Genomic DNA, 72,089 nt, shown 5'->3' with positions numbered 1-72,089 from the left:
ATTAGATAAGTAGGATAAGACACATGATAGGACAGTGACCTGAGGACCATGGGGTTGTAGTGTCTGTATGAGGAGAGAGCAGTCACAGTGTCACATACAGCAGAGACCCAGAGAGGGGAACACAGAGAGTGATTAGATAAGTAGGATGAGACACAGGATATGAAAGTAACCTGAGGACCTGGGGATGTAGTGTTTGTATGAGGAGAGAGCAGTCACATTGTCACATACTGCAGAGAGACCAAGAGAGGAACAATGAGACAGTGATTAGTTAAGTAGGATGAGACACAGGATATGAAAGTGACCTGTAGACCTGGGGATGTAGTGTCTGTATGAGGAGAGAGCAGTCACAGTGTCACATACAGCAGAGACCCAGAGAGGGGAACACAGAGAGTGATTAGATAAGATGGATGAGACACAGGATAGGACAGTGACCTGAGGACCTGGGGATGTAGTGTCTGTATGAGGAGAGAGCAGTCAGTGTCACATACAGCAGAGACCCAGAGAGGGGAACATTGAGAGAGTGATTAGATAAGTAGTATGAGACACAGGATAGGACAGTGACCTGAGGACCTGTGGATGTAGTGTCTGTATGAGGAGAGAGCGGTCACAGTGTCACATACTGCAGAGAGACCCAGAGAGGGGAACACAGAGAGTGATTAGATAAGTAGTATGAGACACAGGATAGGACAGTGACCTGAGGAACTGGGGATGTAGTGTCTGTGTGAGGAGAGAGCAGTCACAGTGTCACATACTGCAGAGAAACCCAGAGAGGGGAACACTGAGAGTGATTAGATAAGTAGGATGAGACACAGGATAGGACAGTGACCTTAGGACCTGGGGATGTAGTGTCTGTATGAGGAGAGAGCGGTCACAGTGTCACATACAGCAGAGACCCAGAGAGGGGAACACAGAGAGTGATTAGATAAGTAGGATGAGACACAGGATAGGACAGTGACCTTAGGACCTGGGGATGTAGTGTCTGTATGAGGAGAGAGCGGTCACAGTGTCACATACAGCAGAGACCCAGAGAGGGGAACACAGAGAGTGATTAGATAAGTAGGATGAGACACAGGATAGGACAGTGACCTGAAGACCTGTGGATGTAGTGTCTGTATGAGGAGAGAGCGGACACAGTGTCACATACAGCAGAGACCCAGAGCGGGGAACACAGAGAGTGATTAGATAAGTAGGATGAGACACAGGATAGGACAGTGACCGGAGGACCTGGGGATAAAGTGTCTGTATAAGGAGAGAGCAGTCACAGTGTCACATACAGCAGAGACCCAGAGAGGGGAACAAAGAGAGTGATTAGATAAGTAGGATAAGACACAGGATAGGACAGTGACCTGAGGACTAGGGGATGTAGTGTCTGTATGAGGAGAGAGCAGTCACAGTGTCACATACAGCAGAGACCCAGAGAGGGGAACACAGAGAGTGATTAGATAAGTAGGATGAGACACAGGATAGGACAGTGACCTGAGGACCATGGGGTTGTAGTGTCTGTATGAGGAGAGAGCAGTCACAGTGTCACATACAGCAGAGAGACCCAGACAGGGGAACACAGAGAGTGATTAGATAAGTAGGATGAGACACAGGATAGGACAGTGACCTGAGGACCTGGGGATGCAGTGTCTGTATGAGGAGAGAGCAGTCACAGTGTCACATACAGCAGAGACCCAGAGAGGGGAACACTGAGAGAGTGATTAGAAAAGTAGGATGAGACACAGGATAGGACAGTGACCTGTAGACCTGGGGATGTAGTGTCTGTATGAGGAGAGAGCAGTCACAGTGTCATATACAGCAGAGACCCAGGGAGGGGAACACTGAGAGAGTGATTTGATAAGTAGTATGAGACACAGGATAGGACAGTGACCTGAGGACCTAAGGATGTAGTGTCTGTATGAGGAGAGAGCGGTCACAGTGTCAACTACAGGAGAGACCCAGAGAGGGGAACACAGGGAGTGATTAGATAAGTAGGATAAGACACAGGATAGGACAGTGACCTGAGGACTATGTGGCTGTAGTGTCTGTATGAGGAGAGAGCAGTCACAGTGTCACATACAGCAGAGACCCAGAGAGGGGAACACTGAGAGAGTGATTAGATAAGTAGGATGAGACACATGATAGGACAGTGACCTGAATACGTAGAGTCTGTATGAGGAGAGAGCAGTCACAGTGTCACATACAGCAGAGAGACCCAGAGAGGGGAACAATGAGAGTGATTAGTTAAGTAGGATGAGACACAGGATATGAAAGTGACCTGTAGACCTGGGGATGAGGTGTTTGTATGAGGAGAGAGCAGTCACAGTGTCACATACAGCAGAGACCCAGAGAGGGGAACACAGAGAGTGATTAGATAAGTAGGATGAGACACATGATAGGACAGTGACTTGAGGACCTGGGGATGTAGAGTCTGTATGAGGAGAGAGCAGTCACAGTGTCACGTACAGCAGAGAGACCCAGAGAGGGGAACAATGAGAGTGTGATTAGATAAGTAGGATGAGACACAGGATATGACAGTGACCTGAGGACCTGGGGATGTAGTGTCTGTATGAGGAGAGAGCAGTCACAGTGTCACATACAGCAGACACCCAGAGAGGGGAACACAGAGAGTGATTAGATAAGTACGATGAGACACAGGATAGGACAGTGACCTGAGGACCTGGGGATGTAGTGTCTGTATGAGGAGAGAACAGTTACAGTGTCACATACAGCAGAGACCCAGAGAGGGGAACACAGAGAGTGATTTGATAAGTAGGATGAGACACAGGATTGGACAGTGACCTGAGGACCTGGGGATGTAGAGTCTGTATGAGGAGAGAACAGTTACAGTGTCACATACATCAGAGACTCAGAGAGGGGAACACAGAGAGTGATTAGATAGGTAGGATGAGACACAGGATAGGACAGTGACCTGAAGACCTGGGGATGTTGTGTCTGTATGAGGAGAGAGCAGTCACAGTGTCACATACAGCAGAGACCTAGAGAGGGGAACACAGAGAGTGATTAGATAAGTAGGATGAGACACAGGATAGGACAGTGACCTGAGGACCTGGGGATAAAGTGTCTGTATGAGGAGAGAGCAGTCACATTGTCTCATACAGCAGAGACCCTGAGAGGGGAACACTGAGACTGATTAGATAAGTAGGATGAGACACAGGATAGGACAGTGACCTGAGGACCTGGGGATGTAGTGTCTGTATGACGAGAAAGCAGTCACAGTGTCATATACAGCAGAGACCCAGAGAGGGGAACACTAAGAGAGTGATTTGATAAGTAGGATGAGACACAGGACAGGAAAGTGACCTTAGGACCTTGGGATGTAGTGTCTGTATGACGAGAGATCAGTCACAGTGTCATATACAGCAGAGACCCAGAGAGGGGAACACTGAGAGAGTGATTTGATAAGTAGGATGAGACACAGGACAGGAAAGTAACCTGAGGACCTGGGGATGTAGTGTCTGTATGAGGAGAGAGCAGTCACATTGTCACATACTGCAGAGAGACCCAGAGAGGGGAACACTGAGAGTGATTAGATAAGTAGGATGAGACACATGATAGGACAGTGACATGAGGACCTGGGGATGTAGAGTCTGTATGAGGAGAGAGCATTCACAGTGTCACATACAGCAGAGACCCAGAGAGGGGAACACACAGAGTGATTAGATAAGTAGGATGAGACACAGGATAGGACAGTGACATGAGGACCTGGGGATGTAGTGTCTGTATGAGGCGAGAGCAGTCACAGTGTCACATACAGCAGAGAGACCCAGAGTGGGGAACAATGAGAGAGTGATTAGATAAGTAGGATGAGACACAGGATAGGACAGTGACCTGTAGACCAGGGGATGTAGTGTCTGTATGAGGAGAGAAAAGTCACAGTGTCACATACAGGAGAGACCCAGAGAGGGGAACACAGGGAGTGATTAGATAAGTAGGATGAGAAAAAGTATAGGACAGTGACCACAGGACCTGGGGATGTAGTGTCTGTATGAGGAGAGAGCAGTCAAAGTGTCACATACAGCAGAGACACAGAGAGGGGAACACAGAGAGTGATTAGATAAGTACGATGAGACACAGGATAGGACAGTGACCTGAGGACCTGGGGATGTAGTGTCTGTATGAGGAGAGAACAGTTACAGTGTCACATACAGCAGAGACCCAGAGAGGGGAACACAGAGAGTGATTTGATAAGTAGGATGAGACACAGGATTGGACAGTGACCTGAGGACCTGGGGATGTAGAGTCTGTATGAGGAGAGAACAGTTACAGTGTCACATACATCAGAGACTCAGAGAGGGGAACACAGAGAGTGATTAGATAGGTAGGATGAGACACAGGATAGGACAGTGACCTGAGGACCTGGGGATGTAGTGTCTGTATGACGAGAAAGCAGTCACAGTGTCATATACAGCAGAGACCCAGAGAGGGGAACACTAAGAGAGTGATTTGATAAGTAGGATGAGACACAGGACAGGAAAGTGACCTTAGGACCTTGGGATGTAGTGTCTGTATGACGAGAGATCAGTCACAGTGTCATATACAGCAGAGACCCAGAGAGGGGAACACTGAGAGAGTGATTTGATAAGTAGGATGAGACACAGGACAGGAAAGTAACCTGAGGACCTGGGGATGTAGTGTCTGTATGAGGAGAGAGCAGTCACATTGTCACATACTGCAGAGAGACCCAGAGAGGGGAACACTGAGAGTGATTAGATAAGTAGGATGAGACACAGGATAGGACAGTGACCTGAGGACCTGGGGATGTAATGTTTGTATGTGGATAGAGCAGTCACAGTGTCACATACAGCAGAGACCCAGAGAGGGGAACACAGAGAGTGATTAGATAAGTAGGATGAGACACATGATAGGACAGTGACATGAGGACCTGGGGATGTAGAGTCTGTATGAGGAGAGAGCAGTCACAGTGTCACATACAGCAGAGACCCAGAGAGGGGAACACACAGAGTGATTAGATAAGTAGGATGAGACACAGGATAGGACAGTGACATGAGGACCTGGGGATGTAGTGTCTGTATGAGGAGAGAGCAGTCACAGTGTCACATACAGCAGAGACCTAGAGAGGGGAACACAGAGAGTGATTAGATAAGTAGGATGAGACACAGGATAGGACAGTGACCTGAGGACCTGGGGATAAAGTGTCTGTATGAGGAGAGAGCAGTCACATTGTCTCATACAGCAGAGACCCTGAGAGGGGAACACTGAGACTGATTAGATAAGTAGGATGAGACACAGGATAGGACAGTGACCTGAGGACCTGGGGATGTAGTGTCTGTATGACGAGAAAGCAGTCACAGTGTCATATACAGCAGAGACCCAGAGAGGGGAACACTAAGAGAGTGATTTGATAAGTAGGATGAGACACAGGACAGGAAAGTGACCTTAGGACCTTGGGATGTAGTGTCTGTATGACGAGAGATCAGTCACAGTGTCATATACAGCAGAGACCCAGAGAGGGGAACACTGAGAGAGTGATTTGATAAGTAGGATGAGACACAGGACAGGAAAGTAACCTGAGGACCTGGGGATGTAGTGTCTGTATGAGGAGAGAGCAGTCACATTGTCACATACTGCAGAGAGACCCAGAGAGGGGAACACTGAGAGTGATTAGATAAGTAGGATGAGACACATGATAGGACAGTGACATGAGGACCTGGGGATGTAGAGTCTGTATGAGGAGAGAGCATTCACAGTGTCACATACAGCAGAGACCCAGAGAGGGGAACACACAGAGTGATTAGATAAGTAGGATGAGACACAGGATAGGACAGTGACATGAGGACCTGGGGATGTAGTGTCTGTATGAGGCGAGAGCAGTCACAGTGTCACATACAGCAGAGAGACCCAGAGTGGGGAACAATGAGAGAGTGATTAGATAAGTAGGATGAGACACAGGATAGGACAGTGACCTGTAGACCAGGGGATGTAGTGTCTGTATGAGGAGAGAAAAGTCACAGTGTCACATACAGGAGAGACCCAGAGAGGGGAACACAGGGAGTGATTAGATAAGTAGGATGAGAAAAAGTATAGGACAGTGACCACAGGACCTGGGGATGTAGTGTCTGTATGAGGAGAGAGCAGTCAAAGTGTCACATACAGCAGAGACACAGAGAGGGGAACACAGAGAGTGATTAGATAAGTACGATGAGACACAGGATAGGACAGTGACCTGAGGACCTGGGGATGTAGTGTCTGTATGAGGAGAGAACAGTTACAGTGTCACATACAGCAGAGACCCAGAGAGGGGAACACAGAGAGTGATTTGATAAGTAGGATGAGACACAGGATTGGACAGTGACCTGAGGACCTGGGGATGTAGAGTCTGTATGAGGAGAGAACAGTTACAGTGTCACATACATCAGAGACTCAGAGAGGGGAACACAGAGAGTGATTAGATAGGTAGGATGAGACACAGGATAGGACAGTGACCTGAGGACCTGGGGATGTAGTGTCTGTATGACGAGAAAGCAGTCACAGTGTCATATACAGCAGAGACCCAGAGAGGGGAACACTAAGAGAGTGATTTGATAAGTAGGATGAGACACAGGACAGGAAAGTGACCTTAGGACCTTGGGATGTAGTGTCTGTATGACGAGAGATCAGTCACAGTGTCATATACAGCAGAGACCCAGAGAGGGGAACACTGAGAGAGTGATTTGATAAGTAGGATGAGACACAGGACAGGAAAGTAACCTGAGGACCTGGGGATGTAGTGTCTGTATGAGGAGAGAGCAGTCACATTGTCACATACTGCAGAGAGACCCAGAGAGGGGAACACTGAGAGTGATTAGATAAGTAGGATGAGACACAGGATAGGACAGTGACCTGAGGACCTGGGGATGTAATGTTTGTATGTGGATAGAGCAGTCACAGTGTCACATACAGCAGAGACCCAGAGAGGGGAACACAGAGAGTGATTAGATAAGTAGGATGAGACACATGATAGGACAGTGACATGAGGACCTGGGGATGTAGAGTCTGTATGAGGAGAGAGCAGTCACAGTGTCACATACAGCAGAGACCCAGAGAGGGGAACACACAGAGTGATTAGATAAGTAGGATGAGACACAGGATAGGACAGTGACATGAGGACCTGGGGATGTAGTGTCTGTATGAGGCGAGAGCAGTCACAGTGTCACATACAGCAGAGAGACCCAGAGTGGGGAACAATGAGAGAGTGATTAGATAAGTAGGATGAGACACAGGATAGGACAGTGACCTGTAGACCAGGGGATGTAGTGTCTGTATGAGGAGAGAAAAGTCACAGTGTCACATACAGGAGAGACCCAGAGAGGGGAACACAGGGAGTGATTAGATAAGTAGGATAAGACACATGATAGGACAGTGACCTGAGGACCATGGGGTTGTAGTGTCTGTATGAGGAGAGAGCAGTCACAGTGTCACATACAGCAGAGACCCAGAGAGGGGAACACAGAGAGTGATTAGATAAGTAGGATGAGACACAGGATATGAAAGTAACCTGAGGACCTGGGGATGTAGTGTCTGTATGAGGAGAGAGCAGTCACATTGTCACATACTGCAGAGAGACCCAGAGCGGGGAACAATGAGAGAGTGATTAGTTAAGTAGGATGAGACACAGGATATGAAAGTGACCTGTAGACCTGGGGATGTAGTGTCTGTATGAGGAGAGAGCAGTCACAGTGTCACATACAGCAGAGACCCAGAGAGGGGAACACAGAGAGTGATTAGATAAGTTGGATGAGACACAGGATAGGACAGTGACCTGAGGATGTAGTGTCTGTATGAGGAGAGAGCAGTCACAGTGTCACATACAGCAGAGACCCAGAGAGGGGAACATTGAGAGAGTGATTAGATAAGTAGTATGAGATACAGGATAGGACAGTGACCTGAGGACCTGTGGATGTAGTGTCTGTATGAGGAGAGAGCGGTCACAGTGTCACATACAGCAGAGACCCAGAGAGGGGAACACAGAGTGATTAGATAAGTAGTATGAGACACAGGATAGGACAGTGACCTGAGGAACTGGGGATGTATTGTCTGTGTGAGGAGAGAGCAGTCACAGTGTCACATACTGCAGAGAAACCCAGAGAGGGGAACACTGAGAGTGATTAGATAAGTAGGATGAGACACATGATAGGACAGTGACCTGAGGACCTGGGGATGTAGTGTCTGTATGAGGAGAGAGCAGTCACAGAGTCACATACAGCAGAGAAACCCAGAGAGGGGAACACTGAGAGTGATTAGATAAGTAGGATGAGACACAGGATAGGAAAGTGACCTGAGGACCTGGGGATGTAGTGTCTGTATGAGGAGAGAGCAGTCACAGTGTCACATACTGCAGAGAAACCCAGAGAGGGGAACACTGAGAGTGATTAGATAAGTAGGATGAGACACAGGATAGGACAGTGACCTGAGGACCTGGGGATGTAGTGTCTGTATGAGGAGAGAGAGGTCACAGTGTCACATACAGCAGAGACCCAGAGAGGGGAACACAGAGAGTGATTAGATAAGTAGGATGAGACACAGGATAGGACAGTGACCTGAGGACCTGGGGATGTAGTGTCTGTATGAGGAGAGAGCAGTCACAGAGTCACAAACAGCAGAGAGACCCAGAGAGGGGAACACTGAGAGTGATTAGATAAGTAGGATGAGACACAGGATAGGACAGTGACCTGAGGACCGGGGGAAGTAGTGTCTGTATGAGGAGAGAGCGGTCACAGAGTCACATACAGCAGAGAGACCCAGAGAGGGGAACACTGAGAGTGATTAGATAAGTAGGATGAGACACAGGATAGGACAGTGACCTGAGGACCTGGGGAAGTAGTGACTGTATGAGGAGAGAGCGGTCACAGTGTCACATACAGCAGAGAGACCCAGAGAGAGGAACACAGAGAGTGATGAGATAAGTCGGATAAGACACAGGATAGGACAGTGACCTGAGGACCTGGGTATGTAGAGTATGTATGAGGAGAGAGCAGTCACAGTGTCACATACAGCAGAGAGACCCAGAGAGGGGAACAATGGGAGAGTGATTAGATAAGTAGGATGAGACACAGGATATGACAGTGACCTGTAGACCTGGGGATGTAGTGTCTGTATGAGGAGAGAGCAGTCACAGTGTCATATACAGCAGAGACCCAGGGAGGGGAACACTGAGAGAGTGATTAGATAAGTAGGATGAGACTCAGGATAGGACAGTGACCTGAGGACCTGGGGATGTAGTGTCTGTATGAGGAGAGAGCAGTCACAGTGTCACATACAGCAGAGACCCAGAGAGGGGAACACAGAGAGTGATTAGATAAGTAGGATGAGACACAGGATAGGACAGTGACCAGAGGACCTGGGGATGTAGTGTCTGTATGAGGAGAGAGCAGTCACAGTGTCATATACAGCAGAGACCCAGAGAGGGGAACACCAAGAGAGTGATTTGATAAGTAGGATGAGACACAGGACAGGAAAGTGACCTGAGGACCAGGGGATGTAGTGTCTGTATGAGGAGAGAGCAGTCACAGTGTCATATACAGCAGAGATCCAGAGAGGGGAACACTGAGAGAGTGATTTGATAAGTAGGATGAGACACAGGAAAGGAAATTAACCCGAGGACCTGGGGATGTAGTGTCTGTATGAGGAGAGAGCAGTCACATTGTCACATACTGCAGAGAGACCCAGAGAGGGGAACACTGAGAGTGATTAGATAAGTAGGATGAGACACAGGATAGGGCAGTGACCTGAGGACCTGGGGATGTAGTGTTTGTATGTGGATAGAGCAGTCAAAGTGTCACATACAGCAGAGACCCAGAGAGGGGAACACAGAGAGTGATTAGATTAATAGGATGAGACACATGATAGGACAGTGACCTGAGGACCTGGGGATGTAGAGTCTGTATGAGGAGAGAGCAGTCACAGTGTCACATACAGCAGAGACCCAGAGAGGGGAACACTGAGAGAGTGATTAGATAAGTAGGATGAGACACAGGATAGGACAGTGACCTGTAGACCTGGGGATGTAGTGTCTGTATGAGGAGAGAGCAGTCACAGTGTCACATACAGGAGAGACCCAGAGAGGGGAACACAGGGAGTGATTAGATAAGTAGGATAAGACACATGATAGGACAGTGACCTGAGGACCATGGGGTTGTAGTGTCTGTATGAGGAGAGAGCAGTCACAGTGTCACATACAGCAGAGACCCAGAGAGGGGAACACAGAGAGTGATTAGATAAGTAGGATGAGACACAGGATATGAAAGTAACCTGAGGACCTGGGGATGTAGTGTTTGTATGAGGAGAGAGCAGTCACATTGTCACATACTGCAGAGAGACCAAGAGAGGAACAATGAGACAGTGATTAGTTAAGTAGGATGAGACACAGGATATGAAAGTGACCTGTAGACCTGGGGATGTAGTGTCTGTATGAGGAGAGAGCAGTCACAGTGTCACATACAGCAGAGACCCAGAGAGGGGAACACAGAGAGTGATTAGATAAGATGGATGAGACACAGGATAGGACAGTGACCTGAGGACCTGGGGATGTAGTGTCTGTATGAGGAGAGAGCAGTCAGTGTCACATACAGCAGAGACCCAGAGAGGGGAACATTGAGAGAGTGATTAGATAAGTAGTATGAGACACAGGATAGGACAGTGACCTGAGGACCTGTGGATGTAGTGTCTGTATGAGGAGAGAGCGGTCACAGTGTCACATACAGCAGAGAGACCCAGAGAGGGGAACACAGAGAGTGATTAGATAAGTAGTATGAGACACAGGATAGGACAGTGACCTGAGGAACTGGGGATGTAGTGTCTGTGTGAGGAGAGAGCAGTCACAGTGTCACATACTGCAGAGAAACCCAGAGAGGGGAACACTGAGAGTGATTAGATAAGTAGGATGAGACACAGGATAGGACAGTGACCTTAGGACCTGGGGATGTAGTGTCTGTATGAGGAGAGAGCGGTCACAGTGTCACATACAGCAGAGACCCAGAGAGGGGAACACAGAGAGTGATTAGATAAGTAGGATGAGACACAGGATAGGACAGTGACCTTAGGACCTGGGGATGTAGTGTCTGTATGAGGAGAGAGCGGTCACAGTGTCACATACAGCAGAGACCCAGAGAGGGGTACACAGAGAGTGATTAGATAAGTAGGATGAGACACAGGATAGGACAGTGACCTGAAGACCTGTGGATGTAGTGTCTGTATGAGGAGAGAGCGGACACAGTGTCACATACAGCAGAGACCCAGAGCGGGGAACACAGAGAGTGATTAGATAAGTAGGATGAGACACAGGATAGGACAGTGACCGGAGGACCTGGGGATAAAGTGTCTGTATGAGGAGAGAGCAGTCACAGTGTCACATACAGCAGAGACCCAGAGAGGGGAACAAAGAGAGTGATTAGATAAGTAGGATAAGACACAGGATAGGACAGTGACCTGAGGACTAGGGGATGTAGTGTCTGTATGAGGAGAGAGCAGTCACAGTGTCACATACAGCAGAGACCCAGAGAGGGGAACACAGAGAGTGATTAGATAAGTAGGATGAGACACAGGATAGGACAGTGACCTGAGGACCATGGGGTTGTAGTGTCTGTATGAGGAGAGAGCAGTCACAGTGTCACATACAGCAGAGAGACCCAGACAGGGGAACACAGAGAGTGATTAGATAAGTAGGATGAGACACAGGATAGGACAGTGACCTGAGGACCTGGGGATGCAGTGTCTGTATGAGGAGAGAGCAGTCACAGTGTCACATACAGCAGAGACCCAGAGAGGGGAACACTGAGAGAGTGATTAGAAAAGTAGGATGAGACACAGGATAGGACAGTGACCTGTAGACCTGGGGATGTAGTGTCTGTATGAGGAGAGAGCAGTCACAGTGTCATATACAGCAGAGACCCAGGGAGGGGAACACTGAGAGAGTGATTTGATAAGTAGTATGAGACACAGGATAGGACAGTGACCTGAGGACCTGGGGATGTAGTGTCTGTATGAGGAGAGAGCGGTCACAGTGTCAACTACAGGAGAGACCCAGAGAGGGGAACACAGGGAGTGATTAGATAAGTAGGATAAGACACAGGATAGGACAGTGACCTGAGGACTATGGGGCTGTAGTGTCTGTATGAGGAGAGAGCAGTCACAGTGTCACATACAGCAGAGACCCAGAGAGGGGAACACTGAGAGAGTGATTAGATAAGTAGGATGAGACACATGATAGGACAGTGACATGAGTACGTAGAGTCTGTATGAGGAGAGAGCAGTCACAGTGTCACATACAGCAGAGAGACCCAGAGAGGGGAACAATGAGAGTGATTAGTTAAGTAGGATGAGACACAGGATATGAAAGTGACCTGTAGACCTGGGGATGAGGTGTTTGTATGAGGAGAGAGCAGTCACAGTGTCACATACAGCAGAGACCCAGAGAGGGGAACACAGAGAGTGATTAGATAAGTAGGATGAGACACATGATAGGACAGTGACTAGAGGACCTGGGGATGTAGAGTCTGTATGAGGAGAGAGCAGTCACAGTGTCACGTACAGCAGAGAGACCCAGAGAGGGGAACAATGAGAGAGTGATTAGATAAGTAGGATGAGACACAGGATATGACAGTGACCTGATGACCTGGGGATGTAGTGTCTGTATGAGGAGAGAGCAGTCACAGTGTCACATACAGCAGACACCCAGAGAGGGGAACACTGAGAGTGATTAGATAAGTAGGATGAGAAAAAGGATAGGACAGTGACCACAGGACCTGGGGATGTAGTGTCTGTATGAGGAGAGAGCAGTCAAAGTGTCACATACAGCAGAGACCCAGAGAGGGGAACACAGAGAGTGATTAGATAAGTAGGATGAGACACAGGATAGGACAGAGACCTGAGGACCTGGGGATGTAGTGTCTGTATGAGGAGAGAGCAGTCAAAGTGTCACATACAGCAGAGACACAGAGAGGGGAACACAGAGAGTGATTAGATAAGTACGATGAGACACAGGATAGGACAGTGACCTGAGGACCTGGGGATGTAGTGTCTGTATGAGGAGAGAACAGTTACAGTGTCACATACAGCAGAGACCCAGAGAGGGGAACACAGAGAGTGATTTGATAAGTAGGATGAGACACAGGATTGGACAGTGACCTGAGGACCTGGGGATGTAGAGTCTGTATGAGGAGAGAACAGTTACAGTGTCACATACATCAGAGACTCAGAGAGGGGAACACAGAGAGTGATTAGATAGGTAGGATGAGACACAGGATAGGACAGTGACCTGAAGACCTGGGGATGTTGTGTCTGTATGAGGAGAGAGCAGTCACAGTGTCACATACAGCAGAGACCCAGAGAGGGGAACACAGAGAGTGATTAGATAAGTAGGATGAGACACAGGATAGGACAGTGACCTGAGGACCTGGGGATAAAGTGTCTGTATGAGGAGAGAGCAGTCACATTGTCTCATACAGCAGAGACCCTGAGAGGGGAACACTGAGACTGATTAGATAAGTAGGATGAGACACAGGATAGGACAGTGACCTGAGGACCTGGGGATGTAGTGTCTGTATGACGAGAAAGCAGTCACAGTGTCATATACAGCAGAGACCCAGAGAGGGGAACACTAAGAGAGTGATTTGATAAGTAGGATGAGACACAGGACAGGAAAGTGACCTTAGGACCTTGGGATGTAGTGTCTGTATGACGAGAGATCAGTCACAGTGTCATATACAGCAGAGACCCAGAGAGGGGAACACTGAGAGAGTGATTTGATAAGTAGGATGAGACACAGGACAGGAAAGTAACCTGAGGACCTGGGGATGTAGTGTCTGTATGAGGAGAGAGCAGTCACATTGTCACATACTGCAGAGAGACCCAGAGAGGGGAACACTGAGAGTGATTAGATAAGTAGGATGAGACACAGGATAGGACAGTGACCTGAGGACCTGGGGATGTAATGTTTGTATGTGGATAGAGCAGTCACAGTGTCACATACAGCAGAGACCCAGAGAGGGGAACACAGAGAGTGATTAGATAAGTAGGATGAGACACATGATAGGACAGTGACATGAGGACCTGGGGATGTAGAGTCTGTATGAGGAGAGAGCAGTCACAGTGTCACATACAGCAGAGACCCAGAGAGGGGAACACACAGAGTGATTAGATAAGTAGGATGAGACACAGGATAGGACAGTGACATGAGGACCTGGGGATGTAGTGTCTGTATGAGGCGAGAGCAGTCACAGTGTCACATACAGCAGAGAGACCCAGAGTGGGGAACAATGAGAGAGTGATTAGATAAGTAGGATGAGACACAGGATAGGACAGTGACCTGTAGACCAGGGGATGTAGTGTCTGTATGAGGAGAGAAAAGTCACAGTGTCACATACAGGAGAGACCCAGAGAGGGGAACACAGGGAGTGATTAGATAAGTAGGATAAGACACATGATAGGACAGTGACCTGAGGACCATGGGGTTGTAGTGTCTGTATGAGGAGAGAGCAGTCACAGTGTCACATACAGCAGAGACCCAGAGAGGGGAACACAGAGAGTGATTAGATAAGTAGGATGAGACACAGGATATGAAAGTAACCTGAGGACCTGGGGATGTAGTGTCTGTATGAGGAGAGAGCAGTCACATTGTCACATACTGCAGAGAGACCCAGAGCGGGGAACAATGAGAGAGTGATTAGTTAAGTAGGATGAGACACAGGATATGAAAGTGACCTGTAGACCTGGGGATGTAGTGTCTGTATGAGGAGAGAGCAGTCACAGTGTCACATACAGCAGAGACCCAGAGAGGGGAACACAGAGAGTGATTAGATAAGTTGGATGAGACACAGGATAGGACAGTGACCTGAGGATGTAGTGTCTGTATGAGGAGAGAGCAGTCACAGTGTCACATACAGCAGAGACCCAGAGAGGGGAACATTAAGAGAGTGATTAGATAAGTAGTATGAGACACAGGATAGGACAGTGACCTGAGGACCTGTGGATGTAGTGTCTGTATGAGGAGAGAGCGGTCACAGTGTCACATACAGCAGAGACCCAGAGAGGGGAACACAGAGTGATTAGATAAGTAGTATGAGACACAGGATAGGACAGTGACCTGAGGAACTGGGGATGTATTGTCTGTGTGAGGAGAGAGCAGTCACAGTGTCACATACTGCAGAGAAACCCAGAGAGGGGAACACTGAGAGTGATTAGATAAGTAGGATGAGACACAGGATAGGACAGTGACCTGAGGACCTGGGGATGTAGTGTCTGTATGAGGAGAGAGCAGTCACAGTGTCACATACAGCAGAGACCCAGAGAGGGGAACACTGAGAGTGATTAGATAAGTAGGATGAGACACAGGATAGGACAGTGACCTGAGGACCTGGGGATGTAGTGTCTGTATGAGGAGAGAGCAGTCACAGTGTCACATACTGCAGAGAAACCCAGAGAGGGGAACACTGAGAGTGATTAGATAAGTAGGATGAGACACAGGATAGGACAGTGACCTGAGGACCTGGGGATGTAGTGTCTGTATGAGGAGAGAGAGGTCACAGTGTCACATACAGCAGAGACCCAGAGAGGGGAACACAGAGAGTGATTAGATAAGTAGGATGAGACACAGGATAGGACAGTGACCTGAGGACCTGGGGATGTAGTGTCTGTATGAGGAGAGAGCAGTCACAGAGTCACAAACAGCAGAGAGACCCAGAGAGGGGAACACTGAGAGTGATTAGATAAGTAGGATGAGACACAGGATAGGACAGTGACCTGAGGACCGGGGGAAGTAGTGTCTGTATGAGGAGAGAGCGGTCACAGAGTCACATACAGCAGAGAGACCCAGAGAGGGGAACACTGAGAGTGATTAGATAAGTAGGATGAGACACAGGATAGGACAGTGACCTGAGGACCTGGGGAAGTAGTGACTGTATGAGGAGAGAGCGGTCACAGTGTCACATACAGCAGAGAGACCCAGAGAGAGGAACACAGAGAGTGATGAGATAAGTCGGATAAGACACAGGATAGGACAGTGACCTGAGTAACTGGGTATGTAGAGTATGTATGAGGAGAGAGCAGTCACAGTGTCACATACAGCAGAGAGACCCAGAGAGGGGAACAATGGGAGAGTGATTAGATAAGTAGGATGAGACACAGGATATGACAGTGACCTGTAGACCTGGGGATGTAGTGTCTGTATGAGGAGAGAGCAGTCACAGTGTCATATACAGCAGAGACCCAGGGAGGGGAACACTGAGAGAGTGATTAGATAAGTAGGATGAGACTCAGGATAGGACAGTGACCTGAGGACCTGGGGATGTAGTGTCTGTATGAGGAGAGAGCAGTCACAGTGTCACATACAGCAGAGACCCAGAGAGGGGAACACAGAGAGTGATTAGATAAGTAGGATGAGACACAGGATAGGACAGTGACCAGAGGACCTGGGGATGTAGTGTCTGTATGAGGAGAGAGCAGTCACAGTGTCATATACAGCAGAGACCCAGAGAGGGGAACACCAAGAGAGTGATTTGATAAGTAGGATGAGACACAGGACAGGAAAGTGACCTGAGGACCAGGGGATGTAGTGTCTGTATGAGGAGAGAGCAGTCACAGTGTCATATACAGCAGAGATCCAGAGAGGGGAACACTGAGAGAGTGATTTGATAAGTAGGATGAGACACAGGAAAGGAAATTAACCCGAGGACCTGGGGATGTAGTGTCTGTATGAGGAGAGAGCAGTCACATTGTCACATACTGCAGAGAGATCCAGAGAGGGGAACACTGAGAGTGATTAGATAAGTAGGATGAGACACAGGATAGGGCAGTGACCTGAGGACCTGGGGATGTAGTGTTTGTATGTGGATAGAGCAGTCACAGTGTCACATACAGCAGAGACCCAGAGAGGGGAACACAGAGAGTGATTAGATTAATAGGATGAGACACATGATAGGACAGTGACCTGAGGACCTGGGGATGTAGAGTCTGTATGAGGAGAGAGCAGTCACAGTGTCACATACAGCAGAGACCCAGAGAGGGGAACACTGAGAGAGTGATTAGATAAGTAGGATGAGACACAGGATAGGACAGTGACCTGTAGACCTGGGGATGTAGTGTCTGTATGAGGAGAGAGCAGTCACAGTTTCACATACAGGAGAGACCCAGAGAGGGGAACACAGGGAGTGATTAGATAAGTAGGATAAGACACATGATAGGACAGTGACCTGAGGACCATGGGGTTGTAGTGTCTGTATGAGGAGAGAGCAGTCACAGTGTCACATACAGCAGAGACCCAGAGAGGGGAACACAGAGAGTGATTAGATAAGTAGGATGAGACACAGGATATGAAAGTAACCTGAGGACCTGGGGATGTAGTGTTTGTATGAGGAGAGAGCAGTCACATTGTCACATACTGCAGAGAGACCAAGAGAGGAACAATGAGACAGTGATTAGTTAAGTAGGATGAGACACAGGATATGAAAGTGACCTGTAGACCTGGGGATGTAGTGTCTGTATGAGGAGAGAGCAGTCACAGTGTCACATACAGCAGAGACCCAGAGAGGGGAACACAGAGAGTGATTAGATAAGATGGATGAGACACAGGATAGGACAGTGACCTGAGGACCTGGGGATGTAGTGTCTGTATGAGGAGAGAGCAGTCAGTGTCACATACAGCAGAGACCCAGAGAGGGGAACATTGAGAGAGTGATTAGATAAGTAGTATGAGACACAGGATAGGACAGTGACCTGAGGACCTGTGGATGTAGTGTCTGTATGAGGAGAGAGCGGTCACAGTGTCACATACAGCAGAGAGACCCAGAGAGGGGAACACAGAGAGTGATTAGATAAGTAGTATGAGACACAGGATAGGACAGTGACCTGAGGAACTGGGGATGTAGTGTCTGTGTGAGGAGAGAGCAGTCACAGTGTCACATACTGCAGAGAAACCCAGAGAGGGGAACACTGAGAGTGATTAGATAAGTAGGATGAGACACAGGATAGGACAGTGACCTTAGGACCTGGGGATGTAGTGTCTGTATGAGGAGAGAGCGGTCACAGTGTCACATACAGCAGAGACCCAGAGAGGGGAACACAGAGAGTGATTAGATAAGTAGGATGAGACACAGGATAGGACAGTGACCTTAGGACCTGGGGATGTAGTGTCTGTATGAGGAGAGAGCGGTCACAGTGTCACATACAGCAGAGACCCAGAGAGGGGAACACAGAGAGTGATTAGATAAGTAGGATGAGACACAGGATAGGACAGTGACCTGAAGACCTGTGGATGTAGTGTCTGTATGAGGAGAGAGCGGACACAGTGTCACATACAGCAGAGACCCAGAGCGGGGAACACAGAGAGTGATTAGATAAGTAGGATGAGACACAGGATAGGACAGTGACCGGAGGACCTGGGGATAAAGTGTCTGTATGAGGAGAGTGCAGTCACAGTGTCACATACAGCAGAGACCCAGAGAGGGGAACAAAGAGAGTGATTAGATAAGTAGGATAAGACACAGGATAGGACAGTGACCTGAGGACTAGGGGATGTAGTGTCTGTATGAGGAGAGAGCAGTCACAGTGTCACATACAGCAGAGACCCAGAGAGGGGAACACAGAGAGTGATTAGATAAGTAGGATGAGACACAGGATAGGACAGTGACCTGAGGACCATGGGGTTGTAGTGTCTGTATGAGGAGAGAGCAGTCACAGTGTCACATACAGCAGAGAGACCCAGACAGGGGAACACAGAGAGTGATTAGATAAGTAGGATGAGACACAGGATAGGACAGTGACCTGAGGACCTGGGGATGCAGTGTCTGTATGAGGAGAGAGCAGTCACAGTGTCACATACAGCAGAGACCCAGAGAGGGGAACACTGAGAGAGTGATTAGAAAAGTAGGATGAGACACAGGATAGGACAGTGACCTGTAGACCTGGGGATGTAGTGTCTGTATGAGGAGAGAGCAGTCACAGTGTCATATACAGCAGAGACCCAGGGAGGGGAACACTGAGAGAGTGATTTGATAAGTAGTAGGAGACACAGGATAGGACAGTGACCTGAGGACCTGGGGATGTAGTGTCTGTATGAGGAGAGAGCGGTCACAGTGTCAACTACAGGAGAGACCCAGAGAGGGGAACACAGGGAGTGATTAGATAAGTAGGATAAGACACAGGATAGGACAGTGACCTGAGGACTATGGGGCTGTAGTGTCTGTATGAGGAGAGAGCAGTCACAGTGTCACATACAGCAGAGACCCAGAGAGGGGAACACTGAGAGAGTGATTAGATAAGTAGGATGAGACACATGATAGGACAGTGACCTGAGTACGTAGAGTCTGTATGAGGAGAGAGCAGTCACAGTGTCACATACAGCAGAGAGACCCAGAGAGGGGAACAATGAGAGTGATTAGTTAAGTAGGATGAGACACAGGATATGAAAGTGACCTGTAGACCTGGGGATGAGGTGTTTGTATGAGGAGAGAGCAGTCACAGTGTCACATACAGCAGAGACCCAGAGAGGGGAACACAGAGAGTGATTAGATAAGTAGGATGAGACACATGATAGGACAGTGACTTGAGGACCTGGGGATGTAGAGTCTGTATGAGGAGAGAGCAGTCACAGTGTCACGTACAGCAGAGAGACCCAGAGAGGGGAACAATGAGAGAGTGATTAGATAAGTAGGATGAGACACAGGATATGACAGTGACCTGAGGACCTGGGGATGTAGTGTCTGTATGAGGAGAGAGCAGTCACAGTGTCACATACAGCAGACACCCAGAGAGGGGAACACTGAGAGTGATTAGATAAGTAGGATGAGAAAAAGGATAGGACAGTGACCACAGGACCTGGGGATGTAGTGTCTGTATGAGGAGAGAGCAGTCAAAGTGTCACATACAGCAGAGACACAGAGAGGGGAACACAGAGAGTTATTAGATAAGTATGATGAGACACAGGATAGGACAGTGACCTGAGGACCTGGGGATGTAGTGTCTGTATGAGGAGAGAACAGTTACAGTGTCACATACAGCAGAGACCCAGAGAGGGGACCACAGAGAGTGATTTGATAAGTAGGATGAGACACAGGATTGGACAGTGACCTGAGGACCTGGGGATGTAGAGTCTGTATGAGGAGAGAACAGTTACAGTGTCACATACATCAGAGACTCAGAGAGGGGAACACAGAGAGTGATTAGATAGGTAGGATGAGACAAAGGATAGGACAGTGACCTGAAGACCTGGGGATGTTGTGTCTGTATGAGGAGAGAGCAGTCACAGTGTCACATACAGCAGAGACCCAGAGAGGGGAACACAGAGAGTGATTAGATAAGTAGGATGAGACACAGGATAGGACAGTGACCTGAGGACCTGGGGATAAAGTGTCTGTATGAGGAGAGAGCAGTCACATTGTCTCATACAGCAGAGACCCTGAGAGGGGAACACTGAGACTGATTAGATAAGTAGGATGAGACACAGGATAGGACAGTGACCTGAGGACCTGGGGATGTAGTGTCTGTATGACGAGAAAGCAGTCACAGTGTCATATACAGCAGAGACCCAGAGAGGGGAACACTAAGAGAGTGATTTGATAAGTAGGATGAGACACAGGACAGGAAAGTGACCTTAGGACCTTGGGATGTAGTGTCTGTATGACGAGAGATCAGTCACAGTGTCATATACAGCAGAGACCCAGAGAGGGGAACACTGAGAGAGTGATTTGATAAGTAGGATGAGACACAGGACAGGAAAGTAACCTGAGGATCTGGGGATGTAGTGTCTGTATGAGGAGAGAGCAGTCACATTGTCACATACTGCAGAGAGACCCAGAGAGGGGAACACTGAGAGTGATTAGATTAGTAGGATGAGACACAGGATAGGACAGTGACCTGAGGACCTGGGGATGTAATGTTTGTATGTGGATAGAGCAGTCACAGTGTCACATACAGCAGAGACCCAGAGAGGGGAACACAGAGAGTGATTAGATAAGTAGGATGAGACACATGATAGGACAGTGACATGAGGACCTGGGGATGTAGAGTCTGTATGAGGAGAGAGCATTCACAGTGTCACATACAGCAGAGACCCAGAGAGGGGAACACACAGAGTGATTAGATAAGTAGGATGAGACACAGGATAGGACAGTGACATGAGGACCTGGGGATGTAGTGTCTGTATGAGGCGAGAGCAGTCACAGTGTCACATACAGCAGAGAGACCCAGAGTGGGGAACAATGAGAGAGTGATTAGATAAGTAGGATGAGACACAGGATAGGACAGTGACCTGTAGACCAGGGGATGTAGTGTCTGTATGAGGAGAGAAAAGTCACAGTGTCACATACAGGAGAGACCCAGAGAGGGGAACACAGGGAGTGATTAGATAAGTAGGATGAGAAAAAGTATAGGACAGTGACCACAGGACCTGGGGATGTAGTGTCTGTATGAGGAGAGAGCAGTCAAAGTGTCACATACAGCAGAGACACAGAGAGGGGAACACAGAGAGTGATTAGATAAGTACGATGAGACACAGGATAGGACAGTGACCTGAGGACCTGGGGATGTAGAGTCTGTATGAGGAGAGAGCAGTCACAGTGTCAAATACAGCAGAGACCCAGAGAGGGGAACACAGAGAGTGATTAGATAAGTAGGATGAGACACAGGATAGGACAGTGACCTGAGGACCTGGGGATAAAGTGTCTGTATGAGGAGAGAGCAGTCACATTGTCTCATACAGCAGAGACCCTGAGAGGGGAACACTGAGACTGATTAGATAAGTAGGATGAGACACAGGATAGGACAGTGACCTGAGGACCTGGGGATGTAGTGTCTGTATGACGAGAAAGCAGTCACAGTGTCATATACAGCAGAGACCCAGAGAGGGGAACACTAAGAGAGTGATTTGATAAGTAGGATGAGACACAGGACAGGAAAGTGACCTTAGGACCTTGGGATGTAGTGTCTGTATGACGAGAGATCAGTCACAGTGTCATATACAGCAGAGACCCAGAGAGGGGAACACTGAGAGAGTGATTTGATAAGTAGGATGAGACACAGGACAGGAAAGTAACCTGAGGACCTGGGGATGTAGTGTCTGTATGAGGAGAGAGCAGTCATATTGTCACATACTGCAGAGAGACCCAGAGAGGTGAACACTGAGAGTGATTAGATAAGTAGGATGAGACACAGTATAGGACAGTGACCTGAGGACCTGGGGATGTAATGTTTGTATGTGGATAGAGCAGTCACAGTGTCACATACAGCAGAGACCCAGTGAGGGGAACACAGAGAGTGATTAGATTAATAGGATGAGACACATGATAGGACAGTGACCTGAGGACCTGGGGATGTAGAGTCTGTATGAGGAGAGAACAGTCACAGTGTCACATACAGCAGAGACCCAGAGAGGGGAACACTGAGAGAGTGATTAGATAAGTAGGATGAGACACAGGATAGGACAGTGACCTGTAGACCTGGGGATGTAGTGTCTGTATGAGGAGAGAGCAGTCACAGTGTCACATACAGCAGAGACCCAGAGAGGGGAACACAGAGAGTGATTAGATAAGTAGGATGAGACACAGGATATGAAAGTAACCTGAGGACCTGGGGATGTAGTGTTTGTATGAGGAGAGAGCAGTCACATTGTCACATACTGCAGAGAGACCAAGAGAGGAACAATGAGACAGTGATTAGTTAAGTAGGATGAGACACAGGATATGAAAGTGACCTGTAGACCTGGGGATGTAGTGTCTTTATGAGGAGAGAGCAGTCACAGTGTCACATACAGCAGAGACCCAGAGAGGGGAACACAGAGAGTGATTAGATAAGATGGATGAGACACAGGATAGGACAGTGACCTGAGGACCTGGGGATGTAGTGTCTGTATGAGGAGAGAGCAGTCAGTGTCACATACAGCAGAGACCCAGAGAGGGGAACATTGAGAGAGTGATTAGATAAGTAGTATGAGACACAGGATAGGACAGTGACCTGAGGACCTGTGGATGTAGTGTCTGTATGAGGAGAGAGCGGTCACAGTGTCACATACAGCAGAGAGACCCAGAGAGGGGAACACAGAGAGTGATTAGATAAGTAGTATGAGACACAGGATAGGACAGTGACCTGAGGAACTGGGGATGTAGTGTCTGTGTGAGGAGAGAGCAGTCACAGTGTCACATACTGCAGAGAAACCCAGAGAGGGGAACACTGAGAGTGATTAGATAAGTAGGATGAGACACAGGATAGGACAGTGACCTTAGGACCTGGGGATGTAGTGTCTGTATGAGGAGAGAGCGGTCACAGTGTCACATACAGCAGAGACCCAGAGAGGGGAACACAGAGAGTGATTAGATAAGTAGGATGAGACACAGGATAGGACAGTGACCTTAGGACCTGGGGATGTAGTGTCTGTATGAGGAGAGAGCGGTCACAGTGTCACATACAGCAGAGACCCAGAGAGGGGAACACAGAGAGTGATTAGATAAGTAGGATGAGACACAGGATAGGACAGTGACCTGAAGACCTGTGGATGTAGTGTCTGTATGAGGAGAGAGCGGACACAGTGTCACATACAGCAGAGACCCAGAGCGGGGAACACAGAGAGTGATTAGATAAGTAGGATGAGACACAGGATAGGACAGTGACCGGAGGACCTGGGGATAAAGTGTCTGTATGAGGAGAGAGCAGTCACAGTGTCACATACAGCAGAGACCCAGAGAGGGGAACAAAGAGAGTGATTAGATAAGTAGGATAAGACACAGGATAGGACAGTGACCTGAGGACTAGGGGATGTAGTGTCTGTATGAGGAGAGAGCAGTCACAGTGTCACATACAGCAGAGAACCAGAGAGGGGAACACAGAGAGTGATTAGATAAGTAGGATGAGACACAGGATAGGACAGTGACCTGAGGACCATGGGATTGTAGTGTCTGTATGAGGAGAGAGCAGTCACAGTGTCACATACAGCAGAGAGACCCAGACAGGGGAACACAGAGAGTGATTAGATAAGTAGGATGAGACACAGGATAGGACAGTGACCTGAGGACCTGGGGATGCAGTGTCTGTATGAGGAGAGAGCAGTCACAGTGTCACTTACAGCAGAGACCCAGAGAGGGGAACACTGAGAGAGTGATTAGAAAAGTAGGATGAGACACAGGATAGGACAGTGACCTGTAGACCTGGGGATGTAGTGTCTGTATGAGGAGAGAGCAGTCACAGTGTCATATACAGCAGAGACCCAGGGAGGGGAACACTGAGAGAGTGATTTGATAAGTAGTATGAGACACAGGATAGGACAGTGACCTGAGGACCTGGGGATGTAGTGTCTGTATGAGGAGAGAGCGGTCACAGTGTCAACTACAGGAGAGACCCAGAGAGGGGAACACAGGGAGTGATTAGATAAGTAGGATAAGACACAGGATAGGACAGTGACCTGAGGACTATGGGGCTGTAGTGTCTGTATGAGGAGAGAGCAGTCACAGTGTCACATACAGCAGAGACCCAGAGAGGGGAACACTGAGAGAGTGATTAGATAAGTAGGATGAGACACATGATAGGACAGTGACCTGAGTACGTAGAGTCTGTATGAGGAGAGAGCAGTCACAGTGTCACATACAGCAGAGAGACCCAGAGAGGGGAACAATGAGAGTGATTAGTTAAGTAGGATGAGACACAGGATATGAAAGTGACCTGTAGACCTGGGGATGAGGTGTTTGTATGAGGAGAGAGCAGTCACAGTGTCACATACAGCAGAGACCCAGAGAGGGGAACACAGAGAGTGATTAGATAAGTAGGATGAGACACATGATAGGACAGTGACTTGAGGACCTGGGGATGTAGAGTCTGTATGAGGAGAGAGCAGTCACAGTGTCACGTACAGCAGAGAGACCCAGAGAGGGGAACAATGAGAGAGTGATTAGATAAGTAGGATGAGACACAGGATATGACAGTGACCTGATGACCTGGGGATGTAGTGTCTGTATGAGGAGAGAGCAGTCACAGTGTCACATACAGCAGACACCCAGAGAGGGGAACACTGAGAGTGATTAGATAAGTAGGATGAGAAAAAGGATAGGACAGTGACCACAGGACCTGGGGATGTAGTGTCTGTATGAGGAGAGAGCAGTCAAAGTGTCACATACAGCAGAGACACAGAGAGGGGAACACAGAGAGTGATTAGATAAGTACGATGAGACACAGGATAGGACAGTGACCTGAGGACCTGGGGATGTAGTGTCTGTATGAGGAGAGAACAGTTACAGTTTCACATACAGCAGAGACCCAGAGAGGGGAACACAGAGAGTGATTTGATAAGTAGGATGAGACACAGGATTGGACAGTGACCTGAGGACCTGGGGATGTAGAGTCTGTATGAGGAGAGAACAGTTACAGTGTCACATACATCAGAGACTCAGAGAGGGGAACACAGAGAGTGATTAGATAGGTAGGATGAGACACAGGATAGGACAGTGACCTGAAGACCTGGGGATGTTGTGTCTGTATGAGGAGAGAGCAGTCACAGTGTCACATACAGCAGAGACCCAGAGAGGGGAACACAGAGAGTGATTAGATAAGTAGGATGAGACACAGGATAGGACAGTGACCTGAGGACCTGGGGATAAAGTGTCTGTATGAGGAGAGAGCAGTCACATTGTCTCATACAGCAGAGACCCTGAGAGGGGAACACTGAGACTGATTAGATAAGTAGGATGAGACACAGGATAGGACAGTGACCTGAGGACCTGGGGATGTAGTGTCTGTATGACGAGAAAGCAGTCACAGTGTCATATACAGCAGAGACCCAGAGAGGGGAACACTAAGAGAGTGATTTGATAAGTAGGATGAGACACAGGACAGGAAAGTGACCTTAGGACCTTGGGATGTAGTGTCTGTATGACGAGAGATCAGTCACAGTGTCATATACAGCAGAGACCCAGAGAGGGGAACACTGAGAGAGTGATTTGATAAGTAGGATGAGACACAGGACAGGAAAGTAACCTGAGGACCTGGGGATGTAGTGTCTGTATGAGGAGAGAGCAGTCACATTGTCACATACTGCAGAGAGACCCAGAGAGGGGAACACTGAGAGTGATTAGATAAGTAGGATGAGACACAGGATAGGACAGTGACTTGAGGACCTGGGGATGTAATGTTTGTATGTGGATAGAGCAGTCACAGTGTCACATACAGCAGAGACCCAGAGAGGGGAACACAGAGAGTGATTAGATAAGTAGGATGAGACACATGATAGGACAGTGACATGAGGACCTGGGGATGTAGAGTCTGTATGAGGAGAGAGCAGTCACAGTGTCACATACAGCAGAGACCCAGAGAGGGGAACACACAGAGTGATTAGATAAGTAGGATGAGACACAGGATAGGACAGTGACATGAGGACCTGGGGATGTAGTGTCTGTATGAGGCGAGAGCAGTCACATTGTCACATACAGCAGAGAGACCCAGAGTGGGGAACAATGAGAGAGTGATTAGATAAGTAGGATGAGACACAGGATAGGACAGTGACCTGTAGACCAGGGGATGTAGTGTCTGTATGAGGAGAGAAAAGTCACAGTGTCACATACAGGAGAGACCCAGAGAGGGGAACACAGGGAGTGATTAGATAAGTAGGATAAGACACATGATAGGACAGTGACCTGAGGACCATGGGGTTGTAGTGTCTGTATGAGGAGAGAGCAGTCACAGTGTCACATACAGCAGAGACCCAGAGAGGGGAACACAGAGAGTGATTAGATAAGTAGGATGAGACACAGGATATGAAAGTAACCTGAGGACCTGGGGATGTAGTGTCTGTATGAGGAGAGAGCAGTCACATTGTCACATACTGCAGAGAGACCCAGAGCGGGGAACAATGAGAGAGTGATTAGTTAAGTAGGATGAGACACAGGATATGAAAGTGACCTGTAGACCTGGGGATGTAGTGTCTGTATGAGGAGAGAGCAGTCACAGTGTCACATACAGCAGAGACCCAGAGAGGGGAACACAGAGAGTGATTAGATAAGTTGGATGAGACACAGGATAGGACAGTGACCTGAGGATGTAGTGTCTGTATGAGGAGAGAGCAGTCACAGTGTCACATACAGCAGAGACCCAGAGAGGGGAACATTGAGAGAGTGATTAGATAAGTAGTATGAGACACAGGATAGGACAGTGACCTGAGGACCTGTGGATGTAGTGTCTGTATGAGGAGAGAGCGGTCACAGTGTCACATACAGCAGAGAGACCCAGACAGGGGAACACAGAGAGTGATTAGATAAGTAGGATGAGACACAGGATAGGACAGTGACCTGAGGACCTGGGGATGCAGTGTCTGTATGAGGAGAGAGCAGTCACAGTGTCACATACAGCAGAGACCCAGAGAGGGGAACACTGAGAGAGTGATTAGAAAAGTAGGATGAGACACAGGATAGGACAGTGACCTGTAGACCTGGGGATGTAGTGTCTGTATGAGGAGAGAGCAGTCACAGTGTCATATACAGCAGAGACCCAGGGAGGGGAACACTGAGAGAGTGATTTGATAAGTAGTATGAGACACAGGATAGGACAGTGACCTGAGGACCTGGGGATGTAGTGTCTGTATGAGGAGAGAGCGGTCACAGTGTCAACTACAGGAGAGACCCAGAGAGGGGAACACAGGGAGTGATTAGATAAGTAGGATAAGACACAGGATAGGACAGTGACCTGAGGACTATGGGGCTGTAGTGTCTGTATGAGGAGAGAGCAGTCACAGTGTCACATACAGCAGAGACCCAGAGAGGGGAACACTGAGAGAGTGATTAGATAAGTAGGATGAGACACATGATAGGACAGTGACCTGAGTACGTAGAGTCTGTATGAGGAGAGAGCAGTCACAGTGTCACATACAGCAGAGAGACCCAGAGAGGGGAACAATGAGAGTGATTAGTTAAGTAGGATGAGACACAGGATATGAAAGTGACCTGTAGACCTGGGGATGAGGTGTTTGTATGAGGAGAGAGCAGTCACAGTGTCACATACAGCAGAGACCCAGAGAGGGGAACACAGAGAGTGATTAGATAAGTAGGATGAGACACATGATAGGACAGTGACTTGAGGACCTGGGGATGTAGAGTCTGTATGAGGAGAGAGCAGTCACAGTGTCACGTACAGCAGAGAGACCCAGAGAGGGGAACAATGAGAGAGTGATTAGATAACTAGGATGAGACACAGGATATGACAGTGACCTGATGACCTGGGGATGTAGTGTCTGTATGAGGAGAGAGCAGTCACAGTGTCACATACAGCAGACACCCAGAGAGGGGAACACTGAGAGTGATTAGATAAGTAGGATGAGAAAAAGGATAGGACAGTGACCACAGGACCTGGGGATGTAGTGTCTGTATGAGGAGAGAGCAGTCAAAGTGTCACATACAGCAGAGACACAGAGAGGGGAACACAGAGAGTGATTAGATAAGTACGATGAGACACAGGATAGGACAGTGACCTGAGGACCTGGGGATGTAGTGTCTGTATGAGGAGAGAACAGTTACAGTGTCACATACAGCAGAGACCCAGAGAGGGGAACACAGAGAGTGATTTGATAAGTAGGATGAGACACAGGATTGGACAGTGACCTGAGGACCTGGGGATGTAGAGTCTGTATGAGGAGAGAACAGTTACAGTGTCACATACATCAGAGACTCAGAGAGGGGAACACAGAGAGTGATTAGATAGGTAGGATGAGACACAGGATAGGACAGTGACCTGAAGACCTGGGGATGTTGTGTCTGTATGAGGAGAGAGCAGTCACAGTGTCACATACAGCAGAGACCCAGAGAGGGGAACACAGAGAGTGATTAGATAAGTAGGATGAGACACAGGATAGGACAGTGACCTGAGGACCTGGGGATAAAGTGTCTGTATGAGGAGAGAGCAGTCACATTGTCTCATACAGCAGAGACCCTGAGAGGGGAACACTGAGACTGATTAGATAAGTAGGATGAGACACAGGATAGGACAGTGACCTGAGGACCTTGGGATGTAGTGTCTGTATGACGAGAGATCAGTCACAGTGTCATATACAGCAGAGACCCAGAGAGGGGAACACTGAGAGAGTGATTTGATAAGTAGGATGAGACACAGGACAGGAAAGTAACCTGAGGACCTGGGGATGTAGTGTCTGTATGAGGAGAGAGCAGTCACATTGTCACATACTGCAGAGAGACCCAGAGAGGGGAACACTGAGAGTGATTAGATAAGTAGGATGAGACACAGGATAGGACAGTGACCTGAGGACCTGGGGATGTAATGTTTGTATGTGGATAGAGCAGTCACAGTGTCACATACAGCAGAGACCCAGAGAGGGGAACACAGAGAGTGATTAGATAAGTAGGATGAGACACATGATAGGACAGTGACATGAGGACCTGGGGATGTAGAGTCTGTATGAGGAGAGAGCAGTCACAGTGTCACATACAGCAGAGACCCAGAGAGGGGAACACACAGAGTGATTAGATAAGTAGGATGAGACACAGGATAGGACAGTGACATGAGGACCTGGGGATGTAGTGTCTGTATGAGGCGAGAGCAGTCACAGTGTCACATACAGCAGAGAGACCCAGAGTGGGGAACAATGAGAGAGTGATTAGATAAGTAGGATGAGACACAGGATAGGACAGTGACCTGTAGACCAGGGGATGTAGTGTCTGTATGAGGAGAGAAAAGTCACAGTGTCACATACAGGAGAGACCCAGAGAGGGGAACACAGGGAGTGATTAGATAAGTAGGATAAGACACATGATAGGACAGTGACCTGAGGACCATGGGGTTGTAGTGTCTGTATGAGGAGAGAGCAGTCACAGTGTCACATACAGCAGAGACCCAGAGAGGGGAACACAGAGAGTGATTAGATAAGTAGGATGAGACACAGGATATGAAAGTAACCTGAGGACCTGGGGATGTAGTGTCTGTATGAGGAGAGAGCAGTCACATTGTCACATACTGCAGAGAGACCCAGAGCGGGGAACAATGAGAGAGTGATTAGTTAAGTAGGATGAGACACAGGATATGAAAGTGACCTGTAGACCTGGGGATGTAGTGTCTGTATGAGGAGAGAGCAGTCACAGTGTCACATACAGCGGAAACCCAGAGAGGGGAACACAGAGAGTGATTAGATAAGTTGGATGAGACACAGGATAGGACAGTGACCTGAGGATGTAGTGTCTGTATGAGGAGAGAGCAGTCACAGTGTCACATACAGCAGAGACCCAGAGAGGGGAACATTGAGAGAGTGATTAGATAAGTAGTATGAGACACAGGATAGGACAGTGACCTGAGGACCTGTGGATGTAGTGTCTGTATGAGGAGAGAGCGGTCACAGTGTCACATACAGCAGAGACCCAGAGAGGGGAACACAGAGTGATTAGATAAGTAGTATGAGACACAGGATAGGACAGTGACCTGAGGAACTGGGGATGTATTGTCTGTGTGAGGAGAGAGCAGTCACAGTGTCACATACTGCAGAGAAACCCAGAGAGGGGAACACTGAGAGTGATTAGATAAGTAGGATGAGACACAGGATAGGACAGTGACCTGAGGACCTGGGGATGTAGTGTCTGTATGAGGAGAGAGCAGTCACAGTGTCACATACAGCAGAGACCCAGAGAGGGGAACACAGAGAGTGTTTAGATAAGTAGGATGAGACACAGGATAGGACAGTGACCTGAGGACCTGGGGATGTAGTGTCTGTTTGAGGAGAGAGCAGTCACAGAGTCACATACAGCAGAGTGACCCATAGAGGGGAACACATGGAGTGATTAGATAAGTAGGATGAGACACAGGATAGGACAGTGACCTGAGGACCTGGGGAAGTAGTGTCTGTATGAGGAGTGAGCAGTCACAGAGTCACAAACAGCAGAGAAACCCAGAGAGGGGAACACTGAGAGTGATTAGATAAGTAGGATGAGACACAGGATAGGACAGTGACCTGAGGACCTCGGGATGTAGTGTCTGTATGAGGAGAGAGCAGTCACAGAGTCACATACAGCAGGGAAACCCAGAGAGGGGAACACTGAGAGTGATTAGATAAGTAGGATGAGACACAGGATAGGACAGTGACCTGAGGACCTGGGGATGTAGTGTCTGTATGAGGAGAGAGCAGTCACAGTGTCACATACTGCAGAGAAACCCAGAGAGGGGAACACTGAGAGTGATTAGATAAGTAGGATGAGACACAGGATAGGACAGTGACCTGAGGACCTGGGGATGTAGTGTCTGTATGAGGAGAGAGAGGTCACAGTGTCACATACAGCAGAGACCCAGAGAGGGGAACACAGAGAGTGATTAGATAAGTAGGATGAGACACAGGATAGGACAGTGACCTGAGGACCTGGGGATGTAGTGTCTGTATGAGGAGAGAGCAGTCACGGAGTCACAAACAGCAGAGAGACCCAGAGAGGGGAACACTGAGAGTGATTAGATAAGTAGGATGAGACACAGGATAGGACAGTGACCAGAGGACCTGGGGATGTAGTGTCTGTATGAGGAGAGAGAGGTCACAGTGTCACATACAGCAGAGACCCAGAGAGGGGAACACAGAGAGTGATTAGATAAGTAGGATGAGACACAGGATAGGACAGTGACCTGAGGACCTGGGGATGTAGTGTCTGTATGAGGAGAGAGCAGTCACAGTGTCACATACAGCAGAGACCCAGAGAGGGGAACACAGAGAGTGATTAGATAAGTAGGATGAGACACAGGATAGGACAGTGACCAGAGGACCTGGGGATGTAGTGTCTGTATGAGGAGAGAGCAGTCACAGTGTCATATACAGCAGAGACCCAGAGAGGGGAACACCAAGAGAGTGATTTGATAAGTAGGATGAGACACAGGACAGGAAAGTGACCTGAGGACCAGGGGATGTAGTGTCTGTATGAGGAGAGAGCAGTCACAGTGTCATATACAGCATAGATCCAGAGAGGGGAACACTGAGAGAGTGATTTGATAAGTAGGATGAGACACAGGAAAGGAAATTAACCCGAGGACCTGGGGATGTAGTGTCTGTATGAGGAGAGAGCAGTCACATTGTCACATACTGCAGAGAGACCCAGAGAGGGGAACACTGAGAGTGATTAGATAAGTAGGATGAGACACAGGATAGGGCAGTGACCTGAGGACCTGGGGATGTAGTGTTTGTATGTATATAGAGCAGTCACAGTGTCACATACAGCAGAGACCCAGAGAGGGGAACACAGGGAGTGATTAGATAAGTAGGATAAGACACATGATAGGACAGTGACCTGAGGACCATGGGGTTGTAGTGTCTGTATGAGGAGAGAGCAGTCACAGTGTCACATACAGCAGAGACCCAGAGAGGGGAACACAGAGAGTGATTAGATAAGTAGGATGAGACACAGGATATGAAAGTAACCTGAGGACCTGGGGATGTAGTGTTTGTATGAGGAGAGAGCAGTCACATTGTCACATACTGCAGAGAGACCAAGAGAGGGGAACAATGAGACAGTGATTAGTTAAGTAGGATGAGACACAGGATATGAAAGTGACCTGTAGACCTGGGGATGTAGTGTCTGTATGAGGAGAGAGCAGTCACAGTGTCACATACAGCAGAGACCCAGAGAGGGGAACACAGAGAGTGATTAGATAAGATGGATGAGACACAGGATAGGACAGTGACCTGAGGACCTGGGGATGTAGTGTCTGTATGAGGAGAGAGCAGTCACAGTGTCACATACAGCAGAGACCCAGAGAGGGGAACATTGAGAGAGTGATTAGATAAGTAGTATGAGACACAGGATAGGACAGTGACCTGAGGACCTGTGGATGTAGTGTCTGTATGAGGAGAGAGCGGTCACAGTGTCACATACAGCAGAGAGACCCAGAGAGGGGAACACAGAGAGTGATTAGATAAGTAGTATGAGACACAGGATAGGACAGTGACCTGAGGAACTGGGGATGTAGTGTCTGTGTGAGGAGAGAGCAGTCACAGTGTCACATACTGCAGAGAAACCCAGAGAGGGGAACACTGAGAGTGATTAGATAAGTAGGATGAGACACAGGATAGGACAGTGACCTGAGGACCTGGGGATGTAGTGTCTGTATGAGGAGAGAGCAGTCACAGAGTCACATACAGCAGAGAAACCCAGAGAGGGGAACACAGAGAGTGATTAGATAAGTAGGATGAGACACAGGATAGGACAGTGACCTGAGGACCTGGGGATGTAGTGTCTGTATGAGGAGAGAGCAGTCACAGAGTCACATACAGCAGAGAGACCCAGAGAGGGGAACACTGAGAGTGAGTAGATAAGTAGGATGAGACACAGGATAGGACAGTGACCTGAGGACCTGGGGAAGTAGTGTCTGTATGAGGAGAGAGCGGTCACAGAGTCACATACAGCAGAGAGACCCAGAGAGCTGAACACTGAGAGTGATTAGATAAGTAGAATGAGACACAGGATAGGACATTGACCTGAGGACCTGGGGAAGTAGTGTCTGTATGAGGAGAGAGCAGTCACAGAGTCACATACAGCAGAGAGACCCAGAGAGGGGAACAATGGGAGAGTGATTAGATAAGTAGGATGAGACACAGGATATGACAGTGACCTGTAGACCTGGGGATGTAGTGTCTGTATGAGGAGAGAGCAGTCACAGTGTCACATACAGCATAGAGACTCAGAGAGGGGAACACTGAGAGTGATTTGATAAGTAGGATGAGACACAGGATAGGACAGTGACCTGAGGACCTGGGGATGTAGTGTCTGTATGAGGAGAGAGCGGTCACAATTTCATGTATAGCAGTAATATCAGCAAGACTAGCTTCCATTGCACTAATCTGAAGTGCAGTCAATTAATCAAGTTGCAATAAGAACCAGTTCTCATGAAAGCCTGTTCATATGCAGCCAATAATTACCAATTGTTGGATGGTATAAACAGTCTTCTTAGAGTGTAATCGCACCTTGTGGGGCTGTAGTTCCAAATTCACTTATAGCTGGAGTGATCAGGACCAGACAAAGTGGTGGGCTTGTAAACTGCGGCAGAGATCCAGAGTAAAAAGGTCCAAGGTCGCACTGTAAAGTCCACACAACAGGGAGTCACATCAAGGCACCAGTCATTATAGCATAGGTGTTTTCTTAACACATTTCACTGGATAAATCCATCCAGCTTCTTCTTCAGCTCCTTATATACCTTTCAGTTAGAGGGATCACAAACACCTGATGGTAACCATTAAAACTAAAAATAGTCGTCCGTTTCTCATATTAATATAAGTATAAAATCTATTGAGGCAATCTTACCATATCTAGAGTTCAGTGGGGTTCAAGTGTTATTATATTCATATGATTTTATAATCTTATATACAAACCCCTAAACAAAAGACTTATCAAGAGGAGACTTCCCAGATCACATGATCATCTTTCCGAACACACGATCGAAACTAATGAATCACGGAAAGTGTCTGTAGCATTGCCTCGCAAATACGCCCGGACTATTTCCATATATATACTGTATGTCAGTCTGGTCATGTGATTATAAGTAGTGAATCAAGGAGTTATCACTGTGGATTTGTTGTTACGTTACCAAGGTAACTTCACTGGTCGGAGATGTCTTTCTATATAAATAAAGTTCTATTAATCATTCCGTCAGATGTTCTAATATCTTAATATCACCAGGCAAGGTAACAGATGTTCTCTTCCCCACTTTTAACAGAATCTATATTCTGATTATAATTGTGACTGCCCTGAATGTTACATAGGACAATAATTACACATATACTGTAGCAACTACTAGAATACATTTAAGGGTATAGTTAAATCCACAGACTAATCTTGGTCTGTAAATAGATCGTAGTTATATGTAATTTTTAAACACATATATTCATTAATTGGTACATCTCTCAAACGAGAGCATGGACACATTTCTAAACACACTGACAATTCTTTTTAAAACCTTAATTGAAACTATATGGTCCATCTCAAACAAGCTGATCAAACAGGACCAAAATAAGTGGCAAAGAGTAAGAATTCTTAATGGTGACCCTGTTGAGCACTCGATAATTAATCCAGTGTTATAAAGTTCCATCTTTCTTGCCTACAAAGAAGAATCCCACGCCCACCGGGGATTTGGAAAGATGGATGAATTCCTTTACAAGTTTATCTTTGATAAAGTCCTCCATGGCCACAGACTCCAGAATGGAGTGGGTGTATAACCTGCTTTTGGGAAGTTTTGCTCCAGTAACTAGCTTGATGGTGCAGTCATATGGACGATGCGCTTTATGCTTGGAGAAGACATCTGAATAGTCCTGGTAAGGTAGTGGTAATGGATTACAATCTGATTGTAGTGTTTGTATGGTAAAGGGTAAGGCACCCTTGGAGCAGTTTGCACCCCACCGCAGAACCTCGCCAGTCACCCAATCAATGACAGGATTGTGTCTTTGGCCAAGGTAGTCTAAGTATGATAGGAGCCAGATTACAGTGGATAAGGTAGAAAGACATGTGCTCAGTATGCAGGGCTCCAATGGATAGCAGTATCTGCCTCTTCACCTGACTGTTGAGCAAGGGTTGTCCATCTAGTCCACAGATGGAAATCAGAGAATCCAGTACATCCGCAGGAATGCCAACAGACTGGGCGTAGCAAGGTCCAAGAACTTTCCTGCAGCTCCACTGCACAGGAAGGCCGAAGCCTTGACCTGCATACTTCTGACTAATGGTGTGTATTTCTGTCAGGGAGGCAGTGATGTGTATTTCTGACAGTAATGCAATGGTGTGTATTTCTGTCAGTAAGGCAGTGATGTGTATTTCTGTCAGTAATGCAGTATTGTATATTTCTGTCAGTAAGGCAGTGATGTGTATTTCTGTCAGTAAGGTAGTCATGTGTATTTCTGTCAGTAAGGCAGAGATGTGTATTTCTGTCAGTAAGGCAGTGATGTGTATTTCTGTCAGTAAGGCAGAGATGTGTATTTCTGTCAGTAAGGTAGAGATGTGTATTTCTGTCAGGGAGGCAATGGTGTGTATTTCTGTCAGTAAGGTAGAGATGTGTATTTCTGTCAGTAAGGTAGAGATGTATATTTCTGTCAGTGAGGCAGTGACGTGTATTTCTGTCAGGGAGGCAGAGATGTGTATTTCTGTCAGTAAGGTAGTGATGTGTATTTCTGTCAGGGAGGCAATGGTGTGTATTTCTGTCAGTAAGGCAGTGATGTGTATTTCTGTCAGTAATGCAGTATTGTGTATTTCTGTCAGTGAGGTAGTGATGTGTATTTCTGTCAGAAAGGCAGAGATGTGTATTTCTGTCAGTAAGGTAGAGATGTGTATTTCTGTCAGGGAGGCAATGATGTGTATTTCTGTCAGTGAGGCTATGATGTGTATTACCGTCCGTATTAGCTCCACTGCACAGGAAGGCCGAAGCCTTGACCTGCATACTTCTGACTAATGGTGTGTATTTCTGTCAGGGAGGCAGTTATGTGTATTTCTGACAGTAATGCAATGGTGTGTATTTCTGTCAGTAAGGCAGTGATGTGTATTTCTGTCAGTAATGCAGTATTGTGTATTTCTGTCAGTAAGGCAGTGATGTGTATTTCTGTCAGTAATGCAGTATTGTATATTTCTGTCAGTAAGACAGTGATGTGTATTTCTGTCAGTAAGGTAGTCATGTGTATTTCTGTCTATGAGGCAGAGATGTGTATTTCTGTCAGTAAGGTAGTGATGTGTATTTCTGTCAGTGAGGCGAGATGTGTATTTCTGTCAGTAAGGCAGAAATGTGTATTTCTGTTAGTAAGGTAGAGATGTGTATTTCTGTCAGGGAGGCAGTGATGTATATTTCTGTCAGTGAGGCAGTGACGTGTATTTCTGTCAGTAAGGCAGAGATGTGTATTTCTGTCAGTAAGGTAGTGATGTGTATTTCTGTCAGGGAGGCAATGGTGTGTATTTCTGTCAGTAAGGCAGTGATGTGTATTTCTGTCAGTAATGCAGTATTGTGTATTTCTGTCAGTGAGGTAGTGATGTGTATTTCTGTCAGTAAGGCAGAGATGTGTATTTCTGTCAGTAAGGTAGAGATGTGTATTTCTGTCAGGGAGGCAATGATGTGTATTTCTGTCAGTGAGGCTATGATGTAAATTACCGTCCGTATTAGCTCCACTGCACAGGAAGGCCGAAGCCTTGACCTGCATACTTCTGACTAATGGTGTGTATTTCTGTCAGGGAGGCAGTTATGTGTATTTCTGACAGTAATGCAATGGTGTGTATTTCTGTCAGTAAGGCAGTGATGTGTATTTCTGTCAGTAATGCAGTATTGTGTATTTCTGTCAGTAAGGCAGTGATGTGTATTTCTGTCAGTAATGCAGTATTGTATATTTCTGTCAGTAAGGCAGTGATGTGTATTTCTGTCAGTAAGGTAGTCATGTGTATTTCTGTCAGTAAGGCAGAGATGTGTATTTCTGTCAGTAAGGCAGTGATGTGTATTTCTGTCAGTAAGGCAGAGATGTGTATTTCTGTCAGTAAGGTAGAGATGTGTATTTCTGTCAGGGAGGCAATGGTGTGTATTTCTGTCAGTAAGGTAGAGATGTGTATTTCTGTCAGTAAGGTAGAGATGTATATTTCTGTCAGTGAGGCAGTGACGTGTATTTCTGTCAGGGAAGCAGAGATGTGTATTTCTGTCAGTAAGGTAGTGATGTGTATTTCTGTCAGGGAGGCAATGGTGTGTATTTCTGTCAGTAAGGCAGTGATGTGTATTTCTGTCAGTAATGCAGTATTGTGTATTTCTGTCAGTGAGGTAGTGATGTGTATTTCTGTCAGAAAGGCAGAGATGTGTATTTCTGTCAGTAAGGTAGAGATGTGTATTTCTGTCAGGGAGGCAATGATGTGTATTTCTGTCAGTGAGGCTATGATGTGTATTACCGTCCGTATTAGCTCCACTGCACAGGAAGGCCGAAGCCTTGACCTGCATACTTCTGACTAATGGTGTGTATTTCTGTCAGGGAGGCAGTTATGTGTATTTCTGACAGTAATGCAATGGTGTGTATTTCTGTCAGTAAGGCAGTGATGTGTATTTCTGTCAGTAATGCAGTATTGTGTATTTCTGTCAGTAAGGCAGTGATGTGTATTTCTGTCAGTAATGCAGTATTGTATATTTCTGTCAGTAAGACAGTGATGTGTATTTCTGTCAGTAAGGTAGTCATGTGTATTTCTGTCTATGAGGCAGAGATGTGTATTTCTGTCAGTAAGGTAGTGATGTGTATTTCTGTCAGTGAGGCGAGATGTGTATTTCTGTCAGTAAGGCAGAAATGTGTATTTCTGTTAGTAAGGTAGAGATGTGTATTTCTGTCAGGGAGGCAGTGATGTATATTTCTGTCAGTGAGGCAGTGACGTGTATTTCTGTCAGTAAGGCAGAGATGTGTATTTCTGTCAGTAAGGTAGTGATGTGTATTTCTGTCAGGGAGGCAATGGTGTGTATTTCTGTCAGTAAGGCAGTGATGTGTATTTCTGTCAGTAATGCAGTATTGTGTATTTCTGTCAGTAAGGTAGAGATGTGTATTTCTGTCAGGGAGGCAGTGATGTATATTTCTGTCAGTGAGGCAGTGACGTGTATTTCTGTCAGTAAGGCAGAGATGTGTATTTCTGTCAGTAAGGTAGTGATGTGTATTTCTGTCAGGGAGGCAATGGTGTGTATTTCTGTCAGTAAGGCAGTGATGTGTATTTCTGTCAGTAATGCAGTATTGTGTATTTCTGTCAGTGAGGTAGTGATGTGTATTTCTGTCAGTAAGGCAGAGATGTGTATTTCTGTCAGTAAGGTAGAGATGTGTATTTCTGTCAGGGAGGCAATGATGTGTATTTCTGTCAGTGAGGCTATGATGTGTATTACCGTCCGTATTAGCTCCACTGCACAGGAAGGCCGAAGCCTTGACCTGCATACTTCTGACTAATGGTGTGTATTTCTGTCAGGGAGGCAGTGATGTGTATTTCTGACAGTAATGCAATGGTGTGTATTTCTGTCAGTAAGGCAGTGATGTGTATTTCTGTCAGTAATGCAGTATTGTGTATTTCTGTCAGTAAGGCAGTGATGTGTATTTCTGTCAGTAATGCAGTATTGTATATTTCTGTCAGTAAGGCAGTGATGTGTATTTCTGTCAGTAAGGTAGTCATGTGTATTTCTGTCTATGAGGCAGAGATGTGTATTTCTGTCAGTAAGGCAGTGATGTGTATTTCTGTCAGTAAGGTAGTGATGTGTATTTCTGTCAGTGAGGCGAGACGTGTATTTCTGTCAGTAAGGCAGAGATGTGTATTTCTGTCAGTAAGGTAGTGATGTGTATTTCTGTCAGGGAGGCAATGGTGTGTATTTCTGTCAGTAAGGCAGTGATGTGTATTTCTGTCAGTAATGCAGTATTGTGTATTTCTGTCAGTGAGGTAGTGATGTGTATTTCTGTCAGTAAGGCAGAGATGTGTATTTCTGTCAGTAAGGTAGAGATGTGTATTTCTGTCAGGGAGGCAGTGATGTATATTTCTGTGAGTGAGGCACTGACGTGTATTTCTGTCAGTAAGGCAGAGATGTGTATTTCTGTCAGTAAGGTAGTGATGTGTATTTCTGTCAGGGAGGCAATGGTGTGTATTTCTGTCAGTAAGGCAGTGATGTGTATTTCTGTCAGTAATGCAGTATTGTGTATTTCTGTCAGTAAGGCAGTGATGTGTATTTCTGTCAGTAAGGTAGTCATGTGTATTTCTGTCAATGAGGCAGAGATGTGTATTTCTGTCGGTAAGGTAGTGATGTGTATTTCTGTCAGTAAGGTAGTGATGTGTATTTCTGTCAGTAAGGCAGTGATGTGTATTTCTGTCAGTGAGGCAGTGATGTGTATTTCTGTCAGGGAGGCAATGGTGTGTATTTCTGTCAGTGAGGCAGTGATGTGTATTTCTGTCAGTGAGGCAGAGATGTGTATTTCTGTCAGTAAGGCAGAGATGCGCATTTCTGTCAGTAAGATAGAGATGCGTATTTCTGTCAGGGAGGCAGTGATGTATATTTCTGTCAGTGAGGCAGTGATGTGTATTTCTGTCAGTAAGGCAGAGATGTGTATTTCTGTCAGTAAGGTAGTGATGTGTATTTCTGTCAGGGAGGCAATGGTGTGTATTTCTGTCAGTGAGGCAGTGATGTGTATTCTGTCAGTGAGGCAGTGATGTGTATTTCTGTCAGTAAGGCAGAGATGTGTATTTCTGTCAGTAAGGCAGTGATGTGTATTTCTGTCAGGGAGGCAATGGTGTGTATTTCTGTCAGGGAGGCAGTGATGTGTATTTTTATCAGTGAGGCAGTGATGTGTATTTCTGTCAGTGAGGCAGTGATGTGTATTTCTGTCAGTGAGGCAGTGATGTGTATTTCTGTCAGGGAGGCAATGGTGTGTATTTCTGTCAGGGAGGCAGTGATGTGTATTTCTGTCAGTAAGGCAGAGATGTGTATTTCTGTCAGTGAGGCAATAGTGTGTATTTCTCTCAGTGAGGCAGTGATGTGTATTTCTGTCAGTGAGGCAGTGATGTGTATTTCTGTTACGGAGGCAATGGTGTGTATTTCTGTCAGTAAGGCAGTGATGTGTATTTCTGTCAGTGAGGCAGTGATGTGTATTTCTGTCAGGGAGGCAATGGTGTGTATTTCTGTCAGTGAGGTAGTGATGTGTATTTCTGTCAGTGAGGCAATGGTGTGTATTTCTGTCAGTAAGGCAGTGATGTGTATTTCTGTCAGTGAGGCAGTGATGTGTATTTCTGTCAGGGAGGCAATGGTGTGTATTTCTGTCAGTGAGGTAGTGATGTGTATTTCTGTCAGTGAGGCAGAGATGTGTATTTCTGTCAGTAAGGTAGAGATGTGTATTTCTGTCAGGGAGGCAGTGATTTGTATTTTTATCAGTGAGGCAGTGATGTGTATTTCTGTCAGTGAGGTAATAGTGTGTATTTCTGTCAGTGAGGCAGTGATGTGTATTTCTGTCAGTAAGGCAGTGATGTGTATTTCTGTCAGTGAGGCAGTGATGTGTATTTCTGTCAGTAAGGCAGTGATGTGTATTTCTGTCAGTGAGGCAGTGATGTGTATTTCTGTCAGTGAGGCAGTGATGTGTATTTCTGTCAGGGAGGCAATGGTGTGTATTTCTGTCAGGTAGGCAATGGTGTGTATTTCTGTCAGTAAGGCAGTGATGTGTTTATTTTTGTCAGTGAGGCAGTGATGTATATTTCTGTCAGGGAGGCAATGGTGTGTATTTCTGTCAGGTAGGCAATGGTGTGTATTTCTGTCAGTAAGGCAGTGATGTGTTTATTTTTGTCAGTGAGGCAGTGATGTATATTTCTGTCAGTGAGGCAGTGATGTGTATTTCTGTCAGTAAGGCAGAGATGTGTATTTCTGTCAGTGAGGCAGTGATGTGTCTTTCTGTCAGTGAGGCAGTGATGTGTCTTTCTGTCAGTAAGGCATTGATGTGTATTTCTGTCAGGGAGGCAATGATGTGTATTTCTGTCAGTGAGGCTATGATGTGTATTACCGTCAGTGAGGCAGTGATGTGTATTTCTGTGAGGGAGGCAATGGTGTGGCACTTTTCTTTGAGCAGTGTCTCGGAAAGTTGTTGTTGTTTACATTTTTGGGGTGATACAGTTGTGGCTTTGTGATGAGATCCAGATAACAGTAGGAAGTAGATAAGGCATGAGGTCTGTGGTCATTGGGAAATAAAGCACAGTCATGTGATCTAGTGTGTCCAATCATGTTGGCGGTATCTCTCGCACTATAGCACATCATTTTCTAAATATAGATAGATATACACACACACTGTTTTAATATTTTATTTATGAGAATGAGGAATGTAATTAGGAGTTTAATCCTGTCTATAGAATATGGCTATCACTAATGTTGTGTGTAGTATAAGATGGCCACTAATGCTGTCTGTAGTACATGGTGGTCAGTAATGCTGTCTGTGACATTTCTCCTCTGTCACGGTCCTGACTAATTTTTCCCATATTCTCTTATGTTTTACCTAGGGGCTTATTATGAGGGGGCCGGTGTTCACTGGGTCTGGGGCCCCATCCTCTCTTCCTGGCTGTTGTCAGCAAACTGACAGCAGCAGTAGACTCCAGGCATGAGAATGTGCCTGGAGTCTACTGCAATTGAGCAGAACTGTGTGGCAGCCATTTTCCTGGTGATTTCCTACTGTGCATGTACAAAACACAGGGAAAATGGCTGTAGTGGCCATTTTCCTGGCGTTTTCTGTAGTGCTACTCTGTGGGATATAGGAGAGGTAAGTATTAAGAAAATATATATGGTTGCAGGGTGTGCAGAACCCAGATGTTCATGTGCACCACACACCCTGCACCCATTATAAATATGCCCCTGGTTTTACCTCTGCAGTGTTGTTCCAGCTAGTACTGAGATCTGCTCGTGCTGTGACTGCACAATACTTCCAGATGATGCAGAGGCCCACCTCCGCTGAATATCACATCCTGCTGGCTATGAGGTCTGTCCACACTGTTCCTGCTCTAGACTCCCTCATTTCTCCGAGTTCCCAGCTCTTCCTCTCTAAACCTGTCCTGCTCTTGCCTCCAAATTTGGGTATATGATGTCACAAGCTTGTGACCTTCTCTAGTGCAAAAACCCAGGGAGGAGAGGAGGAATCACCATCCACCAGCTGTTGTTCTGTTATTGGAATAGGCAAGTAAAGACTGTTTGAAATCTCAGCCCACCCTATTTCCATGTTAGTTGTGACATCTGGCCAATTCCCTACATACATAGCACACACTCCACATAGGGTATCTGTACATACCTGTCAACTGCGCTGCAGTGTCCCATGGTGGGGGGGAAGTTGGGGAGAGCACATACCGCTGCTCCGCATGGCAGAGCAGTGGGTGTGCAGAAGGTGAAAAGATGCCGTGCTCATGTTTATGGCATCTGTTCACCTTTGCAGGGAGAGCCTGGGGCTGGCTAGCATCTCGGAGAGTGCTGGGCATGCCCCCTATAATGACACAAATGGGGGTTGCCACTAGGCTCTGCCCCATTTCTGATACACCACACCCCTTCTAGCAAAACCCCACCCCCTTTTCGGGCACATGCACCTCCAGCGCGCGGAGTGTCTCTCTTCCAGGAGTGGAAAAGTTGGGAGGTATGTCAGTATAATGTAATGTAGTCTTCAATTGCATACTATCTTGCATTATACATGAATAATACTGATACCCTGTGTGCTGTGAGACCATGACCCCTTCCCCATGAGGCCATGCTCCTTTTCACGTTCTCATTTGGAGTTTGGGCCATGGAGGTGTGGTGTTGGCGGTGAGGGGGGTAAAGTATATTGTTGCACCAGGGGCCATCACTCAATAATTGCACCGCTAATGCAAAATACAAGAGTCCCACAGGATCAGCAGTTTCACATGTTTTACAGTGTCAGAAATGGAGAAAAAAAAGAACAAAGCAAACTCATTCTGTACTGTCATTTAATCTACTGTTTTACTCTACAGAACCTTTGTGGCACTTTAATAATAATAATAATAATAATAATAATAATAATAATAATAATCATCATCATCATCATCATCATCATCCTATAATCAGCCATCTTAATCAAATTGACTATAAAGAAAACTGTTCCACCTACATCCACCAGGTGGCAATGTGCAGACATAGAACATAGGATCCATTTTGCCAATTGATATGTAAATCTTGTGAATTCATTTATGCGTGTTCTATGTTTCCTTTGGAAACATCTGACTGTCTAGTAAAATGGAAACAATAATTTAGATCACAATTTACATGTCTGTCGCCCTCAAAATAATACCAAACTAATGGTGTTACGGTGGTACAGAAATAGTTGGCAAAAGCAACATTTAATGAGATAAGTTCCTTCAATCTTAGAAGCAGAAACAAGAGGCTACTGTTTTCCGGAAATCCCAATCTGTGCAGCTAAGGCGACTGAACTTGGGAAAAAAGAAAGAACATGGCATGATGCTGTACTACCTCTAATGAGTTAGCATGGCTGCTACTGGCTACATAGAGAACCCACCACTATGGATATGAGTGAGTTATAAAAAAAAGGAACCAGGGTGTGAAGCTGCGCATTTCATTAAATACATTTTCTTGGTCTGAGTACTGCATTTCATTTCTTTTTTAATAGCTATTATTATAGTTGCCAGAGGGCCCATTCTGGCAGGGCATGCTGACAATTGTGGTTCTTCAATTGGCATCAAGCCCTGATATTCATTTATATTGGGCATGAAAGGGTTAGCTGGGACTTGTAGTGCACCAATAAAGAAAAATATTAATTATTTTATTAAAACAAACCTATTAAACCCACACCCACCACTCCAGGGTGTGAGGAATAGCCCTGGTGCCATCAGTGTAGGACTGGCTGACTCTAGGAAAAGGGGGTCATATTTTCACTATGGTGCAGAGACTCCTCACCAGTTATCCACCCAGCTATAGTGCTACTAGCAATGGCTGCTATAGCCTAGTGCAGATACTGGAAATTTCAAAGGGTGAGGGACCACACATCCTAGATCACCAACAAGGCAATACAGACTAGTGACTAGGCCTTTCTTGGACCCAAGGGTACTGCATACCACCTACAGCAGGTGGCATGCTCTGAAGTCCATATATTTTTTTTAAACTCTCAGTAAGGCTGTTTGACCAGCAGACTCGTGCGTGAGGGAAGAGGGTGGGACAGTGCCCATCATCCATTGATGGTTTAGCAACCAATGTTGATCAAAGTCAATGGTGTTTTTACCATCGATGGCCAGCTACCAAAGGTATAATACTGATGGATGAGCCTCATGGTGAAACATAAATGCATTTTGCGCATGTGCAAAGCACAAACCATCATTGGCTCAACATTGATTGTTTCTGCCTCATGGTTTAAAACGATCAACCACTAGTATTGTGACTAATATAGTAACAGGCAAGGGGCTGATTTGGAGAAACAGTGGGCCTGATTCAGGGGTGTACACAATTCGAAAGCACGGCTGATAGTCATGTAATTAAGTAAAAATTTCCCACTGCACACTATGGTGCATGCGTTAGACAGCATGTATGCACATTCTATTGTGATCGGAAGAGATGGTATAAAAATGGGAAATTGAAGGGTGCTTCTGGGACGTTACCTGAAGTGAATGCAAAATAATACATCCCATTGGTGTTATGAGAGATGTACAGCCACAGAGGCCATGATCAGATGGAGAACTGAAAATTCCATAGGGTTGGCGCTTTTGGAAGGAATGCACTAATACTCTTCCTCTCTCCAGCACTACCCAGGTAGGAGAGAGATGGTGGTCACTAGGACACATCGAGACTCATCTAAGAAAAGTCTGATCTCTGACATGCACTCCTGCTCTGCCACCCTCCAGCACTACCCAGGTAGGAGAGAGATGGTGGTCACTAGGACCCATCGAGACTCATCTAAGAAAGGTCTGACCTCTGACAAGCACTTCTGCTCTGCTCCCTCCAGCACTACCCAGGCAGGAGAAAGATGGTGGTCACTAGGACCCATCGAGACTCATCTAAGAATGATCTGACCTCTGACATGCACTCTTGCTCTGCCTCCCTCCAGCACTACCCAGGTAGGAGAGAGATGGTGGTCACTAGGACACATCGAGACTCATCTAAGAAAAGTCTGATCTCTGACAAGCACTCCTGCTCTGCCACCCTCCAGCACTACCCAGGTAGGAGAGAGATGGTGGTCAATTGCACCCGTCGAGACTCATCTAAGAAAGGTCTAACCTCTGACAAGCACTCCTGCTCTGCCACCCTCCAGCACTACCCAGGTAGGAGAGAGATGGTGGTCAATTGCACCCGTCGAGACTCATCTAAGAAAGGTCTGACCTCTGACAAGCACTCCTGCTCTGCTCCCTCCAGCAATACTCAGGTACGAGAGATGTGGTGGTCACTAGGACCCATCGAGACTCATCTAAGAAATATCTGACCTCTGACAAGCACTCTTGCTCTGCTTCCCCCAGCACTACCCAGGTAGGAGAGAGATGGTGGTTACTAGGATCCATCGAGACTCATCTAAGAAAGATCTGACCTCTGACATGCACTCTTGCTCTGCCTCCCTCCAGCACTACCCAGGCAGGAGAAAGATGGTGGTCACTAGGACCCATCCGGACTCATCTAAGAAAGGTCTGTCCTCTGACATGCACTACTACTCTGCTCCCTCTAGAACTACCGAGGTAGGAGAGAGATGGTGGTCACTAGGACCTATCAAGACTCATCTAAGAAAAGTCAGACCTCTGAAATGCACTCCTCCTCTGCCTGTTAGGATTTGCAATTAGCAAATCATCTTGGTGGCAGTTCCCAGTCATAGTTGTTACTGGGATACCATATCATGTCCTGTCTTTGTTCTGGCTTTTTGCAGGTAGCTGTAAATCCTGTCTTGTCTGTGTTTAGATCATATCCTGTCATTCATGTCTGTCTGTGTGTTTTGTATCATGTGCTCCACTAATTACTAGCTGTCTATCTGCAGAGCAGGTACACACATGCCTTTGATTAGGAATTACTCTCCAGGAAGGGTCTCTGATTGGATCCTGCATATCATAAGTATTCAGCCAGCCCTGCTCTCATTGCTGGTTATACTGTGTGACAACCAATGTATGCATGTATCTCTGAAGTCTGAACTTTTGCCGATCTCCCCAAGTTCCACTGTTCCAGTGTCCTGCATCTGTCTGTCTGTTTTAGTATTAGCCTGTGGGATATACCCTGCTTCTGCCTGTGGCACTTTTCATTCCAGAGTCCAGTTAAGCCATGTCAGTCTGCTACCTTTCTGTGTTCCTGGCATGCCAGAGTTCACCTGTCTGCCCTACTGCTCCATACACACCTCAGCCTGCATCTCATCTCAGCTGTCATAGCCGCACCATGGCCTGCAAGGCCGCATCATAGCCTGCATCTCATCTCGGCTGTCATAGCCGCACCACGGCCCACAAGGCCGCATCATAGTCTGCATCTCATCTCAGCTGTCATAGCCGCACCTCAGCCCATAGGCTGCTTCCTAGCGAAGTATTACCTGGTTCTCAAAGCCAAATCTCAGCCCAAAGGCTGCAACTCAGCAAAGTTTCATCTGGCTCTCAAAGCCGCATCCTGGCTGTCTAAATCACCCCATGGCCTCAAGGTCATCTAGTACCTTGTATCTATTTTGTTGTGTCCATCTAGTTCTTGTCTGTTTTTTGTCAGTCTTGTTATAGCCTATTCTTGTCTTGTCCAGCCCAGTCCAGGCTTGTCTGTATCCTGCTACATATGAGTCCAGGTCACTCCTTCCCTGCAGCAACTAGTTTTGTCGTGCCACTCATTGCCTGACTACCCAGATGCACCACTGTCCCTGGACATTCCTGAGACCCATTATCTGTTGCTACTGTTGTATCCTGTCCATTACATCTGTTTTAATACCATTACCTGTAGCCTCACTCCAGTTATCGAGTTGTGGAAGGACTGCCACCTCACCATCCTATCTTGTCCTAGTCAGCAGTCCTGTGGTCTCTCGCCGGTTGTGTAAGCCTCCACTGCTGGAGGTGTAAGTCCAAGCGGCCACCTAAGTACCGGTGTGTAAATAATTCACTAAGGGAACAGCAGGTGGCTGCTATTGGTGAAAGATCCTCTCCCTGGCTCTAGAGGTCTTACACAACCATGTGTGAACTGTAACACTGCCTCCCTCCAGCATTACCCATTTAGGAGAGAGATGGAGGCAGGGCCGGATTAAGGTCTATGGGGGCCCCTGGGCAACAAACTTGTTGGGGCCCCTATCAATAAAATTATCAAAGCGATATATTGTGGATGTTTTCAAAAAGCATAATGTCCTGTGTGTATATATATATTAGGGGTGTGCACCAGCCACTTTTTGTGTTTTGTGTTTTGGTTTTTAATCTGGATCTTTCTTCGTGTTTTGGATCTGGATTGGTTTTGCCAAAACCACCCTTCCGTGTTTTGGGTTCTGGGTTTTGTGTTTTGGATCTGTATTTTTTTTTTAAAAAGCATAAAAACAGCTAAAATCACAGAATTTGTTGGTTTCTCTGCTCCTATGCTATTATTAACCTCAATAACCTTAATTTCCACTCATTTCCAGTCTATTCTGAACACCTCACACCTCACAATAGTGTTTTCATGTCCAAAAGGTTGCACCGAGGTAGCTGGATGACTATGCTAAGCGACACGAGTGGGCGGCACAAACACGTGACCCATCTAGGAGTGACACTGCAGTGGCAGACAGGATGGCAGTTTGAAAAACTAGGCCCCAAACTGTACATAATGCAAAGAAAAAAAGAGATGCAAAATGGAATTGTCCTTGGGCCCTCCCACCCACCCTTATGTTGTATAAACAGGACATGCACACTTTAACAAACCAAACATTTCAGCGCCAGGGTCTGCCACACAACTGTGGCTGAAATGATTGGTTCGTTTGGGCCCCCACAAAACAAGCTGGCAATTAATCTGTCCCTGCACAAACTGGCTCTACAGAGGCAAGATGTCGTCCTCATCCTCCTCATCCACCGACTCCTCACCCTCTTCAGTGTTGTGTACATCCTCATCCTCACAGAGTATTAATTTGTCCCCACTGGAATCCACAACCACAGGTGCCTCTGTACGTTCTGGAGGCTGGTCTCCCTGGAAGAGTTGATAATTAATTTTATGAACATCATCTTCTCCACATTTTGTTGAAGCAACCTCCTACACCTTTCACTGACAAGGTTCCCGGCTGCACTAAACACTCTTTCGGAGTACACACTGGAGGGGGGGCAACTCAGGTAAAATAGAGCCAGTTTGTACAGGGACCTCCAAATAGCCTCTTTTTCCTGCCAGTACAGGTACGGACTGTCTGACATGCCTACTTGGATGCTGTCACCGATATTATCCTTTAACAGACAGACATACGCTTGTCGCTGCTGCTTTAAGGATGCAGGTGCGGCTACAGCCCACACATTTCACAAAGACAGAAAAAAAAAGAAGAATTTTTTTATTGTTTGTGGAGCGCACTTTGAGGGTTACACCACCCTTTAACAGAGAGACGCACGCTTGTCGCTTCTGCTTTAAGGATGCAGGTGCGGCTACAGCCCACACATTTCACAAAGACAGAAAAAAAAATAAGAATATTTTTATTGTTTGTGGAGCACACTTTGAGGGTGTCACCACCCTTTAACAGACAGACGCACGCTTGTCGCTGCTGCTTTAAGGATGCAGGTGTGGCTACAGCCCACACATTTCACAAAGACAGAAAAAAAAGAAGAATATTTTTATTGTTTGTGGAGCGCACTTTGAGGGTTACACCACCCTTTAACAGACAGACGCACGCTTGTCGCTGCTGCTTTGAGGACAGTATCATATGCAGTGACAGTAGACTTGTCAGAAATTGTTGGCATGTCCTTCAGTCCGGACCAGATGTCCAAACCGGCCCTTGACTTATGACACAGGCGCACGCTTGGCGCTGCTACTGTGTTGATGCTCGTGCTGCTACATCGCACACAAGTCACAAACACATAAAAAAAATATTTTTTTATTTTTTGGAGCACTTTGAGGGTTACACCACCCTTTAACAGACAGACGCACGCTTGTCGCTGCTGCTTTGAGGATGCAAGTGCAGCTACAGTCCACACAATTCACAAAGACAGAAAAAAAAAGATTTATTTTATTGTTTGTGGAGCGCACTCTGAGGGTTACACCACCCTTTAACAGACAGACGCATGCTTGTCGCTGCTGCTTTAAGGATGCAGGTGCTGCTACAGCCCACACATTTCACAAAGAGAAAAAAAAGAATAATTTTTTTATTGTTTGTGGAGCGCACTTTGAGGGTTACACCACCCTTTAACAAACAGACGCACGCTTGTCGCTGCTGCTTTGAGGATGCAGGTGGAATCTAGATGGGATTTGGAACCAGGGACACACTACCTCCATCAATTGTCTAAATCCCACTGCACTAATGGCGGATACCGGACGCACGTCTAACACCAACAGTCAAGGCCTCAGTTATACGTTTTGCTGCAGGATGACTGCTGTCGTACTTCATCCTCATCGTTAGGGACTGTTGGAGGGTCAATTGTTTAGTAAAAGTAGTGGTGTTCCTACTTCCTCTCTGGGATGATGAACAACTCCCAGCAGCAGCAACAGCATTAGGAGGAAGTGGTTCTTGATCTTTCCCTATTTTATTTTTATCGGAGAAAGTTTGGTCCTCCATTAATGTTATATTGATATATACGTGCGGCTAATGCGCACACAAACACAGAAAATATTTTTTTATTTTTGCTGGAGAGTAGTGCACTTTGTGGATTACACCACCCTTTAAGAAATGAGCCAGCCGGCTCTTTACTTATGGGACACAGGCGCACGCTTGGCGCTGCTCCTTTGTTGATGCACGTGCAGCCACAGTGTACACAATTCACAAACACAGAAAATATTTTTTTACTTGGTTTGGAGTGTACTTTGGGGGTTACAGCACCCTTTAACGGTCAAGCCAGCCGGCCCTTTACTTATGACACAGGCGCACGCTTGGCTCTACTTTGTTGATGCACGTGCGGCTACTGCGCACACAATTCACAAACACAGAAAAAATATTTTTTTTAGCACTTGGGGGAGCACCCCTGATGGACAGAGCACCCCCTGGACAACACTGCAGCACCCCTTTAGGACTGGGACACTGCACAGGACTTTGGAGTGGACACAGCCCCTATGGACAACTGACTGCACAACACAGTCCAGCCAGCCGCTATGGACTTTGAAGTAGTGGACACAGCCCCTATTGACAACAGCAGCACAGCACAGCACAACACAGCCAGCCCCTATGGACTTTGAAGTAGTGGACATGGCCCCTATGGACAACAGCAGTGCAGCGCAGCACAGCACAGCACAACACTACTCTGCACTACACTACACTACACTACACAGCCCAGCCAGCCCTAACTCCCACCCTCCCTCTTCACTGTCCACAGCCGAGTGAGAAAATGGCGCCGACGCGGGTACCTTATATAGGATCCAAAACCCGCGAGACCCGGAAGGCGGGATGATGACGTTTTGCCTCAATTTCAGATCCGAGTCAGGCGGGAAAAGTCAAGCCTGACTCGGATCGGCCTCGGATCGGGGGGGCTCGGGCGGGTTCGGATTTCAGAAATCCGAACCCGCTCACCCCTAATATATATATATATATATATATATATATATATATATAAACCCTTCCTAATAATAAACACAAGACCAGGGCAAAGGACGGCACTCAGCAACACTCCACAACCAACAAATGAAAGCACAGCAATACTGTGCCATAACATATATATATATATATATATATATATATATATATACACGAAACTGGAAACAAACAGCGGCACTCAAGGACTTGTGAAAAAAATACAAAGGTGTATTGCACTCAATACATGATCCGACGTTTCGGGACTCACATGTGAGTCCCGAAATGTCGGATCATGTGAAATCGGGACATGTGAGTCCCGAAATGTCGGATCATGTATTGAGTGCAATACACCTTTGTATTTTTTTCACAAGTCCTTGAGTGCCGCTGTTTGTTTCCAGTTTCGTGTATCCATTTCTATTCCAGAAGGCACCAGGGCCACCTATCTCAGTTGGATTGAGTGCCGATCCGAATACCCGTTTATATATATATATATATATATATATATATATTTATTGATTTTTGAATTTGTAACACCCAGTATTTTCATTTAAAAGCAAATGTAATACACTGTAATTTCAAGTGCAAAAAAATATATATATATATATATATATATATATATACACATGCATACAGTATGTGTGTATGTATATATACACACAATTACCTACATGCATCCAGTATACACACACACAATTACCTACATGCATATATACACACACAATTACCTACATGCATATATTCACACACACAATTACCTACATGTATATATATTGTGACACAGTTAGGTTAGGGGGTCCCTCTCCTGGGTAGAGTACTCCTTCCTTTCACACACAGCAGCTTGGAAACAGTACGCCAGACTGGATGCAAGTACAAGCTGGTCGGCGCCAGTCTTTATTGTACAATGTCAGAAACAAACATAAAGAAAACATAAACATAAATCCTAGCCCTGTCGGGGCACTAACTTCACAGGTAGTTCCCTCACTACCAGAACCTGGCAGGGCCTAATGCCCTCACCAGCAACAAGGGCACAGCACAACACTTACAGTTAGGTTTTCAAGTGTCTCTGAGCAAACTCCTTGTCTGCTCTCCCAGGTGAGACAATCAGCCCTCAACACACTAGGCTTATATTGGCCACTCTCAGGTGGAAACCCTAACAAGCCTGTTACCAGGCTAAGAGAACCAAAACCTGGAGTGGCCGTGGGTGGAGCCCTCCCTCTCCTCTCACCCACAACCCCCAGGTCCCAAACCGGCTTTTCAAAAAGCCGAGACTCAAGCCTGCTACACTGCAGACTTTCTCCTGGAGGTTTAAAACACATAAGACAGGAATCTGGGACAAATGTACCTGCCACAGACCACTTTACCAATGATCCTATCACAATACACACACATATACAATTACCTACATGCATTTATTCACACACTTACCTACATGCATACAGTATATATACACACACAATTGCCTACATGCATACAGTATACACACACAATTACCTACATGCATACAGTATAAACACACAATTACCTACATGCATATATTCACACACACAATTACCTACATGCATACAGTATACACACACATTATTACCTACATGCATATATACACACACGCAATTACCTACATGCATATATTCACACACACAATTACCTTCATGCATATACACACACAATTACCTACACGCATATATTCACACACACAATTACCTACATGTATATATACACACACATATACAATTACCTACATGCATTTATTCACACACACTTACCTACATGCATACAGTATATGCACACAATTACCTACATGCATACAGTATACACACACACACAATTACCTACATGCATACAGTATATACACACAATTACCTACATGCTTACAGTATGCACACACACACACACACACAAACAATTACCTACATGTATACAGTATATACACACACACACACATAATTACCTACTTGCACACAGGCTCTCTCCTCTTCTGCTCCACTGCTGGGTGACAGGCAGAAGCAATGTAACATGACACCTTGGCATCCCACTCTGCTCTGCCTCACGCTGTCACACACTGCAGGCAGCCTGGTCACTAGGTTGCTGCTTGGGCTCTGGTCCAATCAGCCACAGTCTTGTGAGATTTGGCATCATATCTCACGACACTGTGACTGTAATGAAGCTCCTCAGCGGCTGCTGAAAGGAAACAGCTGAGCTGCCGAGGAGTACTGAAGTGGAGACAGCTAAATGCTGTACTCCGGTTTTCAATAGAAGTATTGGCCAGAGGCAGGGGACAGTGTGTGGGGGCCACGGGACAACCACCCCTGTCACCCTGCCTTTTATCCGGCCCTGGATGGTGGTCACTAGGACCCATCTAGACTCATCTAAGAAAGGTCTAAGCTCTGACATGCACTACTATGCTCCCTCCAGCACTGCCCAGGTAGGAGAGAGATGGTGGTCACTAGGACCCATTTAGACTCATCTTAGAAAAGTCTGACCTCTGACATGCACTCCTGCTCTGCCTCCCTCCAGCACTACCCAGGTAGGAGAGAGATGGTGGTCACTAGGACCCATCCAGACTCATCTAAGAAAAGTCTGACCTCTGACAAGCACTCCTGCTCTGCCCCCATCCAGCACTACCCAGGTAGGAGAGAGATGGTGCTCACTAGAACCCATCCAGACTCATGTTCGAAAGGTCTGACCTCTGACATGCACTACTACTCTGCTCAGTATCTAGCACTACCCATGTAGGAGAGAGATGGTTGTCACTAGGACCCATCGAGACTCATCTAATAAAAGTCTGACCTCTGACCTGCACTCCTGCTCTGCCTCCCTCCAGCACTACCGAGGTAGGAGAGAGATGGCGGTAACTAGGACCCATCCGGACTCATCTAAGAAAGGTCTGAGCTCTGACAAGCACTCCTGCTCTGCCTCCCTCCAGCATCTCCAGGTAGGAGAGAGATGGTGGTCACTAGGACCCATTGAGACTCATCTAAAAAAGGTCTGATCTCTGACATGCACTACTACTCTGCTCCCTCTAGCACTACCCAGGTAGGAGAGAGATGGTGGTCACTAGGACCCATCAAGACTCATCTAAGAAAAGTCTGACCTCTGAAATGCACTCCTGCTCTGCTACCCTCCAGCACTACCCAGGTAGGAGAGATATGGTGGTCACTTGGACCCATCGAGACTCATCTTAGAAAGGTCTGACCTCTGACAAGCACTTCTGCCCTGCTCCCTCCATCAATACTCAGGTAGGAGAGAGATGGTGGTCACTAGGACCCATCGAGACTCATCTAAGAAAGACCTGACTTCTGACAAGCACTCCTGCTCTGCCTCCCTCCAGCACTACCCAGGTAGGAGAGAAATGGTGGTTACTAGGACCCATCTGGACTCATCTAAGAAAGGTCTGACCTCTGACAAGAACTCCTGCTCTGCCTCCCTACAGAACTACCAAGGTAGGGAAAAATGGTGGTCACTAGGATCCATCGAGATTCAACTAATAAAGGTCTTACTTCTGACAAGCACTCCTGCTCTGCTTCCCTCCAGACCTACCCAGGTAGGAGAAAGATGGTGGTCACTAGGACCCATCTGGACTCATCTAAAAAAAGTCTGACCTCTGATAAGCAATCCTGCTCTTCCTCCATCCAGAACTACCCAGGTAGGAGAGAGATGGTGGTCACTAGTACCCATCTGGACTTATCTAAGAAAGGTTTGAGCTCTGACATGCACTACTGCTGTACTCCCCTCAGCACTACCCAGGTAGGAGAGAGATGGTGGTCATTAGTACCTATCAGGTGTCATCTAAGAAAAATATGACATCTGACATGCATGAATGCTTTGCCTCCCTCCAGCACTACCCAGGTAAGAGAGTGATGGTGGTTACTAGGACCCATCCAGACTCATCTAAAAAAGGTCTGACCTCTGACATGCATGAATGCTTTGCCTCCCTCCAGCACTATACAGGTAGGAGAGAGGTGGTGGTCACTAGGACTTATCTGGACTCATCTAAGTAAGGTCTGACCTCTGACATGCATTTCTGCTCTGCCTTCCTTCAGCACTACCCAGGTAGGAGAGAGATGATGGTCACTTGGACCCATCAGAACCTAGCTAAGATAGGTCTGACCTGTGACATGCACTGCTGCTCTGCCTCCCTCCAGCACTACCGAGGTAGGAGATGTTGGTCACTTGGACCCATCGAGACTCATTTATGAAAGGTCTGACCTCTGACATGCACTCCTGCTCTGCCTCCGTCCAGCACTACCTAGGTAGGAGAGAGATGGTGGTCACTAGGACCCATCGAGACTCATCTAAGAAAGTTATGACCTCTGACATGCACTCCTGCTCTGCTTCCCTCCAGCACTACCCAGATAAGAAAGAGATGGTGGCCACAAGGACCCATCCGGACTCATCTAAGAAAGGTCTGACCTCTGACAAGCACTCCTGCTCTGCCTCCTTCCACCACTATCCAGGTAGGAGAGAGGTGGTATTCACTAGGACCCATCCAGACTTATCTAAGAAAGGTCTGACCTCTGACAAGCACTCCTGCTCTGCCTCCCTCCAGGACTATCCAGGTAGGAGAAAGCTGATGGTCACTAGGATCCACCTGGTCTCATCTTTGAAAGGTCTGATCTCTGATATCACTACTGCGCTGCTCCCCTAAGCACTACCCAGGTAGGTGAGAGATTGTGGTCACTTGGAACCATTGGGACTCATCTAACAAAGGTCTGACCTCTGACATGCACTCCTGCTCAGCCTTCTTTAAGCACTACCCAGGTAGGAGAGAGATGGTGGTCACTAAGGCCCATCGAGAGTCAGCTAAGTGAGGACTGACCAGTGACATTCATTGCTTCCTCCTAGCACTACCCAGGTAGGAGAGAAACAGTAGTCACCAGGACACATCAGGACTCAGCTAAGAGAAGTCTGACCTCTGACATGACTGACTGGTGCTTGAACACAGGCTCATAGGTGCCAGCTGTAAGGAGTATACAGCACATTTCTGCAGAGTGGATGGAGCAGACATAGAAGCAGCAGCTTTCAGGAATCCAGTAGCACAATGCAGACAGTGGATTGGAAGTAGTACTTCCTCACTAGTGAGTGTTATCACTGGAAGGTAAAGAACCACACAGGATTATTGTACTATACATTGTTCTGACAAAGTGCTAATGTCAGATGCTGGCTTCTATAGGGTGCTCTTGTCAGGGATAGGATGAGGTGGTAATGTGAGCACAGGAGACAGGTAGAGAGAGTGTTTAAGTCCCAGTTTTGTGACAATAAGTACAGAAAATACATTTTATTGTTGCATTATATATTGAAATTTTACTGTTAGAAGGTCAGGAGGAACATATAGGAGAAGTAAAACAGTTACTTGGACAAAAGTTCAAGATGGCAGACATGGGTCCAGTGCATTACTTATTAGGCCTGAAAATCAAGCAAGACCTGGAGAAAGGCATCATATCTGTTGACCAGCAGACAAACATTAAGAATGTACTTGAGAAGTGTGGGATGTCTGATGCCAAACTTATAGCTACTGTGCAGTACTCCCATTGATAAAAGTATGAAACTAATTAAGGATGTGTCACCTAAAGATGGAAAAGAGGCCAAAGATAATTAAAAAAAATAGGGGTAAATTTACTAAGATTTGAGTTTGGTTGAGATTGCAATCTTGTGTGAGTTTAGGCATTTTTTTTCCACTTGAAAACTTACTGAAGAAAAACTCGAGTGAGTTTGGGAGATATTTCTCTCTTTACACAGAAGCACTCGGGTGAGATTGCAAACTCAATTAAACTCACCATCAGCCAAACTCGAAAGTACTTTCAATGAAAAAGGTACAGCTCAGGAATTTACTAAGAATTTTGATTACAATCACAGGTGTAATTGTATCAAACTCATAGCTAAACAGTAGTATCAAATAGACCACCTCCTGAGCTGCAAACTTGTCAGAAACATACACAGGTCAGTGTGATTTGTGAATGTTTCTATATGTAAACTACCTAAAGTGTTATTTTTTCTTGAAAAAATTTTGTAGGGCTCCCCCCCCCCCAAAAAAGCCAGTCCTGGTTCCTAAAAATACGGTGGGGATACGTGTAGGGTTCCCCCATATTTTAGGAACCAGCCTGGGGATGCTAAGCCTGTCCTGGTTTTAAAAGTAGGGGGAAAAATTGCATAAGGATCCCCCTATTTTTAAAACCAGCACTGGACTCAAATCCGGACAGGGTGTAATGCAACAGGCAGGGGACCATTATGCTGGTCTCCCTGGCCAAAGCATTATCACCTCAAGCCAGTCAGCACAAGCCAGAGATCTCACCGGAGGTGGGGACCCCCTCTCTCCCAAGCACCCCAGGTTTAAGCTGCAGCCCGGGGCACTTCCCCACACCCCTGGAGAGGTGGGTGCAGGGGGTGCAGGGGTAATAGTGGTGAAAATAGAGCAAAACTATTGTTTTTTTTACAGTGAGCTGGCAGACAATCTGTGGCCATTCTACAGTTAGAGATCCCCAGTTTGGGCTGACTGGCTTGGGGCTATAATGCTTTGGCTGGGGAGATCTGGAGTAAGGGTCCCCTGGCTATAGCATTACACCCTGGCCGGATTTGAGCCCAGTTTTAAAAATAGGGGGATCCCTATGCAATTTTTTACCCTATTTTTAAAATCCGGACAGGCTCAGCAGCCCAGTGCTGGTTCCTAAAATATGGGGGAACCTTACACATTTTTTTCTCTGTATTTTTAGAGATCAGGACTGGCTGAGCTGCCCGGGACTGGTTATAATTTTTTGGGAGGACTATTTGGCATTTTTTTAAATTTAATCCTTTTTCACAGGTATAACACACAAGCAGCCTTCACATATCTCACTGTTCAGGAGAGATTGGCTGTGGTCAGACCCTGCAAACTCGGGTAAATAATCTCAATCTAATACACCATCAGAAAACACGATCTCAGCTAAACATGTTTCTTAGTAAATTTCAGAAGCCTAAAATGACCTTAGTTCCAGCAATGTAAATCGAATTTAAAAATGGCAAAACTCAATTAGACACGATTCTTAGTAAATTCACCCCTTAATGTATACGTGTCAGGACACAACCTGATATTACACACGCAATGAGCAAAGTTGGTCAGCTTGCAACAATCCCAGGAAGACCACATCGGATGGTTGTAAAAAGAATTTCATGACACTGAAAAGGAACATCTACCATATAATTGGGATTCACTAGGTCTGGAAATCCTTCACTGGAGTCCTTCTGTGATACCGATCGTAGGGCAGATGAAGATTATTACCATTTCTACTTGTTTCTATTGGCATGTGCATCAGTCAGCTGGGCAACTAGGATACATCCCACTGTGGCAATGTCTACTACAGAAGCAGAATACATGGCATTTACTGAATATGTCAAGGAGGCCTTGCACCAGAAGGAAACTTTGAGTGAATTGAATGTCATAAACATACAAGATACCATCAACTGCAATAATAGAGGTGCTATCAACCTATCACAAAGCATCAAACATCACAGGGGTTCCAAGCATATTGATAGAGGACACCACTTCTTTTGCAAGCTAGTAGAAAGAGGATCTGTTGGTGATTTGCTTACAAAAGGTGTCACAGGACAATCGCTCACAATGTCCCTAAAAAAGAGAAGACTGGAAGTAACGTGATATGTTGATGTTTTCTTATCTGCTAAACCCTGTTTCATTTACAGGTTTCTACAGCAAAGCTTTGATTGAATGTTTGTACAAAGAACACACAAGAAGTATAATAATATCACTAATTGATTAATATAAATAATTCTAGTTAAGCAGCAAAATAAAAAAATGTGTTTGCACATAAAAAGACCTATAGAATAGGTACAGTACAGAAACACAATATATATCATTTATAATACAAAAAAAGATAGGTATGGCAAAACTTACATACTCATTATAAATTACCTATAAATAGGTTTATTAATAATAAATTGACTGGTCAAGTAAAATTATTTAGACATCACGTATAAAATCCGTACATAGGGCCTGATTCAGAGCCGCTCGTAAGCAGCCGCTCATTCGTTCCGAGCGATGTTCGCACATCTGCGCATGCGTATGGGTTTTAGTATGCATGCGTGAACCAGTCAGTGCGGTCAGAAATCGTGTGCTCGCAAAATAGCGAATGCCTGCTAATTTGAGTGACAGGATGAGGCGTTTGTGGGTGGTAACAGGGGAAGGGGCTTGAAAACGGGGAGTGGAGATCCGAACGCAGGCATGCCAAACGGTCAAAACGGGCGTTTTAAGGGTGTGCATAATTAACAAAGCAGCATCATCATCGACCACGTCAGTTGGGTGTCTTTTAGCCAGAACTGCTGGCATGATTGCGGTAGGAAATAATCCTGTTGTCGGATTCCTGCGACACCCGGACTTTGCACATTTCGCGCCTCCCGCCCCACCATCTTCACTTCAGTCCTGGAGAGGGTAGTGAGAGGACAGGTCTATCTAGTGTCTGTGGGAAAGTGGCATGGCGTGGCATGGGGTGGTGACCTACTCTGCTATATCAGTCTGGGAGTACCTGCTCTGCTGTATCAGTCCAGTCCAGTGGTGCTGTGCTGCTGTATCAGTCTGGGGGTGACCTGCTCTGCTGTATCAGTCTGGGGCAGGGCCGGACTGGCCATCTGGCAGCCCCAGCGATCACAACTGTGCCCACCCCCTCTCCCCGCAATCACAACAGTCACACCCACGGGTTCTCCCCCTCCGCTACAATCACAACTGCGCCCCCCCTGCGGGTACCCCCCACTATTACAATAGCACCCCCTCGTGGGTACCCCTCCCCCCCGCGATCTGAACAGCCACCCTACATGGGTTCTCCCACCCCCACGATCACACTTATGCCCCCCACGATCACACACCCCCACGATCACAACAGCAGCCCCCTCGTGGGTACCCCACCGTGATCACAACAGCCCCTGTATGCGGGTTCTGCCCCCACATGATCACAGTTAAGCTCCCCCGTGGGTAGCCGCCCACCCCCCACGATCACAGCAGCTCCTTCCCCGCGATCATAAGGATCACTGTAGCACCACTGTCCCTGCCCGTTGATGACAGCAGCACCAACCTGCAGGTAGGTGCTAATGCTGGAACCCCCTTGCATTGCTATATACAGTCAGGTGCATAAATATTGGGACAGTGACAGAATTTTCATATTTTGGCCTCTATTCACCATCACAATGGCTTTGAAATGAAACAAACAAGATGTGCTTTAACTACAGACTTTCAGATTTAATTTGAGGGTAATTACATCCAAATCAGGTGAACGGTGTAGGAATTACAACGGTTTCTATATGTGCCTCCCACTTTTTAAGGGGCCAAAAGTAATGGGACAAACTAAACAATCCTAAATCTAACTTTCACTTTTTAATACTTTGTGTCAAATCCTTTTTCAGGCAATTACAGCCTGAAGTCTGGAATGCATAGACATCACCAGACGCTGGGTTTCATCCCTGGTGATGCTCTGCCAGGCTTCTACTGCAAATGTCTTCAGTTCCTGCTTGTTCTTGGGGCATTTTCCCCTCAGTATTGTCTTCATCAAGTGAAATGCATGCTCAATCAGATTCAGGTCAGGGGATTGACTTGGCCATTGCATAACATTCCACTTTTTAGCCTTAAAAAAATCTTTGGTTGCTTTTGCAGTATGCTTCGGGTCATTGTCCATCTGCACTGTGAAGTGCCGTCCAATGAGTTCTGAAGCATTTGACTGAATATGAGCATATAATATTGCCCGAAACACTTCAGAATTCATTCTGCTGCTTTTGTCAGCAGTCACATCATCAATAAATACAAGGGAACCAGTTCCATTGGCAGCCATACATGCCCACGCCATGACACTACCACCACCATGCTTCACTGATGAGGTGGTATGTTTTGGATCATGAGCAGTTCCTTTCCTTCTCTATACTCTTCTCTTCCCAATACTCTGGTACAAGTTGATCTTTGTCATCTGTCCATAGGATGATGTTCCAGAACTGTAATGGATTTTTAGATGTTGTTTGGCAAACTCTAATCTGGTCTTCCTGTTTTTGTGGCTCACCAATGGTTTACATCTTGTGGTGAACCCTCTATATTCACTCTTGTGAAGTCTTCTCTTGATTGTTGACTTTGACACATATACACCTACCTCCTGGCGAGTGTTCTTGATTTGGCCAACTGTTGTGAAGGGGTTTTTCTTCACCAGGGAAATAATTCTTCTGTCATCCACCACAGTTGTTTTCCGTGGTCTTCCTGGTCTATTGGTGTTGCTGAGCTCTCCGGTGCATTCTTTCTTTTTAAGAATGTTCCAAATTAGTTGAATTGGCCACACCTAATGTTTTTGCTATCTCTCTGATGGGTTTGTTTTGATTTTTCAGCCTAATGATGGCTTGCTTCACTGATAGTGAGAGCTCTTTGGATCTCATATTGAGAGTCGGCAGCAATTGATTCCAAATGCAAATGTCACACCTAGAATCAACTCCAGACCTTTTATCTGCTTAATTGATAATGAAATAACGAGGGAATAGCCCACACCTGTCTATGAAATAGCTTTTGAGTTGATAGTCCCATTACTTTTGGCCCCTTAAAAAGTTGGAGGCACATATAGAAACCGTTGTAATTCCTACACCGTTCACCTGATTTGGATGTAATTACCCTCAAATTAAATCTGAAAGTCTGCAGTTAAAGCACATCTTGTTTGTTTCATTTCAAAGCCATTGTGGTGGTGAATAGAGGCCAAAATATGAAAATTCTGTCAATGTCCCAATATTTATGCACCTGACTTTAGGTATATATATGTGTGTGTAAACTTATATATATATATATATATATATATAATATATATATATATATATTAGGGGTGAGCGGGTTTGGATTTCTGAAATCCGAACCCCTCCGAGCACCCCCGATCCGAGGCCGATCCGAGTCAGGCTCGACTTTTCCCGCCTGACTCGGATCTGAAATCGAGGCAAAACGTCATCATCCCGACCTTCCGGGTCTCGCGGGTTTTGGATCCTATATAAGGTACCCGCGTCGGAGCCATTTTCTCACTCGGCTGTGGACAGTGAAGAGGGAGGGTGGGAGTTAGGGCTGGCTGGGCTGTGTAGTGTAGTGTAGTGTAGTGCAGAGTAGTGTTGTGCTGCGCTGTGCTGCTGTTGTCCTTCGGGGCTGTGTCCACTACTTCAAAGTCCATAGGGGCTGGCTGTGTTGTGCTGTGCTGCTGTTGTCAATAGGGGCTGTGTCCACTACTTCAAAGTCCATAGGGGCTGGCTGGACTGTGTTGTGCAGTCAGTTGTCCATAGGGGCTGTGTCCACTCCAAAGTCCTGTGCAGTGTCCCAGTCCTAAAGGGGTGCTGCAGTGTTGTCCAGGGGGTGCTCTGTCCGTCAGGTGTGCTCCCCCAAGTGCTAAAAAAAATATTTTTTCTGTGTTTGTGAATTGTGTGCGCAGTAGCCGCACGTGCATCAACAAAGTAGTGCCAAGCGTGCACCTGTGTCATAAGTAAAGGGCCGGCTGGCTTGACCATTAAAGGGTGCTGTAACCCCCAAAGTACACTCCAAACCAAGTAAAAAAATATTCTCCGTGTTTGTGAATTGTGTCCACTGTGGCTGCACGTGCATGAACAAAGGAGCAGCGCCAAGCGTGCGCCTGTGTCCCATAAGTAAAGAGCCGGCTGGCTCATTTCTTAAAGGGTGGTGTAACCCACTAAGTGCACTACTCTCCAGCAAAAATAAAAAAATATTTTCTGTGTTTGTGTGCGCCTTAGCCGCACGTATATATCAATATAACATAAATGGAGGACCAAACTTTCTCCGATAAAATTAAAATAGGGAAAGATCAAGAACCACTTCCTCCTAGTGCTGTTGCTGCTGCTGGGAGTTGTTCATCATCCCAGAGAGGAAGTAGGAACACCACTACTTTTACTAAACAATTGACCCTCCAACAGTCCCTAGCGATGAGGATGAAGTACGACAGCAGTCATCCTGAAGCAAAATGTATAACTGAGGCCTTGACTGTTGGTGTTAGACGTGCATCCGGTATCCGCCATTAGTGCAGTGGGATTTAGACAATTGATGGAGGTAGTGTGTCCCCGGTTCCAAATCCCGTCTAGATTCCACCTGCATCCTCAAAGCAGCAGCAACAAGCGTGCGTCTGTCTGTTAAAGGGTGGTGTAACCCTCAAAGTGCGCTCCACAAACAATAAAAAAATTCTTCTTTTTTTTCTCTTTGTGAAATGTGTGGGCTGTAGCCGCACCTGCATCCTCAAAGCAGCAGCGACAAGCATGCGTCTGTTTGTTAAAGGGTGGTGTAACCCTCAGAGTGCGCTCCACAAACAATAAAAAAATTCTTCTTTTTTTTTCTGTCTTTGTGAATTGTGTGGGCTGTAGCCACACCAGCATCCTCAAAGCAGCAGCGACAAGCGTGTGTCTGTCTGCTAAAGGGTGGTGTAACCCTCAAAGTGCTCCAAAAAATAAAAAAATATTTTTTTTATGTGTTTGTGACTTGTGTGCGATGTAGCCGCACTTGCATCAACACAGTAGCAGCGCCAAGCACTATGTAGTGTAGTGTAGTGTTGTAGTGTAATGTAGTGTAGTGCAGTGTAGTGTTGTGCTGTGCTGTGCTGCGCTGTGCTGCTGTTGTCCATAGGGGCTGTGTCCACTACTTCAAAGTCCATAGGGGCTGGCTGGACTGTGCTGTGCAGTCAGTTGTCCATAGGGGCTGTGTCCACTCCAAAGTCCTGTGCAGTGTCCCAGTCCTAAAGGGGTGCTGCAGTGTTGTCCAGGGGGTGCTCTGTCCGTCAGGTGTGCTCCCCCAAGTGCTAAAATAAATATTTTTTCTGTGTTTGTGAATTGTGTGCGCAGTAGCCGCACGTGCATCAACAAAGTAGTGCCAAGCGTGCGCCTGTGTCATAAGTAAAGGGCCGGCTGGCTTGACCATTAAAGGGTGCTGTAACCCCCAAAGTACACTCCAAACCAAGTAAAAAAATATTCTCCGTGTTTGTGAATTGAGTGCACTGTGGCTGCACGTGCATGAACAAAGGAGCAGCGCCAAGCGTGCGCCTGTATCCCATAAGTAAAGAGCCGGCTGGCTCATTTCTTAAAGGGTGGTGTAACCCACTAAGTGCACTACTCTCCAGCAAAAATAAAAAAAATATTTTCTGTGTTTGTGTGCGCCTTAGCCGCACGTATATATCAATATAACATAAATGGAGGACCAAACTTTCTCCGATAAAAATAAAATAGGGAAAGATCAAGAACCACTTCCTCCTAGTGCTGTTGCTGCTGCTGGGAGTTGTTCATCATCCCAGAGAGGAAGTAGGAACACCACTACTTTTACTAAACAATTGACCCTCCAACAGTCCCTAGCGATGAGGATGAAGTACGACAGCAGTCATCCTGAAGCAAAATGTATAACTGAGGCCTTGACTGTTGGTGTTAGACGTGCATCCGGTATCCGCCATTAGTGCAGTGGGATTTAGACAATTGATGGAGGTAGTGTGTCCCCGGTTCCAAATCCCGTCTAGATTCCACCTGCATCCTCAAAGCAGCAGCAACAAGCGTGCGTCTGTCTGTTAAAGGGTGGTGTAACCCTCAAAGTGCGCTCCACAAACAATAAAAAAATTCTTCTTTTTTTTCTCTTTGTGAAATGTGTGGGCTGTAGCCGCACCTGCATCCTTAAAGCAGCAGCGACAAGCTTGCGTCTGTTTGTTAAAGGGTGGTGTAACCCTCAGAGTGCGCTCCACAAACAATAAAAAAATTCTTCTTTTTTTTTCAGTCTTTGTGAATTGTGTGGGCTGTAGCCGCACCTGCTTCCTCAAAGCAGCAGTGACAAGCGTGCGTCTGTCTGCTAAAGGGTGGTGTAACCCTCAAAGTGCTCCAAAAAATAAAAAAATATTTTTTTTATGTGTTTGTGACTTGTGTGCGATGTAGCCGCACGTGCATCAACACAGTAGCAGCGCCAAGCACTGTGTAGTGTAGTGTTGTAGTGTAATGTAGTGTAGTGCAGTGTAGTGTTGTGCTGTGCTGTGCTGCGCTGTGCTGCTGTTGTCCATAGGGGCTGTGTCCACTACTTCAAAGTCCATAGGGGCTGGCTGGACTGTGCTGTGCAGTCAGTTGTCCATAGGGGCTGTGTCCACTCCAAATTCCTGTGCAGTGTCCCAGTCCTAAAGGGGTGCTGTAGTGTTGTCCAGGGGGTGCTCTGTCCATCAGGGGTGCTCCCCCCAAGTGCTAAAAAAAAAAAAAAATTCTGTGTTTGTGAATTGTGTGCACTGTGGCTGCACGTGCATCAACAAAGGAGCAGTGTCAAGCGTGCGCCTGTGTCCCATAAGTAAAAGGCCAGCTGGCTTGTCCTTTAAAGGGTGCTGTAACCCCCAACAGGCACTCCAAACAAAACAAAAAAAAATATTTTTTTTGTGTTTGTGAATTGTGTGCGCAGTAGCCGCACGTGCATCAACAAAGTAGTGCCAAGCGTGCGCCTGTGTCATAAGTGAAGGGCTGGCTGGCTTGACTGTTAAATGGTGCTGTAACCCCCAAAGTACACTCCAAACAAAATAAAAAAATATTTTTTGTGTTTGTGAATTGTGTGCGCAGTAGCCGCACGTGCATCAACAAAGTAGTGCCAAGCGTGCGTCTGTGTCATAAGTAAAGAGCCAGCTGGCTTGTCCATTAAAGGGTGCTGTAACCCCCAAACTACACTCCAAACAAAATAAAAAAATATTTTCTGTGTTTGTGAATTGTGTGCGCAGTAGCCGCATGTGCATCAACAAAGTAGTGCCAAGCGTGCGCCTGTGTCATAAATAAAGGGCCGGCTGGCTTGTCCATTAAAGGGTGCTGTAACCCCCAAAGTACACTCCAAACAAAATAAAAAAATATTTTCTGTGTTTGTGAATTGTGTGCGCAGTAGCCGCACGTGCATCAACAAAGTAGTGCCAAGCATGCGCCTGTGTCCCATAAATAAAGGGCCAGGTGGATTGACCGCTAAAGGGTTCTGTAACCCCCAAAGGGCACTCCAAACAAAATAAAAAAAAATATTTTTTTGTGTTTGTGAATTGTGTGCGCAGTAGCGGCACATGCATCAACAAAGTAGTGCCAAGCATGCGCCTGTGTCATAAGTAAAGGGCCGGCTGGCTTGACCGTTAAAGGGTGCTGTAACCCCCAAAGTACACTCCAAACAAAATTATAATTTTTTTAATGTGTTTGTGAATTGTGTGCACTGTGGCTGCACGTGCATGAACAAAGGAGCAGCGCCAAGCATGCGCCTGTGTCCCATAAGTAAAGGGCCGGCTGGCTCATTTCTTAAAGGGTGATGTAACCCTCAAAGTGCACTAGTCTCCAACAAAAATAAAAAATTATTTTCTGTGTTTGTGTGAGCCTTAGCCGCACGTATATATCAATATAACATAAATGGAGGTCCAAACTTTCTCTGATAAAAATAAAATAGGGAAAGATCAAGAACCACTTCCTCCTAGTGCTGAAGCTGCTGCCACAAGTCATGACATAGACAATAACATGCCATCAACGTCGTCTGCCAAGGCCGATGCCCAATGTCATAGTAGAGGGCACATAAAATCCCAAATGGCAAAGTTCAGGAAAATGACCTTGAAAAAAACATTTAAATCATCTGAAGAGAAACGTAAACTTGCCAATATGCCATTTACGACATGGAGTGGCAAGGAATGGCTAAGGTCTTTCCCTATGTTCATGACTAGTGGTTCAGCTTCACATGACGATGGAAGCCCTCCTCCCACTAAAAAAATCAAAAGAGTTAAGCTGGCAAAAGCACAGCGAAGAACTGGGCGTTCTAAGAAGATATCACAAATCCCCAAGTAGAGTCCAAGCGTGGTGGTGGTTGCGATGCCTGACCTTCCCAACACTGGACGGGAAGAGGTGGCTCTTTCCACCATTTGCATGCCCCCTTCAAGTGCTGAAAGGAGCACCCACAGTCCACTTGCTGATATGCAAATTGAAGATGTCACTGTTGAAGTACAACAGGATGAGGATACTGGTGTAGCTGGTGCTGAGGAGGAAGTTGACGAGGAGGATTCTGATGGTGATGTGGTTTGTTTAAATCAGGCTCCGGGGGAGACAGTTGTTTTCCATCGGATGGAAAAGCCCATCACGGTCATGCCTGGGCAGAAGACCAAACTTTCCCCCTCTTTGGTCTGGCAATATTTCTATGCAAATCCGGACAACAACTGTCTTGCCATATGTACCATATGTAAAGGTGAAATAAGTAGGGGTAGGGACGTTAACCATCTAGGAACATCCTCCCTTATACAGCACCTGCAGCGCGTTCATAAAAAGTTACTGTCAAGTTCAGAAACTTTGGCTAAGACCGTAAGCAGTCCAGGGACACCTAAATCCCATTGTCCTGTTGTATCCAAGTGCCTGCAAACCACACCGTCAACTCCCTCCTCATCAATTTCCTCCTTAGTCAGGATTGGAAGTAGTCCTGCAGGCCATGTCACTGGCGTGACTGACTCTCCTATCCGGGATTCCTCCGGAGGATCCTGCATTGCTATGCCTCCTGCTGCCGCTGCTGCTGTTGCTGCTGCTGGGAGTCGTTCATCATCCCAGAGAGGAAGTAGGAACACCACTACTTTTACTAAACAATTGACCCTCCAACAGTCCTTAGCGAGGAGGATGAAGTACGACAGCAGTCATCCTGAAGCAAAACGTATAACTGAGGCCTTGACTGCTATGTTGGTGTTAGACGTACGTCCGGTATCAGCCATTAGTGCAGTGGGATTTAGACAATTGATGGAGGTAGTGTGTCCCCGGTACCAAATCCCATCTAGATTCCACTTCACTAGGCAGGCGATACCGTGACTGTACAGAAACGTCAGAAAAAGTGTCCTCAGTGTCCTGAAAAATGCCGTTGTACCCAATGTCCACTTAACCACGGACATGTGGACAAGTGGAACAGGGCAGACTAAGGACTATATGACTGTGACAGCTCACTGGGTAGATGTATCACCCTACGCAGCAACAGCTGCAGCGTCACCAGTAGCAGCATCTCAGAAACGCCAGCTCATTCCAAGGCAGGCTATACTGTGTTTCACTAGTTTCAGTAAGAGGCACACTGCCGACAACCTCTTAGAGAAACTGAGGGAAATCATCGCCCAGTGGCTTACCCCACTTAGACTCTCCTGGGGATTTGTGATATCTGACAACACCAACAATATTGTGTGGGCATTACATCTGGGCAAATTCCAGCACGTCCCATGTTTTGCTCACACAATAAACTTGGTGGTGCAGAATTTTCTGAAAAGCGACAGGGGCGTGCAGGAGACGCTTTGGGTGGCCCGAAAAATTTCTGGCCACTTTCGCCATTCAGCAACTGCGTGCTGAAGACTGGAGCACCAGCAAATACTCTTGAACTTGCCCCGCCATCACCTGAAGCAAGAGGTTGTGACGCGGTGGAACTGAACCCTCTATATGCTTCAGAGGATGGAGGAGCAGCAAAAGGCCATTCAAGCCTATACATCCACCTATGACATAGGCAAAGGAGGGGGTATGCACCTGACTCAAGCGCAGTGGAGAATGATTTCCGTGTTGTGCAAGGTTCTCCAGCCCTTCGAACTTGCCACACGTGAAGTCAGTTCAGACACTGCCAGCTTGAGTCAGGTCATTCCCCTCATCAGGCTTTTGCAGAAGCATCTGGAGAAAGTGAAGGAGGAGCTAAGACGGAGCGATTCTGCTCGGCATGTGGGACTTGTGGATGAAGCCCTTCATTCGCTTTGCCAGGATTCCAGGGTGGTCAATCTGTTGAAATCAGACCACTACATTTTGGCCACCGTGCTCGATCCTAGGTTTAAAGCCTATGTGGTGTCTCTCTTTCTGGCTGACACAAGCCTGCAGAGGTGCAAAGACCTGATGGTGAAAACACTGTCAGCTGAAGCGGAACGTGACACGTCAACAGCTCCTTCTTCATTTTCTCCTGCAACTGGGGTTGCCAGGAAAAAACTTAGGTATCCTAAGCAACCTGTTGGCGGTGATGCAGGGCAGGCAAGACCAAGTTTGGACATCTGGTCCGGACTGAAGGACCTGGCAACAATTTCTGACATGTCTACTGTCACTACATATGATACTGTCACCATTGACAGAATGGTGGAGGATTACATCGGTGACAGCATCCAAGTAGGCATGTCAGACAGTACATACCTGTACTGGCAGGAAAAAGAGGCAATTTGGAGGCCCCTGTTCAAACTGGCTCTATTTTACCTGAGTTGCCCCCCCTTCAGTGTGTACTCCGAAAGAGTTTTTAGTGCAGCCAGGAACCTTGTCAGCGAAAGGCGTACGAGGTTGCTTCCACAAAATGTGGAGAAGATGATGTTCATAAAAATGAATTATCAACTCTTCCAGGGAGACCAGCCTCCAGAACGTACAGAGGGACCTGTGGTGGTGGATTCCAGTGGGGACGAGTTAATACTCTGTGAGGATGAGGATGTACACAACACAGAAGAGGGTGAGGAATCGGTGGATGAGGAGGATGAGGATGACATCTTGCCTCCGTAGAGCCAGTTTGTGCAGGGACAGATTAATTGCCAGCTTGTTTTGTGGGGGCCCAAACGAACCAATAATTTCAGCCACAGTTGTGTGGCAGACCCTGGTGCTGAAATGATTGGTTTGTTAAAGTGTGCATGTCCTGTTTATACAACATAAGGGTGGGTGGGAGAGCCCAAGGACAATTCCATCTTGCCCCTCTTTTTTTTCTTTGCATTATGTACAGTTTGGGGCCTAGTTTTTCAAACTGCCATCCTGTCTGCCACTGCAGTGTCACTCCTAGATGGGTCACGTGTTTGTGCCGCCCACTCGTGTCGCTTAGCATAGTCATCCAGCTACCTCGGTGCAACCTTTTGGACATAAAAACACTATTGTGAGGTGTGAGGTGTTCAGAATAGACTTGAAATTAGTGGAAATTAAGGTTATTGAGGTTGATAATAGCATAGGAGCAGAAAAACCAACACATTCTGTGATTTTAGCTGTTTTTATGCTTTTTTAAAAAAAAATACAGATCCAAAACACAAAACCCAGAACCCTAAACACAGAAGGGTGGTTTTGGCAAAACCAATCCAGATCCAAAACCCGAAGAAAGATCCAGATCCAAAACCTAAACACAAAACACGAAAAGTGGCTGGTGCACACCCCTAATATATATATGTATATATATATATATATGTATGCGTGTGTATGTGTATATATATATATATATAATGTGTTTATTTAAATATGTTTACAGGTTTATAATAAAATAATAGCACAGGACATTACTTGTAAAAATAAAAGTTGTATTCACTTTGCTTGATGCTTTTGCATTTTATATACAGACTGTTAAGCCGGGTGCACATGGAACGATGTGCTCCATGAGCGATATCTTTCCGTGTTGTCCCCTCACCTGCCGGGCTCAATGTAGTTCCCGACATTGAGCATACACACTGAACGATATCGTTCAGTGACGTCACCGACTGCATCCCCGAATTTGCAGGCTCTGGAGATATCGTCAGATTGACCTGCAAGTACGGCCGATGAAAGATATCTTTAACGATCTGCGTGGTCGTCCACGCATTAAACTGCCAAATTTGGTTTCACTGTATCTCAGCCTCTGAGTGCCGCCTGTTGATTTTGGATTCTATGTTGGGGGTACAGACCCTGAGGAGGGCATCGGAGCAAGATTCTTGTCTGATGGTGACAGGTGATTGGAGTATCATTGTGATATATATATATAAAATTTCAGCTGTGTGGCATCAAGAAGTAGCCGGGTGGGGACCCCTCGCAGTAATTAAATGTTTTAAACCATGACCTTATAATGATTTAAACTTGAAATAACATTTTATATATAAATTCTCCTCTTCTTATTAGAGGCCAGTCGTCTGATTATGAAAAAGATGTAAAGTCTGTAGGATCTGGTCCTTTTTATACAGCTCCCAGATACTGTCCCCACTTGCAGGCTCCCAAAGTGCCGGGTGGTGCACTCGCAAAATACAGCCTGGGGAGACACTGATACAGATGCCGATGCCAGAATCCCAATGCCCGGCAAAATGCCGATGACGATATCTCCAATGGGACCAGGATACCGGTGTCTGCATCCTGGCTGCCGGAATCCTGAACAAAGGATGTGGGTAAGTATCCGCGGCTTCTCAGGGATGGGGGTCTAGCTTTAGGGTCCCCCCTGGGGGGGAATTCAGGGGTAGGCACCCCCTTCCCTGGGGAAGGTTAGGGTTAGGCTGCGGGGAGGGTGGGTTATGTTTAGGCACCACCGGGAGAAGTTTAAGTTAGGCACTTCCCCGGGGAGGTTAGGGTTAGGCACCACCAAGGGAGGGTTAGGGGGGAGAGGGGAGGGATAGGGTACTTACAAGTCGACGTCTGGATTTTCAATAGTCAGGCTTCCGGAGTCGGGATTTGAACCTGCGGCTCTACATAAAAAGGTAATAACCAGGGGTACACTCACCAGTACTTATGCATTATTCATTTATTGTATTATTATATCACATAGAGACTTCACATCAATGTTTCGGTCCAGTACATGGACCTTTGTCAAGATAACCACATAAGTGGACCAAACAGTTCGGTCCACTTATGTTGTTATCTTGACAAAGATCCACGTACCAGACTGAAATGTTGATGTGAAGTCTCTATGTGATATAATACAATAAATAAATAAATGACAGAATTTCGCATTGGATGGGCTTGCTGGACGATCCGGCATGCCCGACCAGTCGATATTTTACCCTCGGTCGCCCTACCTATGTAATGGTCATGAGACAGGGTGGCAAACTGTCAAGGTACAAAAGTTCTGATGATTGGTTGGAACTGGGACCCAGGAGGATGGTTAAAAGTACCCAAGTCTCTTTAGGGGCATGGGAGTACAGGATAGGTGTAACCAATGTCTCCAATATGCAGCAACCACACACAACTCACACCTCACAGCAGCTCACACTATAATCATGCTGTAAATGAGAGTTGCCATGCCCTCCCATGTAGTTATGCACTCCCACCATGCTGAGTGTCTTGGCAGCCCTGCTGGGACCACCCTATGTGTGTAATGGCCATTATGGTGTATGGCATAACGTGTAAGGGCCATTATGGTGTGTGGCATAATAAT

Source organism: Taudactylus pleione, unplaced genomic scaffold (genome assembly GCF_031769625.1).
Source record: "Taudactylus pleione unplaced genomic scaffold, aTauple2 ptg000338l, whole genome shotgun sequence".
Taxonomy (NCBI): domain Eukaryota; kingdom Metazoa; phylum Chordata; class Amphibia; order Anura; family Myobatrachidae; genus Taudactylus; species Taudactylus pleione.
Note: the sequence above shows the minus strand (reverse complement) of the source record.